Genomic DNA, 71,347 nt, shown 5'->3' on the forward strand with positions numbered 1-71,347 from the left:
TTAGGGTCCTCTTTGTTGCCCAGGTTCTCTGGGATTGTGAATTGTAGACTGGTTTTCTTTCGTATATATGTTTTACCACCTGAGCTCAATCCCTGGGTCCCTCGGTGGGATGAGAGAACTAATTTCCAGATGCATGCCATGACACAGACAGACAGACACACATACACACTAATAATAATAACAACAGTAATTGTAATATTTTTTCAGTCAGGGTGATATGTAGCCAGTGCATGCCAGTATAGTCACACTAGCTGTTGCAACACTAAAACACTTCCTTCTGCTGTCCCTGACACTCCAATTCCTCCTGCTACCACTGATTCCTCTCCGGTAATGCCTGGATGCCCAGTTTCCCAACTGTGGTCATGTCTTGTACTGAAGTTCACATCAGGACCATGATCTAGCCAGATCCACTGGTGAAATTACCCATTCCAATTGATCCAGACCTATGTGGGATCATGGCTAAGTATTTGCATTACAATTATACAATTATATAACAATTATATTCATGCATTTTCTGTTGTTGTGACAAAATACCTGAGGCTGAGTCATGTGTAATAACCTTTATTTAATTGAAAATTTTAACGGCTGGAGGATCCAACCAGCATGGCACTGGCATCATATTGTGGACCCCTGGTTGCATCATAGCATGGTAGAGAAACAGAAAAACGAACCATTAGTGCACAGAAGAGAGAGATCCCATGGACCAAATACCTCCCACTGGGCCTTGTCTCTTAAAGGTTCTACCACCTAAATATTGACACACTAAGAACCACACCTCCTGCATGTGAGCTTTTAGGAGACGAGCCACAGCAATATTAACTTCTGCTTATAAATAAGGTTTAACTATGTTTTTTAAATTATGATTCTCATTGAAGGTGCAGCAAACATGGGTACAGGAAAGGAAAATGAGAGTCCACCACTGCCTGTGAGCATATCCATCAGGATCCGATCTTCGTGTAAACCAAGAGATAAGCAGTTTCCCGCCTAGAAAGCAAACAACACATCAGCACGGAAAATGAAGCATCCGCAGTGAATCCAGGACACAACATGCATCAGTAAACTCCCAGCTCTTAGGTCAAGCATTCATCTAAGCCATGACTCGCCTAGCCATTCCCTGAGAGGGGTAAAATTGTGACCTGAGTGAGTGGTCATTAGTTGGCATCTAAATCATATGGTGAAAAACTGTGGGACCACAAAATAAATCTAACTCTGCTTTTGCAAATCCACTCAGCCATAGAGCCAGTTTCGGTTGTCCATATGCTGTTCACAGCCTCTTCTGTGCCACAAGGGCGGAGCCACGCAGCTGCCACAGGAGCTGTGGAGCCACAGCTGAGAACTTCCTCCCTCGCTCTCTACAGACAGTCTGCCAGTCCCTGGCCTAAAGCAGAAGGGCATCAGGAACATTCGGAAACAAAGATCTGGCATCGTATAGAGACTCTTGGAAGAAACAAAAGAAAGCTGGCAAGTGGGCTGAAGGAGGATTTCAACCCAATCGTATCAACCCCTTTATTTCTCAAGTGGTCCAGCCTGCCTCTGAGCTGAAGTCATCTCGGATCACCTTTTGTGTATGCCATTGTCTCCAGACCAGAAAAAAGGGCCGACAAAGCTTTACAAAGACTCTTTGATCTATCTTCATCCTGCTTTATTTTTCTCTGCGGTGTCCCCGAGTAATGATTGGTTTTAAGAGCTATTTGTTGATTCTTACTAAATGCAAGCGACTGCCAGACATGAAGAGATAAAAAGAGTGACCTTTTCCCCTCAAAGAGTACACGTGAAAGAAAGTTATATAAGCAAGCATTAAGAGATGGTCTTTGTCATAGGGAGGTGTGCTTAAGATACAACTATAGCACATGAGAAGCCCACGGATTTGCTTGGGTCAATCCATAAAGGCTTTGCACCATGGGAAAAGGCCATGTAGCAAAACACAGGGGGACTTTGCAGTTAGGTAGGAAATGGTAGACACGGCATTTGGACTCCATTACAAACCCACAGGCCTTACTGAAATCTTACTATCAAGAAAATCCCAGTGTAGTGGGCAGGGTAGTCACAGATGAAGCTAGCTAGCTAGTCTCAGGGGAGTCATCAGAATGTAAGTAGCAGCTGAAGTCATGAGAGTTTTCCCACGGCCAAGAATTCAGAGTGAGTTCACCAAGCCGGCCCTGCTCTTACCAGCGGTATCTGTGATTGCCGTAGGTACACTGGACATCCTCCCAGGTCACCTGGGAATGCAAAAGGAAGAAGTCAGAACTTCTCAGCTCAGTATTCGGTGTTCCTAGCATATGTGGTACTGTGATTTGCCCTGCTTGACAAGTTCATTACTCTCTTTAAGCGTGGTTTTGGTTATGCCTATCCCAGAGTTATAACTCTGACCTTAGAGGAGTTCCCATGGTCTGAAGCACAGGGCACTGAGCCTAGAGGACCAGAACCTGGGCCCTGCGCTGAGTGTGTGTGTACACTTATAAACCAGGAGCAGTTTTCAAGAAAGAAAAAAAAAAAGGACTTTGCACTCATAAACAACACCTCCATTCAGAACACAGGCTCCATGGTGAGGATCCAGATAGCCCCAGGCTCCGGATCTATTAGAAGTAGCTAATCTGGGGCAAGCAGCAATTTGGATGACATTTCTCACCCTACAAACATGGGAGTCGTTGAAGCAGAACCATTTTCCATCCACAGGATTCCGGATGTAGGCACAGTAATGACCAAAGTCAGCCAACCCCACATGGGCGACCACCGCAAAGAGTTCATAGTGCACTTCAGACTGCAGGGAGACAAAGGCAGAAATGGTTCAGCTGCCATCCCTCCATCCTACCATCATGGACTCTCCTTCTCTGGAACCGTAAGCCCAAAGTAAACCCTTTCTTCTGTAAGTATCCCTCCCTGGTCATGGCGCTTTAGGAACCAATTCAATAGATATCAGGAAAGCAGCATCGCTATCACAGATCAAGTAGAAAATTGCCAAAAGTATCCATCAGAACTGACACTAAATCATGCCATTCCCTCAGAACCTTAGGAAATCAAAGTAAGAGCTAATTCTCTGTGGGAAAGGGAGAGTGGTGGAGAGAGATTGGCTGCCTGTGAGTCAGGTCACCACGCTAGTCAGAACGTGTTCCACATGTTCCACATGTGCACTGTGCTCAGTAGGCACGGAGTTCCGCAGCCAGGGTCCCTCGCAGTTCCGTGCGGGTCCGAGCCACAGCTCCCCTCCAGGACCGAGAAGAGGGTGTGAGCCCGGAGCCCACCTCTCTCCACAAGTCACTAGTACCTCACACCCTTGGAGCACAGCCATTGGAGGCACCAGACAACCAAGCGAAAGCACCGCAGTGAGGCAGATGAGGGCCCTCCATGCTAATGGGATGAGAGGAGAGAGCAGACATGACACCTGCTGTGTAAAGATGGGCCGTATACTCCAATACCGTGGTTCTGGCCGTGAATCGGCTAACATACCAATGTACCAGAACAAACATTCCAACACTGGAACCACATGTGTCAGATCTAAAACTTGCAAATGTAACATTTCCTACTTCAAACCTCCAAGGAAAAGACAGTCTTTTTTTTTTCTTTCTCAGAATCTTCAAAGAAGTTATTAACTTGAGACAACGGAATTAAGCTTTCCCCTAGTTAAATTTGGTCCAGCAACTGGCTACTTTGATAATATCCTCAAAGCAGGCTCTGGCTTTTCAATTCAAAAGTTTAGTTGGTTCTAAGAACCTGGAACTTTGTGTTTACTTATGTGCCTGAGAGTATTCCCCACGTCATTTCAAACAGGAAGTACTGAATTACAGGTCCCTTTCCTCACTGCTCTGAGGCATTTCCAGAACACCCAGTGTTTAGAAAAAGGCACCTTTCCGAATCTTTACAAGTCAAGGCAAGGGCTGGCGGTGGCACTGGGGTGATGACCCACCACTGCTTCTCGGCCCAGCAAAGGCTTGATAGTAAAGTCTGTCACGGGGAGGGAAAGAACTGACCCCCACAAGTTGTCCCGACTCCACTCACGCCATACACATACTCTAACAGATAAATAAATGCAACTTCGTAATTTTTAAAAGAGAAGCAAAATAAAAAGAAGTCCCAAATGCATATGTGCTTTGTGAGTCATGCCAAACTGCAGTTGGTTCTCCACTGTGGTATATGCCAAGTACGGCCAACAGGGGGCCTGGGTCCCTAGATGAGAGCCCGACCCAGGAAGTGTTTGACCCACCTGTCACCTCACAGTCTGCTGACATGGACTAGAGCACTTATGAGTGACTGGTGCCCAGAAGCTAATGGGGAAGGACACAGAGCCTGCTGGACGGTCACCTCAGAAGGACACAGAGCCTGCTGGACGGTCACCTCAGAAGGACACAGAGCCTGCTGGACAGCTACCTCAGAAGGACACAGAGCCTGCTGGACGGTCACCTCAGAGGGACACAGAACCTGCTGGACGGTCACCTCAGAAGGACACAGAGCCTGCTGGACGGTCACCTCAGAAGGACACAGAGCCTGCTGGACGGTCACCTCAGAAGGACACAGAGCCTGCTGGACGGTCACCTCAGAAGGACACAGAGCCTGCTGGACAGCTACCTCAGAAGGACACAGAGCCTGCTGGACGGTCACCTCAGAAAGACACAGCCTGCTGGACGGCTACCTCAGAAGGACACAGAGCCTGCTGGATGGTCACCTCAGAGGGACACAGAGCCTGCTGGACGGCTACCTCAGAAGGACACAGAGCCTGCTGGATGGCTACCTCAGAAGGACACAGAGCCTGCTGGATGGCTACCTCAGAAGGACACAGAGCCTGCTGGACGGCTACCTCAGAAGGACACAGAGCCTGCTGGGTAGCTACTTCAGAAGGACACAGAGCGAGTCTGCTGAGATGAATGAAGGACCGAAGACAAGCCTCACCTGTTCCTTGGTATCACCAAGTTCTTTCTCAGTTGACAGAACCTGACTGAAATCCAGGTGCTGAGGGAAATACACTGAGTGGCAGATCTTTTCTGTCCTTGAGTTCCTGGTCGAGAATCTCATAAGGTGGATGGTCAAGGATTGGGGCAGATGAGTCAGCTTCAAAACCTGACAGAGCAAAATCAGCGTGACAATGGAGTCCTTGGGCGCCATAGATGGGCACATTCAGAGCTGTGTCCAGGCCGGCAAGGTGCTCTTTCCCACGAGGGGCGTGCAGGGCACCTCCAAAACTCTCGTGACTGAGTGTCACTCACCACACATCGCCACAGAAGACCTCTGCTCGGGCACAGGAACTGTCTACTCTATAGGGCTCTAGCCAGATCCTACGGGGAAAACCCTACCCACGGCTCTTGTCCCTTAAAGGTTCTTCCTGTCCCTCTCAGTGTTAAGATCTAAGAAGCCAAGTCTGAAAGTATGCAGATGAGAAGCCCTGGGATCCCAGGTACTGGCTGGACCCAGGTTCCTTATGTCGGCCATTATGAGATGCCCTTAAGGGGCCTGCAAAGACCCACCAGGAAACCCCACGGGCAACCCCAGACTGTGAGGAGGTTGGATGGACTTGAAGAGTACCTGTTTCTGAGCTGTCTTCTTCCCGCAGCTCTCACAGAAGCACTTCTCCGGGCCTGCTAACTCTCTGGGCTGGGAGAAACAGCGCAGGGCATCCTCCTGCCCCACCCAGGAGAACAAGAGTAAGCAAAGGGCAACATCCATGTTCCTCGTCTCAAAAACAACCCTCTGCCCCTGCCAGCGGAAGCCCAAGCTTCGCCACCCTTTAATTCCTATCCCCCTAAGTAGGCACATGTGATACCTGGGGCAGAATTTCACCCACTGCTGAGAGAAACAAAACAGTGGGGACTTGCCAGGGGGAGAACGGGAAGAACGCAGAAGGAGGGAAAGAAGCATCCTCCTCCAAGTCAAAGGAGAGATTGGCCCAGGGTACACACAGGAAACACAAGTCACTTTTTAAAAACTGTATTGTTTTTGTTTTCTTTGTTTTCTTTTTATTTATCATGGTAGGGGAGAATTTACATGCCAAGGCACATATGTGGAGTATAAGAACAAGTTTTCTAGTTCTCTTCTTCCACTGTGTAGGATGCAGGGATCACACTCAGGTCATAACTATTGGCAACAAGCACTTTTACATGCTAAGCCATCTTGCTAGTCCACAAATTACTTTTTAAACTGCAGGGGGGGGCTAGAGAAATGGCTCAGAAGTTAAAGAGCACTGGCTGCTCTTCCAGAGGTCCCTAGTTCAATTCCCAGCAACCACATGGTGGCTCACAACCATCCATAATGAGATCTTATGCCCTCTTCTGATGTGTACACTGTATACATAATAAATAAATAAATCTTTTTTTAAAAAAAATCCAAGGGTAGTGATTGAAGCAAGGGGAAACTGGCTACCTCGGGATGCACAAAGTCTCTGATGAGAAGTCTCTCACCAGTGTTTTCAGAGGCTTTGAGTCCACGTCAAAAAGAGGAAGAGAGAGAGTGAGCAGCCAACTGATTCTGCTGCTCTCTGCGTCACAGCCCAAACAAATCAGGGACTCCTTCGTCCAGATTGCAAACAGAGTCTGCAGGCGCTCTGCCTGCAATAAGAGAGAGCAAGGAGGTCAGATGACCTAGGTCATGCTAGGTCAGGACAAGTGAATTTTAGACAGAAACTCTAGAAATGACTGACACAAAATTTTGCTTCCCTGCACACAAATATAACTGTAGTGGGTCTGTTTACAGACTGTTTGTTTTTATATGTGAAGCCTTAGTCTTTAAACTGTTTAGGTTAGTAAGAATTATAGGTTAACAGTCAGCCATGCTTGTCATACTTATAGTCATGTTAGTTAGGTTTTCTAGATATACAGAAATATATGACAGATGGATAGGTAATCTTCAAACACTTCATAGACCTAGATAAGTGTTTTAATAACTTAGAATTCTGTTGACATGAGACACAAATGCTCCTGGCAGCACCAATCTACTCCCAAGAGGATGTTGGGCATCCAAGACACTCCATATGGAATTTGTCTACTTCTTGGCAAAATGACCTGTTGGACAAAGAACTGCCCTTGCCTCTGCCGCTGGCAGTAAGCGTGCTGTCCATTCCAGATGAGCAGGACACAAGGAAAAGCGACTACTGAACCTTGCCAAGACAGGGTAGGACAGCATTTCAAAATTCCCTGCTTCTGAAAATGGTCTGTCAGATATTCTGGGCCTGTAGCCGAAAGTGGATGCTCTAACTTTGCAGAATAACACTGGGTGATTGTCTAGGCAGCCAGCTATCTCTGCCTTTTCTTGCATTTTTCAAAAATTGCTTGCTTGCACTTCCTGCTTACTCAGGTAATATTTTCCTTCTCAGGTCTTCAATGGGATTGAAGACTAAATGGTTACAGTTACATTCCTCTTATATCTTAACTAAGAGTATATCAGGCACTAGATGCTGATTCTTCAGGATAAGACAGGTATTGGAGTAATCTCTGTAATTTGGCATTTACCTATGATCTGGACATTTAGTATGTGTTTCTTACTTGACTTTGTCTTGTTGGTGGTAGTTCCATTTTTATTTATGCTATTACCCTTTCTTTCTCCTGAACTGAACTTGATAACCATTTTTATTGTATATGGTTTTGCATTATGTTTAGAACCTTCTTATTTAGACAAAAAGGGGAAATGTAGTGGGTATTCACTCTGCCCATGACCTTGGGCTATCTGGCCCAAAAGAGGCAGACCTTCTCATCACCTCTTTAAAGGAAAGAGGGAAAAGGTCACTCTCTCTTGGGGGGTGAAGACCGAGTCAGGTGATATGAAGCAGCATGTGATTGGTTCCCAGTTTTCCAAGGGCTCTGCAACTGGATTTACCATATCCCATATGTGTGAGTGTATTTTTCCCCTTTCATGTCTTAATAAATCCTTGGTACCCCTTAAACAGACACACGTGGATTTCCCATAACAGATAACCACACCAGGGAGGTACACCAAGCAAGACTCATTCCTTGCTCATAGTGCACACAGTAGTGGAGCAGGTCCCACAAGCCACATCTCACATCTCTGACTTCCCCAGATCCCAGCCCTTACCAAGTCCACGTCAGTGATCTGGTCCTTAGTCAGGTTCCAGATGGTAAGGTAGAGATGAGCAGCGTCGTGCTGGACACACACTGGTCAGAGGGAAACACAGTTAGTGAGGAGACGTCTCATGTTCTTGTAGAGCCACCAGGACCCCAGCCACAGGAACACAGAAACACTCCCTCCTTTATCCTTCCCTAGCCTTCCCTGACTTTCTAAAAGAGTAAATGAAAAGCAAGTTTGGTGTTTATTTTTTAAGAGTTCCTCTTAGAACTGAAGCCACAGTCTTTCTCTCATTAGCCACCTCTACAGCCTCTGTCCGCTCCCCCCCCATCCCCCTACCCCCCAGCCCCCGCAGAACTATTTCTCCCACTTTTCTCCTGAGCAGCTCCTATGACGGGACTCTTCCGCCCCCTGGTGGTCATCTTATTCATTTCCCCAAGAGCAGAGCCGAGTCAGACCAGGGTTCCCCAAAGGAGCCAGAGGAAAGGAGGATAGAGAAAAGACCAACTCCATGTTAGATGACCCTGGCTAAGATGAGCAGGAATGTTGCAGGGAGCTGTAGGTCTGAAGTCGTGAACAGACACAACTGACTTCAGTGGTGTTGGTCCAAGGGAATGGGAAGTCAGAAAAGGCGAGAAACACGCTGCGGACTATTTCACAAAAGGACAGATCTGTGCCACAATGCAAAGACAGTTCAGGCTAAGGCACTTTCTGTGAACATGCTACACCTTCCATCACAGCACCGTCGTGATAATCATAATACATATCACAGCAGAAACTTGACGTCCTATGGTGTGTTCTCTGACTTTTGGCCAGTCCTGCTTCTAAACTGTAAGCTCCCTGGAGGTAGAATCGCTGCCATTCCTGTTGCCTTGCGCACATCAAATGTACCATGATGAATGTGAACAATATATGTTAATTGAATATATTAATTAATCTATATAATGAACCCCAACTCAAAATTGATTTCCCTGGGGAATTGGGTACAGAAGGTGTGTCCTGTCACACAGCTAACAGATGTAAAGAAAATTGGATTAAGGTGTTGTGATGGTCAATTTTGTTTTGCTTTGTTTAGATTTATTTATTTGATTTTATATGTATATATGTACATGTGTGGATATGTGTGTAACATGTGTATGCCTGGTACTCTTGAAAGTCATAAGAGGGTATCTGACCCTCTGGAACGGGAATTACAAATAGCCAGGCGTGGTGGTGCATGCCTTTAATCCCAGCACTTGGGAAGCAGAAGCAGGCAGATCTCTGTGAGTTCAAGGCCAGCCTGTTCTACAGAGCAAGTTCCAGGACAGGCTCCATAGCTACACAGAGAAACTCTGCCTCGAAAAAACAGAAAAAAGAAAAAAACAAACATGTGAACCACCACATGGCTGACAGGAACTGAACCTGGGTCCTCTGCAAGAGCAGCAAGCGCTCCTGACTGCCGAGCCATCCCTCCAGCTCCTGTGATGATCAGCTTTAACCACCAACTTGACACCATCAGAAAACACTTGGGAAGCGAGTCTCAGTCAGGGACTACTAAGGTAAAATTGACCTGTGACTCATTTGCAGGGTTCATTGGCATGGGAAGACCCAGCTCACTGTGGGTTGCTCTAGTCCCTGGGTCTGGGCTCAGAATCGTAAAAGAGCAGAGAGAGTAAGCTAAGTATCAGAAGCACTATGCACTCATTCCGTCTGAGCTTGGTTGTGGGTGTGACATGCCCAACTGTCTCGAGTTTCTGCCTGCCACCCCAACTCCCCAGCTATGACAGACTGTACCCTGGATTTGTGAGCTAAAATAAAGACTTTCTGCCCTAAGTTGCTTTTCATCGAGGTATTTTATCACAAGAGAAATGAAACTAGGACAGTTGCCATCTCTAGTCATTTGTTTAAACCTCATCTGGCCATCCCAGAGCCAGAAGTCCCAATGATCTACAAAATGCAAGCGTGCTTGTCTGTGCCACTATGTACGGGACACTTGGGAGGCGCTACACACACCAGAGAAAGCGCATGTCCCTGAGAAACCATACTCTAATGGAGAGCAGACTCCAGCTGATCAAAATTCAAACAAGAATAAAAGGTCCCCAGGGGACACAAAGCACCATGGAAAGCCGAAGAAAGGTGAGAATATAAATGAGATGCTAAAAAGGATGGCGTCTAGGAGTTTATTTATTCATAAAAGCAATTAAAATGCTCACAACATAAAACTGGAGGGCTGACAAGACGGCCCAGAGAGCAGAAGCACTTCTGAGCAAGCCCAAGGACCTGAATTTGAGCACTGGAGCCCACTGTGCACGGAGAGCATTCCCAAAAGCCGCCCTCTGCCCTCCACGAGGGCACCATGTCAAACACGGTGAGGCACTCATGTGCCTGTACTGGTATATGAAAAACAATAAATAGGTAGTTCTTAAAAAATAAAATCATGTAGGTCAAACCCACATTTAATAGCATACTGTGTGAAGGAAATCTGAGATTTTCCTCTAAGATTCACAACAAATTAGGAATATCCTTTTTTTAAGGTAGATACAAGAGACCCATCAGATACTCAAATATAAACTGAGACATTGGCTGTTCTTCCAAAGGTCCTGGGTTCAATTACCGGTACCCACATGTCTGTAGTTCTAGTCCTAGGGGATCCAACAACTTCTTCTGGCCTCCAAGGATATCAGGCCCATACATAGCCATAGACATATATACAAGCAAAATAATCATAAAAACCCTTTTTAGTAAGTTGAAATCTGGATTCTTTTAAGAATCATGAAAAACTACACTCCCCAATGTCTCCAAAGGAACACAATAACTTGCTAGCAATGGGCCCTAAAGGAAGGAAAACTAATAAATTGTGTGACAAAGAATTCAAACAAATGATTACAAGGAAATTTAATGACAAGAGAATAAAAACATCAATTAACTTAAAAAAGGAAAACCATTATATGAGTGAGAAATTCAGCATACATATAGATATAATAAAGAAAAATCATGGCACTAATGATATCATTAAGTTTTAAAACAAAACAAAACAGTAGATAGCCTCAGCAGTGTTGAGCAGGCAGAAGAAAATTCTAAGTAAGAAGATAGGTCTTTGAAATAACCAAATCAGAAAAATGAAAACTAAGGAAATTAAGAAAAACTAAAAACAAAGTCTATGGGACATACAGCAGACAATTAAGCAAGAAAGCATTCACTATGCAAACATTCACAGTGCCGGTGTTTGAAAGAGGGGACTGGGAAGGAGAGGCACAGCAAACCTACTGAATTCATCAAGGACAACTTTCCAGATCACTTGAAGCAAATATAGACATTCAAGTCCAGAAAGTTCAAAAGGCCTCCTAAAGATTTAGTTAGAAAAGACTCTCCTTAAGGCAAGAGAGTGGGATGAGACACACAGAGTCCTGCAGCAGCAACAACAACAACAAAAAGCCAACCAAGTATATTATACCCAGCAAAGCTATCCTTCAGAAATGAAGAAAAATAAAGGTTTTCCAAGAAAAAAACCAGAAACCTGAGGAATTCTTCACCAGGTTGACCCCAAGAGAACCTAGATAGTAGAAGAGAAAGATGACACCTGACATCATAAAAGTACCTGACAGGTACCTTCTGTGCACAAGGAGAAAGAGAAGAAAAGTGCCTACTCACAAGGGTGAACGAGAAAAAAGGACAGAAACTAGGTGTGATGGCACACGCCTAAAAACCTAGCGAGCAGGAGGCAGAGGCTGGAGGACCAGGAGCTCAAGGTCAACTTAGCTACATACTGTGCTTGAAGTGAAGAAAAGAAAAACCGGAGGAGGGAGAGGAAAGAGAAAATGAGGAGGAAGAAAGGGAAGAAAGAAGGAAAAAAGAATAAGAATTATCCAGAACAAAAATAAATAAATAAATAAAAATTAAAAAATAATAATAATAATAAAAAGAAGAAGAAAAGAAAACGCTTTACTGAGTCAGGTAAGCCAGGCCCAAAAAGAGGAATATGGTATGTATTCACTCATAAATGGATTCTAGCCATAATTAAAGGTCTTTGAGCCTATTATTCGTGATCCTAGAGAAGCTGGATAGGAGGGTGAACCTGAAGAAAATTCAGGTAGTTTTCCTCCTGGAGATTGGAAATAGACAAGAGTCCCAGGTAACCTCGGGTGCATGGGGGGGGGGGGGGGTAGGAGGGTTGTTGGAAGGGGAGAGGGTTAGAGAGAAGGGAGCAGGGGAGGAATGGGGAAAACTCGGGGGACTGAGATGGGGGGAGGGAGGAAGAATAGATATGGGATCAGGGAAGAATATATCTCAACTAAGGGAGTCATTTTAGGGTTTACAGGAGACTTGATTATAAATGAGATCCCAGGTCCAAGGAGAGATCCCCAGATTGTTCTCTGGACAGAGGAGAGGGTGCCTGAACTGGCCTTGGCCCATAACCATACTGATGAATATTTTGCTTATCACCATAGATCCTTCATCTGGCGATGGATGGAGATGGAGACGGAGACCCACATTGGAACACTGGACTTAACTCCCTAGGTCCAAACGAGAAGCAGAAGGAAAGAGAACGTGAGCAAGATCAGAGGGAACCTTCATCCGACGATGGATGGCGATACAGACGGAGACCCACATTGGAGCACCGGACGGAGTCCCCCAAGGTCCAAATGAGGAGCAGAAGGAGAAAGAACATGAAAAAGGAAATCAGGACCGCGAGGGGTGCGATCACCCACTGATACAAGGGGACTGATCTAATGAGAGTTCACCAAGGCCAGTTGACTGGGACTGAGCGAGCACGTGATCCAGCCAGATTCTCTGAATGAGGCCGGATTCTCTGAATGTGGCTGGCCCGGAGTCTTTCTGAAAAGCCATTGACAATGACAATGGGACTTGTTTCCTCTGCATATACTGGATTTCTGGGATCCAGTCTGTTTGGATGCTCACCTTCCTGGACCTGGAGGGAGGGGGGAGGAGCTTGAACTACCCACAGGGCGGGAGACCCTGACTGCTCTTGGGGATGGAGTGGGAGGAGGAGAGGGAGTGGGGGGGAGTGGGAGGGGGTTGGGAGGAGGGGCGGAAATGGAGACTTTTGTATTTTAATAAATTTTGAGAAAAAAAATAAAATAAAATAAAATAAAAAAGAATTATCCAAACAAATACAGAAATTTCACATCATTACAAAAGCATGCCTCATTTACCAGTGGTGACAGTTAACGTAAACCGGCCCAGTTCCCCACTGACGTATCTAGCAAATGATGATATAACATCAGTGGTGTGATAGCTACAAGAAAATCACTTTAGGGTAAAGACACACAGAACGAAAGTGAAGGCTGAAACTGATGTAACAAGAAAAGAAAAACCAAAGGCTGTAGCTACACTCGTGCCAGTAAAGTGGATTAAAATTCAAACACTGCCAAAGGGGACAGAGAAGGTCAGTATGGGACAAGAATGCAGTTGACCCAACAAAAAGACGTAGCAATTGCAAACGTATACACTCCCAAAACTGAAGCACCCAATTACAGAAGGCAAATATTCCGAGGTCTAAGCACAGAGCTAGATTCCAAAACTACCTGGGTGCTTCACTACCCCCACCTTCAACAGTGGACAAATCATTTGGGCCAAAAAAAAAAAAAAATCAACAGGGCTGCTGAGATTGATGACTCATCACAAGAAAGTACTCGATGTCCAAGACCTGCAACCTGAGTGTGACACCTAGAACCCACAGTGGGAAGAATCAACTCCCGAAGTTCTGCTCTGGCCTCTACACACATCTGTGCTACCCTCGCTCACACACACATCGCATACACAAACATAAACATCATAATAATAAACAAAATTTTAAATCTTTTTAAAACCAACAGACAAGGAGTTAAACAATATGATACACCAAGTGGATTCAACATTTACAAAACATTCCCAATGAAAAGAGAGGAATAAGCTCCGGCATTCAACTGTTGCTAGTTCATTCCGTTTATTATATATTTTATAAAGGATCAGAAGAGAAGAATTCAAGGTGGACCCTTCTGAGTCAAGTCCTCAGAAGAAGAGACACTGTAGCATCGTCTGTGGCTGTGATAAAATGCGGAGAAAAGGCTTTCTCTGGTTTACACTTTGAGATCACAGTCCATCACAGAAGTTGAGGCAGAAACTCAAGCAAGAACTTGAAAGAGAAACCATGAAGGGATGCTGCCTGCTGGCTTCTCTCTGACTCATGCTCAGCTGACTTTCTTATACAGCCTGGGACCACCTGGGACCACCTGTCCAGGGAGTGGTGTGGGCCACAGTGAGCTGAGCCCTGCGACATCCATTAACAATCAAGACAATCACCCGTAGGCACACCCACACCCCAGTCTAATCTGGGCAGTCCCTCAACTGAGATTCCCTGGTCAGGTGACTTGACAGTTAAAAATTAACCAGGACAAAGGACAACAGGGAGGTTGACGGTGTGTTTTGGCAAAGGCACACTTGGCTATAGGCAACACAAAGAAATGAGTGTTTAAATCAGCCTGGTCTACAAGAGCTAGTTCCAGGACAGGCTCCAAAGCCACAGAGAAACCCCGTCTCAAAAAAAAAAAAAAAAAAAAGAGTGTTTAAAGAGAAAGATATGCTAATTACACAATGCATACATGTATCAAATCAACACACTACACCCTGAAAATAGGCAGGTGTCATGCTAGCTTCCTTTAAAGTCACTTCAAAGCAGCAAGCGGATAATAGTCACAAAAAATTCACACGTGAAGCTTTTCCTTCCAAAAGTAAAGAGATGTGTGTTTCAGATCAACGCCAATGCCTCTAACAAAAGGGGTCTGGAGTCTCCCTGCCCTTCGCTGACCAGCAGCCGTCGCCCTCACTCTTTCCCCCAGGCCCCCTCCCCAGCCGACACCGTGTGTCAGTGGGCACGGGCCGGAGCTGAGAGGGCTCTTACAGGACACGTTGTACTTCTGGAGGCAGTAAGCCAGCTCCAGCGGCAGCACTGCCTTCTGCCGGCTGTCCTGCATCTTCTCCAGCAACAAAAGCAACTGGAAGGGGACGCTTCTCTTCCGCTCCTCTGTTCCCCACGGCACCGTTATCCTGTCAAGTAGAAACAGCCAGGCGGTTCATACCCACCCTTCTCCAGGCCGGGAGCACACTGAAATCATTTAGAGAACTGCAAAGACTTTCCGTGTCCTTGCTATTCTCGGAATTAAGGTAGAATTACGGACTGGGTAGATTCATGCATGTACTCAAGTGATTTAGTATTAGGAGGGAGATCAACACAGTCCCACCCGACCCTGCTCAACCACCACATTAAGGAAGGAAGCTGCACCACACTCTGGGCCCACACTAGAGTGAGCAGGCAAATGTCCAGCCTGAGGTACTTCATACTGCAAAGGCAAATACTGAGTTAGGTCCTGGGAAGAAAGAACAATATGGCAGATGGCAGGGTTTTGACAATGGTTCATTTAGCTACCGGCATTTCTCACTTGCTTTGTGGATAAGCAAAACAAAAAAGCATGGGGCCAAATAAGTCACTAACTAAATGTGTGCATCCATTCACCGACTTTCTCTGATGCTGGTACACTCCCAGCGCCAGATCAGTGGCCGTCATCCTTGCTTGCACTTCAAAAGTGTCTGAGGAGTCTTTTAAAAAGCACTAGTGGGAACGGGAGAAATGGCTCAGCAGTTAAGAGCACTGACTACTCATCCAGAGGACCCGAGTTCAATTCCCAGCATCTACATGGTGGCTCATAACTATCTGTAACTCCAGTTCCGTGGGCTCAACTCCCTCCTCTGGCCTCCATAGGCAAAACAATAAAATAATAATAATAATAATAATAATAATATTTAAAAGCACTAATGATGCTGAAACTACATGGAAGCAGGGACGAGCATTGTCTATTTTTAAACTTTGTAAATGATGCTAACCTGCTAGACAAAATATGCAAGAAAAGGTCTTTTCTCAGGCATCTCTGGAAAGGAGACTTGAAGGAGTCAAAGTCATAGTAAACAAATGGAAATTCTAAAACACCAACGTTATGTACGTTATCAGGCAGAATCAGAGCTGTACCTCTTCAATATCTTCCTGAAGTCCACATTCAGCATCAGCACCTGAACCAAGGAGTTCAGGCAACAGGTCTGTCCGATGTTGTGTAAACCAACCAGACCTTTAAGACGAAGAGGGGGAGAAAGAAGGCTGAAGGCAAGACATAACACTCACCAAAACTCAAACGCTTTTCTTGGCTCTACAGAGGACATGGTATCCAGAGAAACACTCTCACAGACACGGATTTCGCCGGGGAGCTAACAAGCATCAGGCTTTGAAAACTTAAACGACAGAACAAGCCGGAGTAACTCACTAGATAAGAGCGCCATCGCACATTGACAATGATCAGCATAGTGGGGGGTAGGGGGAGAAAGCGTAGCAACCCTGAGAAGATATCTGGGGAGCTGCTCACTTCCCTCACTCCGTGTTTCTACCCCGGTAAATTAGCATGGGCAGCAGCGGGACTCGGGGAGAATCAGCGTCCATCTCGTTCACACTGGGCTCAGTCCTCTCCACAGAAATTGAGGGCACCAAAGGCAGCATTGGGGAGACCCGCCAGCCCTAAGCTTAAAGTTTGTTGGCTCAAGAGGCAACAAACAATGTTCAAGAAGAATGTGGGAGAATCAAAACTAGTATTTCTAGACATGCCAGCAACCAGCCTCCCTTCCCACCCCAGCCACAGGCTCAGCTGACCCCAGAAGGTGAGAGGCTGAAGAACAAGAGAGTAGCCCGAATCTCAGAGTCCTGGACAAAGAGCTTCAGACACAGGAAAAGGCAAAGAAATGAAAAATCCAGGGGCAATGGGTTTTGGCTGCCAAATCAACAGAGCCCCTTCTTTAGCAGATAGAAGCCACTAACATGAAAGCAATGCGGAGCATGCCACATTCACAACAGAGTGGGAACGAAGCACTTCCATACGCTGGGAAGCAGGAGTGGAGGCTCTACTGACCGTGAGGGCGGTTCCAGGCACTGCAGTGTTCTCTAGACAGCCCTTTCTTCCTCGTCATGTCCTCGTCCTCCAGTTCTGAGGAGTACTGAAGGTCAGCCACGACTGACGGGCAGGTTTCCCTCAGAAACCCAGACCCCTTGCCCATTAGTGATCCACGCCCAAACCCCGAGGCTGGGACTGCCTGACTGAGGCTCAGGATTCCCCAACTTCACTTCCAGGAAGAGTCCACTCAAGCCAGGCACACAGGAACCTCTGTGGGAACACACAGCAACAGATAACACTGAGATGGGGGACACATGCATGCCATTGACGCTGACTGCTAGAGGGAGACTGGTTTAGCTCTAAAATGGGAATTAATGACAAGCTGGACATCCCCAACCCTTCTTTACCTTTTATCCTTCTTCAGTATGAACTTAATGCTGGCCTCTTCCTCCTCCTGGGTTCTTTGTCTTAGTAAATGGTCTGGACCAAAAACCAAAGATCTCCTTGCCCCGACTCTCAATCCTTAAAAGTTGGAAAAGGTGTCAATTCTACTGGCCAAAGACTGCTCACAAGCAGACCCCTCGCTCTCCACAGCCTCGAGCCCCTGGGACACGCCTGCAGATGTCTAAGGTCTTCTCTCTAGGGAGCTTGTCCTAGGTCCTCAGGAGGGCTTAATGGTCATTCGTTTTCAGCACTTTGTGCACAAATTTACTCAAATTCTGATGTAAGGACTAAGGGTCTCTGTGTGGAAATGGTGACCCGCAGCTCAGGTTCCCCGTGCAGCAGACAATCCTTCCCAAACTCAGAGGACAACTGAGTCCCTTTCACCCAAACCAGAGATTCATAGGCACGAGATCATCGTACAGATGAGGAAATGTCCTATGATCCGCCAACACTTGCTCTTACTTCCTCCTGACAGCGCAGGCCTCAGCCACCTGTAAACCGCCCCCCACCAAAATTCTCTGGGATCCCTGGAGGTCCCACATGTATTTCAGAAGAGAAGTCATAACTTCTGAGCCAGGTCTCACCTGCCCCTCTCCAGCGAGCTTGGGCAAATGCCAGCCACTGCCAGCCACAGCAGCCAGCTGGAAAGAGCGCGCTGGCATCTTCAGCTAGGGATGATGTGGAAGTGGAAAACACCCAGCCATCCTCAGCGGCCATGTGCCCTTCGATTCCCCCAGTTCCCTCTGAAAGGGCTTCAACTTCTGCGTGCAGCTTCCTTCCAGCCCTCAGCCTGCCCACAGACCTAAGCTGAAGCACCGTGTCCTCTGTGTCTCCTTCTCTCTCTAGCCAGAGTGGACAAGCAACACAAGAGTTCCTCTGGGTTTCTCTTTCCCCATGGGCAAGTAAGTCAAGAGGCCTGAGAGCCCGTCGGCTATGAAACACTAAACCAGCTGGATTCAGCGAGGGCCCGCTCAATTAGATTCTTCTCGAGACAGAGGCTGGTGTTGGGAGGTTTCCTCGCTTGCCCTCCATCTTATTCATTGAGGCAGGGTCTCTCAGGTGAATACAGACTAGACAGCTCACTCCAGGATTCCCTGTCCCCACCTCTTGAGCGCTTCGAATTGCAAGGAAACGGCCAGGCCCACCTGGCACCTACACAGGTGCAGGGAGCCCAACCCCTGTCCTCACCCAGCCAGCGTTTTACCTAATGAGTTATCTCCCCAGTCTAAAGGTAAGGTTTTCTTTAACTACACGCCTGTGTTCCCATCTGTGTGTGGATCTGTGCTCATGCCCCTGGAGACCAGAAGAGGGTGCCGGATCCCTTAGAGCTACAGGCTGTTGCCCAGTTTGGTTGGCAGCAAAACTTGTGACGTCTGCAAGAGCAGTGTGCACTCTTAACCACTGAGCCATCTCTCCGGCACCAAAAGGTGCCATTTTTAATACATGTGGATGGCTACATGTCTTGTATCAGTTTATAGTCTGTTCAATGGAGAGAACCAGTCAGAACTCAGTGGCTAAACGAGTGGCCTTGTAACAGAGTTTGTTAAAGATAAGAGGGCAGAAGGGTGTGGGTGCTAAGGCTGTTAAGCCAGGCATGGTGCTAAACATCAGTAATTCCAGCACTCGTGAGGCTCAGGAGAGGGAATTACAAGTTGGAGAGCAGCCTGGGCCACAGAATGAGACCCTAAGGAGAGCACAAGAATCTGAATCTTGATGCAAGAAAAGTAACACGGGTGGTGTGCAAACGTGTGGTGTCTGGAGAAAGGGGATGTGGGTAAGGTTATGCAGAGGGCTGTAAGAATATTTGCATAAGGAAATCTGCATAAGGAAATCCAAACTCAAAATAAAAGGAAATACAGTCTAGAAATTTACTAAGTGCTAAGCTAACAGTCACAGAAGCCCAAATCGAGACCATAATAAGATATCCTTGTACACTTTCCATCCGGGAGCAGTCAGCAGCTTTGACCATCTGATCATCGCATGTCACAAATGTGTTGAAGTGAAATGCGATTTCACTCATAAATATGCAGTTAGGGGAGAAGGGCTTTGGTTGTTTTGGTTTTGGTTTAGGATTTATTTGTTAGTTTATGTATAAGTGCTCTATCTGCATGTATGTCTGTATGCCTGTATGCCAAAAGAGGGCAAAAGCTTCCACTATAGACAGTTGTGAGTCACCATGTGGTTGCTGGGAATTGAACTCAGATTCTCTGGGTTAAGCCAGTGCTCTTAACCTCTGAGTCATTTCTCCAGCCTCAGTTTGATTATTTTTTGAGACAAGATGTTACTTGAAGCCAAGACTGACCTCAAACTCAATCCCCTTGCCTCAGCCACCTGAGTTCCAAAATGACTGGGAGCAATGCCACCACACCCAGTAGAAATTTGCATAATTCCTGTGTGTCAATTAAAAATAAAATATATATTTAAATTTTTTATTGATCCAAGCATTGGAGGAGATATGGGTAAGTAGGATTTTTTTTTTAAACTTGGAGACAGAGTTTCTCTGTATCCCTGGCTACTCTGGAACTCCAAACTCAGAGATCTGCCTGCCTCCACCTCCAGAGTACTGGGATTAAAGGTGTTTGTCACTACCGCCAGGCTGGATTGTTTTCTTTTCAAATATTAGTAATGTGTGTATGTTCATGCGCACACACACACACACACACACACACACACACACACACACATGGGTACATGCCACGGCACACATTCAGAAATCAGAAGACACCTTGGCTGAGTTGGTTCTGCCTGGGGATTGAACCCAGGCCCCCAGGCTTGTGCAGCAAACACCTTTACCATGATTTTTTTTAAGATTAGAAGTTTCTTATTGTATTATTTACTTGCCTCATGTGTGTGTGTGTGTGTGTGTGTGTGTGTGTGTAGATGAACGTCATGGCACACAAAGGGAGGTCAGGGGACAACTTGCTGGATCAGCCTTCTCCTTCCAAATAGGTCCCAGGACTCAAATTCAGGACATTAGGCTTGGCCGCAGGGCTTTCAGTCACCGAGCCAGCTCACTGCCAGTCCCCAAACGGGATTCTTAATGCTACCAGGAGCGGACTATAAAACAGCCCAATCGCTTGGGGGAATTACTTGGTGTCATCTTTTAAACTCAAATTCAATATCAAAATTTCAAGAGATTCTTTTTTACCTTCTCCCCTTTCTTTACTGTTTCTTTGTTTGAGTTTGTTTTATTTTGCTGGTGACCTTTTCCTCCCTTCCTTTCTTTCTTAGCTAACTAATTTGTTTGCAGTGCTGGAGATGAATCTAGGCGCTCTCAACATGCTCGGCAAGTGGTCTACACTGAGCCACAGCTACACCCCCTAAAGAAATTCTCAGTGTCCTTGGAGAAGTGTGTGACGTGATCACAGCAGTACTGTTTGTACTGTTCAAACCTTAGATACCGTGTGTTCATCAATGGACATGTCTAGCACATGTCACAACAGGCTGAATTGAGAAACAAAATATTTACTCAAGGGAGCTGGAGAGATGACTTAGTCTTAAGAGCACTTGCCACTTTTGCAGGGAACCTGGGTTTGGTTCCCAGTGCCCACATGGCAGCTCAGAACTCCAGTTCCAGGAGATGTGTTGCCCTGATCTTGCCTTTGTGGTCACTGCATGCATGTGGTGTACATATATGCATGTAGGCAAACCCTTGTATGCAATTTTAAAGTAAATAAATCTTTCAAAAAATAAAATATCTACTCAAAACAGTGACTCTCAGGCCTAAGGAGATGGCTCAGTCTGTGAAGGGCTGGCTTAGCAAGCATGAGGACCTGAGTTCGGGTCCCCAGAACTCACATAAAAAGGTCAGATGTACACATCTGTAGTCTCCAGAATAAGAGACCCTGTCTCAAAAGAGAAAGTAAATGGCTTCTGAGGAGCTACACTAAGGGTGATGTCTTGCCTTTATGCACATATCCACAAATGCAGACACACACACACACACACACACACACACCATCACCACCACCACCAATAAAATTTCAGAAAACATTTTATAACTTCTTACTATAAATTTGAACTTGATGTCAATGAAAAATTATACTATGCATTCATCAATACAAGTATGTGACAAAAATTTCTAAATAGAAAATAAAAATCAAGTTTAGGCCATTGTCCTGAGGGGAGGCAAAGGCATGAAAGCTTGAGGAGGGTCAGTTGGGGCTCAGGACAGTCGGCTTTGGTAGCAGAACAAGCATCCGAGGTTTATTTCACTATGGATCAGTTCACGCACCCTGGACTGACAGCAGCAGATGCGGTCTAGCTCAGGCCTGAGGGAAGCAACCCTCATGCTATGCCAAGCACATATGCAGCTTGGGAGGCGGAGCCAGTGCACACGGAGGGCAAGACTACAAAGCTGTTTGGCTGATAGGGGGGTAAAAGTTCAGGCCGAGCCTGATGGTGACTGTGGAGCATGCCTGTAATCCCAGCACTCAGGAGGCAGAGGTAAGCGGGTCTCTGTGAGTTTGAGGCCAGCCTAGTCTAGAGTGAGTTCTGGGACAGCCAGGACTATCCGGCGCGTGGGGGGTGGGGAGAGGGTTCAGGCTGGTACAGAGGCAGGTAGAGCACCATGGGGAAGGAAATCAAAACAAAGGGAACTGAGGAAGGTGGTAAGTGGGCAGAGAGGATGCAGCTGAGGCAGGGATGACATACATCTGCCGGAGCAGAGGAAGCTGTATTCCCAAGCTCAACCCCTGACTCAAAACACACTGGTTCCAAAGCAGAAACCTAGCTCCACTCACCCCTTCTGAAGCTGTATCCTTCAAATGAGGGGAAACGGCGGGAATAACCACCATGGGTAACCCACTGATGTGGTCATAGAGTCAGTGAGGGCCTTGAGGGAAAGAGCTACAGAGTTAATGACATGATGTGGGAATTCTGGGTGGGGAGTCCCTCCCTGGCTATTCACTCATGGGGGGAGGCAGCTATAAATGCCCTGAAAGGAACAAAATTAATATTATCAGCAATATCAAAGTAGCCTCATCTTCAAAACTTTTGAGACAAGGTCTAGTAATGTAGTCCACTGACTCAAACTTTTTTGCATAGATAGATAGACAGACGGACAGATGGATAGACAGACGGACAGATGGATAGACAGACAGACAGATAGATAGACAGATAGACAGACAAATAGATATTAGATAAAGTCTCACTTCGTAGCCTAGGCTGGCCTCAAATTCTCAACACAATCCCGTCCCGCCTCTCCAACGCTGTGATTACAGGTGTGAGCTGAACCATCACATCCAAACCCTTGGTCCTCTTACCTCACTCAGTCTGCCCAGGGCTAAAATCCCCAGGGATTACTAAAGGCCCAAACCACTGTTCTGGACTTTGAGCTCATTTGTAAGGATCTGCTCACATTTTAGGAACAATGGGAATGTGATGGACAAGCTGAGATCTCCCCAGGGAAAACCTAAACTAGCAGAGCATCTTGGGGCCCCTCTGGCCCGTGTGGAGTGATGAGAATTGGTGCTCTCCTGAGCATACCCTTAGACATATCCTCAGCCCGGAAAGGCAGATGCCTCTGTCCGGTGCCCACTGGAGCTCTGGCCACAGTCCAGGCACCTCGTACACGCCATTGTAAACCTTATCAACCTAACGTTGACTTAAAGTGCCAAGATTGCGGAGCACAGGCTTCTAGAGTGAAAAAAGAAAACAAACAAGCAGAAACACCTCCCTTTCTAAAAGGCCCTCTGCTTGTGCGCAGTGAGTCAGGGAGAAAGCCATACAACCCACCTCTGGGCCACTTTCTGCTCAGCTTATTCTTCTGAACACAGAAGGGAACAGGTGTCAAAGCTCTCAAAAGACACTTCGCAGGGAATGTCCTAAAATGTTTTGAAATATTTACTTCACCTTCTGAACCGATTTCAAAGTATAAACTCCCTCCATGTTAGGCATGAAATTAAGTCATAATTTTGAAACAGCTTGAACTCGGACTTCCAGAGGACTTTTATGTTTAAAGGTATTTGGCTTCCTTCGCAGAAGATGAAAAGCAGGCCGGGGAACAGGTTTAGAAGATTTGACAAAAATCTTTCCACTTTCTGAGTTCACTGGTTGTACTTTTAGGAGTTTTCCACGAGTGTGTTTGTGTATTTGCACGAGGGCATACAAAAAAAAATGATAGTAAAAATAAGACATAACCTAAGTGTCCATGAGTTACTGAAATAAATACGAACTTCTCATACAACACATCGGTTAAAACACTAGCACTGAAAGGTAAAGAACAAGAAGCAAGTTACAGAACGACGTTAAAGATATTCATTTTATGATTTTTCTGATAAAGTACACATAAAACGATACTGAGTTAATAATTAAGCGAAACATCTCTACACATCTGTCTACGTTGTTTGGACTTCTAACACACCACTTTTGTAATTTCTTTTTCAAAGTAAACGTAAAGCATGCCTAAGGTCCAAATAAATATATCTGCTTGGGAAACAAACCGATTGTCCCCGTAGATGCATGCCAAAAATGCAGACTGACACTATTTGCGGAGCCCAAGTAAATTCTTAATCATCTGGAGTTACATGAGCTCTGGTGGATGAAGGAAACTTCCAAAGTTAGCCACAAACTTGCCTCAAGCACCTCGCGTCAAGCCTCCAACGCGAAGACCGAGATGGGGGGATCCGCGACGAGCTCCGGAGGAGGACACGGTGCAGCTACCGCGCAGCGGGACAGCCACGAAGCAGCTTGTCAGCCTCGCGGCTCAGGAACAGCTGCGGTTCTTAAGGCACTGCCGCCCTGGGTCCCGCCCTGGCCCTCCCCGCCAAGCCCTCTGCACGCCCGGCCACATCCCCCTCACCGCCAAGCTTTCGGTTTCCTCTAGATCCAAAGGAAAGCGAAACTCAAGACAGCGAGCGAGCAGGGCGCGAGCGAGCGAGCGAGCGAGCGAGCGCGAGGAGCACGTGTACACACGCCCAGGGAACCCGTGGTCTTTTGCACCGCATCTAAGCATCCTCGTCGGACCTGACCCGGTGACTCCCGGGTACACGGTCTTTTTTATGTGCAATTGTAAGATTGGAAATGCTCACAGTTGCTGTGACTGCTGCCCTGGGAGCCGGCAGCAGAGGACTCCCTGGCTGAGGCTAGCCCCAAGGGGTAAAGAGCCAGTTAGCGCTAACATTTATTGTGTTTCTGTTATTTGCCAGACTCACCGTTAAACTATGAAAATAATTTTATCTACATACTGGCCTTTTGTGTCTCTACGTTCAATCCCAATTTTATAGGATAAAATGTTAAATTTAAACTAACGGGCCTCTGATCAATCCCACACCTTTGTGGAAAATAGCAGACCATTGTGATTAGCACACCAGATGACCATGAAGGTACAGACACAGCCTAAACCGAGCCTGGTTTGAAGGATCCGGGATGTACACACATGAAATGCTTCCTAGGTCTTTAGGGATGTATTTCATGTATGCAGGCTGTGGGAGCAAAGGCAGAGGGTGATCTGCTAGCTGTTGGGCTGGGTGAGATGTACACAAGATCAGAATGAGGTTTCCACACGTATTTGCTCTGAGAGTGGGTCTTTCCTTTCCCTCCCCCTCCCCCAGCACAGGGCAAAGCTAACAGGATTTTATGAGTTCTGGTGGCGTCTGTATTCTGTTTTGTGGTTGTAGTTACAATCTAAAGATACACAAATATATGCCTGTCTATAACGTGTGTGTGTGTGTGTGTGTGTGTGTGTGAGAGAGAGAGAGAGAGAGAGAGAGAGAGAGACAGACAGACGGACAGACAGACAGACAGACAGAGAGGAACTATACACAGGTGTTGATAATAAACCAGGATTTCCATGTTTGGAAAGAGAAAGCAGTATGGTGCTCGGAACAGCACATTGTCTCTTGACAATGGTTGACAGTGGTTGAGGTAATCAACGTGGCATTTGCGCACATCATGGACAAATATAGTAATTAATGCAATCTGCTAACCAATCAGTTATGTGGCTAACTTCTTCTAACTGTTCAATGCATCTGCTAACCAATCAGTTATGTGGCTAACTTCTTCTATCTGTTCAGTTGTGTCCAAAAACAGGAACATCAAAAACTGGAGAGAAATGAAAAGAGGATGTTGTAAAATTTGATCGTTTGATTAATATAGTATACCCAAAGAGTTCTAGGGAACAAATTGCATTCAACCCCAGTGGTGATTGGCAAACAGCTCCTTATAGCCAAGTGATTTATTTTTTAAATCCTGCATGTTCAATGAAGCAAGTGATTGGCATCTGTGCCAGTACGAGATGGACAAGGGTCAGTCATGGACAGGAGATATGGCTGACCAAGAACTCACTAGGATTCCTATTGGGTCTCTTCCCTCGCCTATTCCTGTTCTCTCCTTACCTACCAGCACAGTTCAGGACTAGAACAAGGAAGTAGACTGAGCAAGGTAGACATCCCTGCAGTGAAACTCCACAAGGGCCCAGGGCAGGGTGTGGAGAGTGTCAACAAACACAGGAGGGCTGCCCACCACCGACGTCAGAACCTATTCCAGTTGAGGAATCCACCCATGCATGAAACGGATCCAGTTTGCCTGGGCATCGGAGCCTAGAGAACTGGAGTGGGGTTCTGTGTGATAAGAAAGCCCAGATAGGGTGAGGAATGGTTCCATGGAAGAAGATGCTGGTAGAGGTGAAATGCTAGGGTGTAAACCCAGAAGCAGAATTACACGAGCAAATTCACAACAGTTTAGAACAGGCAACAAGTTTGAAAATGCCCAGAAGGAAAGCTGAAGATGAAGAACGGAAGCCAAGCCCTGCCACGGTGAGTCTGCGTGGAGCCAGGTTTTTGATGAGCAGTTAGAGAGGTGTGCCTGTATACGTGTGCATACTTCCCTAGCTTGGCCCACTGCGAAGGATGGATTGGTGACACCCCAAAGGCACATCGCACCGATCTGGCTTCTAGTTGTTCTTCTCAAACAAAACAAACCAGAGCTGCTTTTAAAAAATGGTTCTTCCGGCTGGACGGTGGTGGCGCACACCTTTAATCCCAGCAGGCAGGAGGCAGAGGCAGGCGGATCTCTGTGAGTTCAAATTCAACCGGGTCTAAAGAGCTAGTTTCAGAACAGGCTCCAAAGCAACAGAGAAACCCTGTTTGGGAAAGAAAAAAAAATGGTGCTTCCAGAATTGGGACAAAGAAAAGCACAAGAGAAACCTTTCTGCACAAAATAAATGTCCGAAGAATGGGAGGGGTGTGTCTAAAGGACACATACCCCCCCCCATTGGTCAAGTCTGAAACAAATTAAACTTGGAAAAATGGATATGGTAATAATATTGCAATCACTAAAATTAACAGAAAACTTGTCTGTACAATACAAGAAAATAACAGGGTAAAGTGAAAGAGCACTGTGGCTTGGATATTTACATGATGTCGAAGTAGTTTCCCTACTTCACACGTGAAAGCACACGCCAATTACTGGTAGAGTTTATACATAATGTTACTTTGTAACTGCAAATGGTTCTGCAAATGGTAACTGCAAATGAGGTGAAGACCAACTAAGTGGTCAGAAAGAAGTGTCCTTCCCGCAGCAGGGGATGTCACTGGTGTCTATGCCACTGCAGTCACACCAAGTAACAGAATGTAACAGGCTGTAAAGAATAAAAGGAACACAGATCCCTTCTATGATTCTCTTGTCACAGGCCTGTGGCCCGACTACTCCCAACGGAACATCTGAGTAACCCAGAGTGACCAGTGTTCTGCAAATCAGCTATCTGTCTTCACTAAAGAAAATCAAAGGTGTGAAGAACAAACCCAGACTGGCAGGGACCGTAGGAATGAGGATAAACCACAGGCCCTGAGCTGGGTCTTTCTGCTGTAAAGGATATTATTGCGACAACTGGTAAAATCTCTGAGTGGCAATAATTTCACACTAAGGAAGGGGTTAAGGGGGAAGAAACATCATGTGGGAAGCGTATTCTTGCTGGGCATGGTGGCACACATCTGTAACCCCAACACCTGGGAAGCAGAGGTCGGAGAATTGCCTCAAGTTAAACGTCAGCCTGGTCTACAGAGTTTGACTTTACCTCAAAGAGTAGAAAGGAAAAGAAAAATAAGAAAGAAAGGGGAGAAAGATAATTTACCTTTATGTGGTACAGAAAATAAGTTCTTTGTACGACAACTTTCTATAGACTTTCTATTGCTGGTATATCTTTTTCTGAAGCCTGCTAATATAATTGTGCTTTGCAGATGCTTTTTCAATACCAGGCAGGAAAGAATTTAAGTTCCAACCACCTAATACTTGTTTCAAAAGTGAGTGTGAGTCCCCAAGAGCTTTTCCTGTGGCTTGTCCATTTCTGCCTACGTAGGGTAATTTCAGCATTACCAGAATTCTCACTGACAGAATGTCTTACTTTTTGCCTTTTTGGTAAGGCTGAATTATGAAACAAGAGGCCATGCCTAACCACCTCATTCAAAAATTTGGTCACAGAAGAAATTGTTAACTTGGGAGGATGAGGCAGTCCCCTCCCTTTTCCCTGATGGGGAAAGTTACTTCAGAAACAAGTCCTATCAGAGGCCAGAACAGCCATGCTTATAAGAAGAACAGACCATCTGCATGCAGTGAGGAAGCTTGTTTTAAGGGAAGCCATGGCTAATAAAATTTTAGTGATTCCTTACCAATCACATTTCTACACTATGTGTGCTGTCTGGTGTAGCTACATCTCCACAGATCTTTCTAGTTTCCTCGTTGCAACTCGATGTCTTCGTACTCTAAATTCTCTGCATTCTGCATATGGTCAAGAATAAATAGTAAGCTTTTTTTTTAAGGCTGAGAACTGAATCTCCCTCAACAGAGTCCTGCCCTGAGAAGGAGGGCGGTGCTGGCTTGAAGCAGCCACACAGGAACTTAGGTTTCACTTTCCCAGCTAAAGGTTCAGAAGACACAATAACAGAGACTATGAGAAAAGGAGAGCGCCTGTCACCTGCCCAGATGTCCCCTGTGCCCCCGCGATGCCTCACTGGGGGCCCTTCTAACACAGTACAAAATGTCCTATTTTGAAAAACATATTTTATACATAAGGAAAAACAGAAATATTCCAATGACCCCCAACATGACATTCACTCGGCATCATTTTTGGTACAACTGTCTAATTGTTTATCAACCTTGAACATATACATACCACTTATAAATCTATATACTGATTTTTCCTTTTTGTGGACTATTTTGTGGTGAATTACAGAGTTAAGATTCTTCAGCTCTGAATAATTCACTTTATATCTCCTAGAACCAAAGATCGTTTGTTACCTAACCCTGGTAAAATTATCATCAAATTTGGAAATTTTCTAAAATCTAGCCAAGATAAATATTGGTTAAGATGAATAATCTCATTTATTTAGGGTTTTCATCATAATTTAGAGACCTTTATAGAATCATGTGTTCAGTTAAAAGAAAAATAAGCTGAAAGCATCTTATGCTCCCAGTACAACGTCTTGCAAAACTATAGTACAAATTTCACCCAGAGTGTTGACACAAACCAGTGTGGAGCGTTTCCTCTACGGAAGAATGTTCCTCTGTCCTTGCTCCTCCACCTCCCTTCCCTAATTCACCTGTCTGATTTCCATATCTGTGATTTCGTCGCTTCGAAAGTGTTTGTGAACAAGAGAGATAGTGCGGAGACTGATTAACAGGTGGGGACCACAGTGGACGGAGAAGCTGAAATACTGCAGGTCCAGAGTGGAACGCTGTAGCCTCCTAAGTAAACATACTTCCTCATCCACCTCTGTGTAGGACTTTAAGTCCTATGATTGGCAGGTAAAGCCTTTGGAACTTATTAACGTAAGAGACCACTAGCTTCCACCAACCCTAAAGCTGAGATTGTCATCAGACAGCGTCGAGACCTATAGGAGAGATTCCTCCATCTTGCTTTTGCCACCTCTCTGATGTACCCACCACTGTATTTTAAAATTGCCTTGATTTATGACTTTGTTCTGCTACTAGGAAATGGCTTTCATGATGGAACATGGGACCTGGGGTAGCCTAGCTCTGTGTTCCCCATGCCACGGTCACTCATGATTGTAGAGTAGTAACAATAGCTTGTTTTCTTTTATTACTGAGTAGTATTCCATAGAATGAATGTATTTGTTTAGCCGTCTCTTGAGTTATTTTCATTTTTTATTGATTACAAATAAGAATATTTAAAACTATGTCATTTTTCTGCATGGATCTATTTTCTCTGGGACAGACACCTAGAGTACAATTGCTGGGAGACTGATAGCTACATGCTTAAATTTTCTTAGGTGTGTCAAATTCTTTTCCACACTTGACAACATTGTTTTACCTTCCCAGTAGCCATGGGTATGCGATCTGGTCACCAGCACCCTTCCAGCATTTGCTGATGTCACTGTTTCTTAGTTGAACCGTATGATAGTGTCCACAGTAGTTGGCAGATGAAACCCAGCACGGTTGCCAGTAGCCTAAGGAGATAGGGACATTGGGGACCCTCCATTCAGATAAAGCCAGGTCCTTGAGTACTTTTCGGACAAGACAAAGTGACATGTTAGCTAGCTTATTAAGGAATTAGTAGGGAGAGTGTATATTTCCAGATTTAAACATGGAGAGAGAGAAAGAAGGATGGAGGGAGGGAAGGGGAGAGAAGGGGGGAAGGTAGACAGAGAGAAAATACACCTGTGAGACGTGATGAGAGCACAAGCTTCTCAAGACAGAGGCGTCCCTCTCGGCCGTCTCTGCAACGACTGGCGCATGATGGCAGAATCATAACATCTTTTTAGGTTACTGTCCTCCAAGGATGTAGCTCACAACATTTAAAGACTAAGCAAGGTGAAAAATCGAGCTTAGCCATTAGCTGTTTCACTTTTCTTGACAAATTTCCCTTATAAATGAGATTTCTATAAGGGAAACGTTGCTAGAGACAAGAAAGGAATGGTGGGCTGGAGAGACGGCCCAGCCATTAAAGGCCAGGTCAACGCCCCGAGAAAGCGCAGTTCTTTGTCTGTGGTGAGCAGCCATGTCTGAGCGATTTTGCAGAAACCATGCCTCATCTCCGAGTCAGGCTTAGTGGTTGCATTTGTGACTCAGCCAGGGGGAAATGCAGACTGGGTTCCACGATGAGGAGCTGCCCTGCCTTTCTGTGCCACCTTAGTTTTCCCTCTAAAGCCTTCTGCTGTTGCTATGGCTGTCTGCTTCTGCGACCGGGGTTGCTGCTGTTTGACATGCGACCATGCAACCCAGGGTGGCCTCAAAAGTCGTTAGGTAACCGAGAATGACCTTTGCCTTCTGATTGATACTCCTGCCTCTGCCTCCTAAATCCTTAGTCCCAAGCCAGTTTGATAATTAATCTTTGAAATTAGCCAGGATAATTAATTAGCTAGGGCTGGATCAACTTTAAGTAGCCAATTTTTTCTTCTTCCTTCCTTCCTTTCCTCCCTCCCTCCCTCACTCCCTTCTTCCTTCCTTTCTTCCTTCCTATCTTTCTTTCTTTTTTAACACAGGGTTTCTCTGGCTGTGTAGCTCTGTAGCTGTCCTGGAACTCACTCTGTAGGCTAGGATGACCTTTAACTCAGAGATCTGCCTGCTGATGCTGGGATTAAAGACACGCACCACCACACCCATCCAACAGCCAGTTTTCGTAGAGGCACAGAAGGGTGGGGGAATCAAGTAATTAGGGTGAAAGAAAAGAAGAAAGAAGAAAACAAGCTCCATATTTCAGCCTCACACACAAAACAAGAATGCCAACTCATAGGCGCGGGTTAACAGCTAAACCAACAGCCAAAATGGCACATAAACAGTCATGAGAAACCAATACTTGTTATGAACACAGACCACAGACTAACACAGAACTAAAAGAACATAATACAATCACATTAACTCAGGGTGTTTGGGCCAACATGGCTATTTTTGCTGTTTTGCTTTGTTGTTTTTTTTTTTTTTTAAGTTTTATATTGAGGCCCCTGTGTTCAGGGAAAAGAAGAACTAGGGGAAACCCTGGATTTTTCAATGTCCCTAGAGTACCCCTTAGAGATTCGGTACGTGCTGCAAGCACATTGTCTTCAGAGGGTGGTTGTCCACGTTTCTTGTGTATGCAACTGCAGACTTTACAAAAGGCAGTTGGTTCCTGTGGGAGAAGGAGGGGGTGAGGAATCAACTGGAGAGTCTCAGTTTCCGTAGAGAGAAGATAGGAGCCTTATCAAGCAAAGAACTGGCCGGCTAAATGTGTTTTGGAACCTTAAATGTGCTGATTAAAGATATTATCTCCTTGGGTGCCATCCTAGGGCTAGTTCTTCTCAGCAGTATCTTAAGAGTTTTTAAGACAGGGAGTGGCTAGTATCTCCCCAGACAAGCCATGTTCTGTTTCGTCTGGCCCAGGACCAGGGTATGTATGGAAAAGCAGTGCTCGAACCCCGCGGCTGACTCTTTCTCCGAGTAGCCTGAGGTGGTCCCCTCTTAGGGACTTGTGTCAGGTAAAGCCAGGTACTTCTGTGCCCCAGAAAAGAGTTGAACAAGTCACAGGACAGCAAGGTCAATAATGTTTTGGATTGAGTTGGGGGTTTTGGGTGAGGGAGGGTGGTGTTTGTTTGTGTTTCTCGAGACAGGGTTTCTCTGTGTAGCCGTGGCTCTCCTGGAACTCCCTCTGTAGACCAGGCTGGTTCCAAACTCAGAAATCTGCCTGCCCCTGCCTCCTGAGTGCTGGGATTAAAGGTGTGCCCCGCCACTGCAGCCACCGCCACTCCCAAGCTGTTTTTGTTTGTTTGGTTGGTTGGTTGGTTTTTTTTGCTTTTTTTTTTCCTGCCCCCTTCCTACCCAACTGCTTCCCACTACTTCACGGGTGAGTTTATTAAGTTTATTAAGCAGTAAAATCTCCAGTGGGAACAGATGACCCAGATGATCCAACAGTTCAGAGCACAGCTGTCCCGGCTTCCTCTGTGTTCTACATCCAGAACAGCTTCAAGACTGCTGGCTGAAATGATCCAGCCTCACAGAATACTCCAGTAAGGACTTGGCCATAATCTTACATTTTCTTTGGGTCCCCATAAGATTATCAGTGCCCCCAATCAGCAATAAGTAGTCTAAAAAACTACACCCACATATCCCAAAAAAATAGATTATGGATGTTTGTTTTGTTTAATGTGTTGGTTACAAGTTGTTATGGATAATAATCAGGAAAAAAAGTTAAACAAAGAAAATTAGATTCAAGGTTCTTGTTTTGGGAAAAAAAAAGGCCAGGTGGTGGTGGTGTGGTGCATGCTTTAATGTTAGCACTCAGAAGGCTGAAACAGGCGGATCTCTAAGAGTTCAAGGTCAGTCTGGTACACAGAAACTCTGTCTTGAGAAACCAAAAAAAAAAAAAGAGAGAGAGAGAGAAGGAAGGAAGGAAGGAAGGAAGGAAGGAAGGAAGGAAGGAAGAAAGAAAGAAAGAAAGAAAGAAAGAAAGAAAGAAAGAAAGAAAGAAAGACAAGAGGGGCTAGAGAGATGGCTCAGTGGTTAAGAGCACTGACTGCTCTTCCAGAGGTCCTGAGTTCAATTCCCTGCAACCATAATATGGCTCACAGCCATCTGTAATGAGATCTGGTGCCCTCTTCTGGTGTGCAGGCACACTTGGAAGGAAGGCTGTATACATAATAAATACATTTTTAAAAAAAAAGAAAAAAGAGGATATAAATAGGATAAGATAGAAAAGTAAATTATTGAATCTACCTTTTTTAAGTACCTATTAGTTTTAAATGTTTTACATTGGATTGAACTTTTATATATTGTATAAAAACTTTGTATATTGATACAAATTTGAGAGTAATTTTCTTTTTTAGATTTTTATTTATTATATACAGTGGTATGCCTGCAGGCCAGAAGAAAACACCAGATCTCATTACAGATGGTTGTGAGCCACCATGTGGTTACTGGGAATTGAACTCAGAACCTCTGGAAGAGCAACCAGTGCTCTTAACCTTTGAGCCATCGCTCCAGTACTGAGATTAATTTTTAAAAACATATTGTACATACATTTCTAATCTTGTTCAAGGTACTGGACCTATACAGCTCATTTAACAGCTCATTTAACAATGCAATGTAAATTTCTAGCCCTTGAAAATTATTATTATCAACTGCTTAGGATAATAAATAAATATAGGTTCGTAGTTAATCACCTACTATAATTGAACTTGTAGTCACCTTAGGTATATTTTCAAGGTCAAACAATGACATATTTTAGACAGACATTTCAGAGATCTATAGAATACGACACTTAAGGTGTTTTAATAACCTAGGTTCTTCTTTTTTATGACAATGAAACATGTCTGGTCCTGGTAGAACCAATCTACTTCAGAGAAGATAATAGGCATCAAAGAAACTCCAAAAGTAAGCCACTGGGCCAGAAAATGCCCCTGCCTTGACTGCTACATTATGCTGTCTTAATTAGACAAGCAGGACACAAAATATCCTGCTTCATAGAAAAGTCTGTCAAATACATTAGGCCTGTATGCCAAAGACAGATGCTCTAACGTTGCAGAGGACCTTTGGATGGCTGTCCAGGCAGCCAGCTGTTTCTGTCATTACTCACATGTTTTGGGAGTCTCTTGCTTGCACTTCCTGCTTACTTAGTATTATTTCCTTCTTGGGTCTCTGAGGAAGTTGAAGATTAGATAGCTGGAGTTATAGCTTACCAGACACAGAAAGCAAGTTATGATAGAAAGTAAATTAAGTGTAAGATTTTGATCTTACCAAGACAGGAGAGATATGAAATATTTTCTATAAATTTGTCAAATGCAAATGGACTATGTAACATGAGGGGGCCGGCTTGTTGGGGTTTCCGTCCCGTCCGGTACCCTACAACCAGCAAATCCCAAAGAGAAATCACACACAGGACTCCGTAAGATTATAAACTGATTGGTCCATTAGGTCAGGCTCCTTATTAGTCCTTGTAACATATATTACCCCATTATCATTATCTACATTAGCCACATGGCTCCGTACCTTTCTCAGCTGGGCAAGTTACATGCTGCCTCTTCGGTGGTCTGTGCAGGAGTGGCTGAGGAAGTTTCCTCCTCCCTAGCCTTGTCCTATTCTCATTGCCCTGCCTCCACTTCCTGTCTGGTTGATCAGTGCCCCCAACCAGCAGGAAGTAGCCTGAAATACTACGCCCACATTCCCAACAAATGGACTATGGGTATTTTCCTTTGTTTAAAAAAAAAAGAGGGAAATGGTGTGGGAGAATTGTCTGTATTCTGTCAATCATGTATTTTAATAAAACGCTGATTGGCCAGGCAGGAAGTATAGGTGGGTTAACCAGACAGGAAGTGGAAGCAGGGCAATGAGAATAGGAGAAGGCTAGGGAGGAGGAAACTTCCTCAGCCACTCCTGCGCAGACCACCGAAGAGGCAGCATGAAACTTGCCCAGCTGAGAAAGGTACGGAGCCATGTGGCTAATGTAGATAACGATAATGGGGTAATATAATTTACAAGGACTAATAAGGAGCCTGACCTAATGGGCCAATCAGTTTATAATCTTATGGAGTCCTGTGTGTGATTTCTCTTTGGGATTTGCTGGTTGTGGGGTACCAGGTGGGAACAGAAATCCCAACAAGCCGGCCCTTATGTTACAGGACTAGACATTGTTGATGTGTTTATTGCCTGTATATGTTGTATATAGTCATTGTACTTATTGTATATAATTTTCTTATATTAGTTATAGCCTTCTCTTTTTTTTAGACAAAAAGGGGAAATTCAATTGTATTTCAATAAATAAAGACTGCCTGAAGTAAAACAGTTCCCACCGGTTAGCCTTACAGACCAGATTATGGTAACAGGCACCTTTAATCCCAGGAGCCACTCTAGTTGCCATAGAAACCGGATGGTGCTTGCCTTTAGTCCCAGTGGTACACACCTTTAATCCCAGCCTGAGAGAGGAATATAAAAAGGGAGGAACCAGCTCTCAACACACAAACTCATTCTGAGATTCTGGGAGGCAGGATCACCATTTCAGACCAAGGTCAAGGTAAGAGCCTATGGCTGACTGTTTTGCTTTTCAGATCTTCAAGTTGAACCCCAATTTCTCTGAGTTTTTATGAATCATGCTTCAGTACATGATCTGAGTAAGCATGAGTATTCAGAAAGGTTGTTAAGAAGGGAACAGTACGTGCAGAACCAGCCTGCCTCCATGTTAGGCCTAAAGGTCATCTTATAGTGAAGACAAACTAGGCTCATTCTTGTTTTATGATTAAATCTGTTTCTCAAGGATTAAGCTATGGCCCATCTGTGACCTTAATACAAATGGTTCTGTACTGCCTGTTCCAGGAACGGCAACCGTGTCCTTGTTTCAAAAAGTTAATAGCCATCACGCACTCCACCTTTGTTTTCAGAGGCTAGAAGACCCCCTAGGACTGCCCCCTGCTGTTATGCCCACCTGGCGACCATGTCTTTGTTTCAGGAGGTTGTTATGTCTAACTCATTACGCTTCTGTTCTGCTCCTGTAACCCCGCCCACTATGTCCGTCAAATCCTCCATTTGGAAACCCTCTCTCCTGAGCTTTATAGAAACCTTTTTTTTCCTCACATAGAATGCTGACTGTTAGGAATATTTCTTGCTTCCTGGCCAGTATTCCAAAGATGGGAGCCAGGGGCTGGGGTGAGGCCCCCGACTATAATACTGACCTTTAGAATCCCGCCTTAGGGAGAGGCAATACATGTACACAAATTTAAAAAAAAAAAAAAAAGCTTGCTTTAATTAATTTGACCATGATGATTTAGGTCAGTGATTTCTCTCCTCCCATCTTTGAGATTAACATAGAGCTAGACATGGTAGTGCATTTCTTAATCCTAACCCTGGAGAGATTAGGCATGAAGGCATAAAATGATCAGAAGTTCAAGATCAGCTTCAGCTGCAAAGCAAGTTCAAGGCCAGCCTGAGCTACATGAGACCCTGTCTCAAGTTCAAAGGAGATTTACTTGCCCCAACAGGGACAGAGGGCAGGGATAAGGGACAAAGGCAGGAGCGAGAGGAAGAGGAGTAAGAGGAAGGGAGCAAATGAGAGGGGAGAAAGGGGCAAGGGAGAGGGGGAAGGGGTATTTGTTCCAGGGGACAAAGGACTGCCTCTGAATAGAGAGGAGACAGACGTGGCACATAGGAAAATGGCAGTTTATAAAGGTACAAGGGGAAACCCGGTGTTAGGATGAGGTGTTTAATTTTATTTGGGCATGTTGATTAAGTAAGCCAACGGGAGATTTTGATTACTGGACTTTAATACTTTGGTAGCTGGAGGAGGAAGTTGCCACATAAGGGAATAGTTCTTGGTGGCTGGCTTTAGGAATGTAATCTAACGGTTTAGCAAGGCAGAGAGAATGTTGGAGAAGGCCAAGGTCTGCCAGCACCACGCCCACCATGCTAGAGTTGGCTTGAGTCCCTTCAAAAACCAAAGCAAGTTCAAGGCCACCTGGGCTACCTGAGATCCTGTCTCAAAACAGGAGAAAGACAAAGGAAGGGAGGGGGGAGGGAGGGAGGGAGAGAGAGAGAGAAGAAATAGGAGGAATGGAAGAGAGAGAGAACACATATACCCAAGATAAGGATACAAGATTCGCAAATGCATGCACGTACCCCTGCATAAACATGACCACACATAATACATACATACCGATTTACAGTTAGGGCAAAGTGCTGGGGGAGATCTCATTCTCTCCCCTCCATGCCTATGATCTCCATCCAGTTTATCGAAAAGTGCAAGATAATGGCTACAATGAATGAACATTCAACTGTTACATAGGCAAACTGCTCCTTGCTTCTGAGGAAGGGGACCTTAGGTCTTAGGTCTTTCAGACAGTTTTATATGTAAGTCCAGGAAGAAGAAAATGGAGTCCTTAAAATCCACCATTTTGAAAGCAAAGAGAATTGAGTTTTTGAGACAGACAATTCCCATCCATCTCAAGGCTGGCAGAGTTTGTAGTCCCTAGGTCCAATCCTCTAATGGGCAGATAATAGAAATCTTTTGTATGTTTTCTCTGGGGGTCAGCATCAAGGGCCAGACTTCGGCATTCCTACCAAACACTGAAACGGGCATGCCTAAAGGAATAGGACGTCCAGTGGAGCCTTCCTGTCTGACTAGCTGACATCTTGAAATAAAGGACCCCAGGGAATCGGAATTTCCCCTGCCCCGGGACTCCCAGACTAGAGAAGGAAAAGACTGGAGCCTGGCGCCAGCCAGAGAAGAGGAGGGGGATTTGCACAGACCAATAACATGCCCGGTCACCCAGGGGAGAGACTGGAACTGAGCCGCAGGTCAATGATGGAACCACATTTGACCAGGGCTACTTAAATGTGTAGTCCTCTTGGCTTCTACTTAAAATCTATTCCCCATGTTATAAGACGAAGAAATGGACTTGGGATTCTTGGGGGAATTCTGACTCTGTCCCTCTTCTCAATTATCCACCTTGAATAAATCTTTTTCTGTTTTTCATTATTAATTTGGCTCCGTTTTTTGTTTAGTTTGGTTTGGTTTTGAGTCAGGGTGTCTCTCTGTATAACCCTGGCCCTCCTGGAACTCACTCCATAGACCAGGCTGGCCTCAAACTCACAGAGATCCACCTGCCTCTGACTCCCAAGTGCTGGGATTAAAGGCGTGCGCCACCACCACCCAGCCACCATCAGTCCTTTTCGTTATCCACCAAAACAAGAAGATTAAGCCCCTATTGCACCAAACATCTCCTTTCCCTATGTAGAGAAGGCAGGCGCAGCTGTTGTGGAGGCTACCAGTCACCCTCTGGCAATATCTGAGGTGCACCCCACGAGCAGGAGCTGGTACTGTAGCCTGGCTAACAGCCTCACCTGGGAGATCATAGGTCAAGTAGGGCGCGTACGACTGTTGTTTAACTAAGTAAGATGACACAGCAGCACCCGCCTTTTAAATCTCAGTTTATACCACAGAAAAAAGCTACGCTCAGTCTTAACGAGAGAAGCTTCTCTGTGCAGTGAGCGTCAGTGCATCCAGAGACTCCTGGCTGCCCATGACACGGAGTGCAAGTGGAAAGGAAAGGCTCGGCCCTAAACAAGGCATTTACAACCCCACTGACGCCTGAGAAACACCGCAGAAGAAAGAACCGGAAGCCTAGAAGAGAACCCGAGGTGAAGGGCTGTGAAACGCACTCCTCTCGACGGCGCACAACACAAGAACCTGAACTCACAGCAACCACGGCTCTCGGCGCTGTCTGACTGGATTGGACCTGTCAACAGTCAATCATGAAATGACAGGAAGGCTCATCTGGTCCACCTCTTACAGCTAAACCACTAGCTATTAACAACTTCTGGGAGGGGGAGAGTCATTAACTGTAGTTGGCTTCCCACTATTGAGCCCCCCAGGCTCCAGTGGATAGCTCCAAACTGCAGGCACACAGACAACCATGGTTAAGATCGGTCACTAGCAATACCACTTTTGGGAATATACCCAAAAGATGCTCAACCGTGCCACAAGGACATGTGCTCAACTATATTCATAGCAGCACTGTTGGTCATAGCCAGAACCTGGAAACAACCTAAATGCCCCTCGACTGAAGAATGAATAAGGAAAATGTGGTGCATTTACACAATGGAGTACTACACAGCAGAAAAAAATGACATCTTGAAATTTGCAGGCAAATGGGTAGATCTAGAAAACATCATATTGAATGAAGTAACCCAGGCCCAGAAAGACAATTATCACATGTCTCACTCATAAGTCGCTTTTAGACATAAAGCAAAGAAAACCAGACTACAATTCACAATCCCAGAGAACCTAGACAACAATGAGAACCCTAAGAAAGATATACGCAGATCTAATCTTCATGGGAAACAGAAAAAGACAAGACCTCTGAATAAATTGGGAGCTTGGGGACCATGGGAGAGAGTTGAGGGGAGGGGAGGGGAGGGGAGGGGAGGGGAGGGGAGGGGAGGGGAGGGGAGAGAAAGGGAGGGGAGCAGAGAAAAATGTATGGCTCAATAAAATCAATTTTAAAAAATTAGCGGGTCACAAAACGAGCATGAATGTGAGAGAGAGCAGGTTTTGTAGGTAGTAGGAAGATGGGGGAGGGCTGGGGGTGAGAGCAGCCATGCATGCATGCATGAAATTGTCAAAGAGCAAATTTAATGAAATAAGTAACAATGAAATAGACCTTAGAGAGACTTCCACACCCTTGTTTATTTCAGCATTGTTTACTACAACCAAGATATAGTAAGCCTGGATGCCAGCAACATATGAAGGAATAAGAAAAATGGAAAACATGTCCACAGTGGCGCATTAGCCATAATGAAGAACAAATATATCATTTACAGGAAAATGGACGGCACTGGAAAGCATCATGTTGAACAAAATAAGACATCCTCACAAAGATAAGTGTCACACGGATTCTCTCATGAGTGCAATCCAGAGAAAATTATAAAGATGACCCGGAAGTCTGCCGGGAAATGGAGAGAAAACTGGGAGAAATAAGGGCAAAAATTAAAGTTGTTACATGCCTGTCTAAAACGGCCACAGTGAAACCTAGTGGTTTTATAATTACTATACACCCCTGTTCGTAAGAGTTAAAAACAATACATATACACACGGTATAGGTTGTGTTATGGTTTGTCTCTGAAATAGCTTCCACAAGCTCACGTTCTGAGTGCTGTGGAACCTTTAGAAAGAGGAGGCTAGCTAGTAGAAGCCGTGGGCATTCAAAACGTGACCTCTGGCTGCAGATTGTTCTGTTCCCTGGTCCACTGTGACGTGACACACCACCATCACACTCTACTGCTGCCACGAGCCGAAATCTTCTGGAACCAGGCACCGAAGCAGGTCTTTCTCTCTTCAAACTGTTTCTGCTGGGTATTTTGGTCACAGGAACAAGACAGTAATCTAGGTGGGTGCCAAGACCTGCACAGTTTTGGATTTGACCTAATTGAGGTAGCAGGAAATGAAAAAATAACAGACACATGTGCAGAAAAACCAGGGTCCAGAGAGCGGTGCACACCAATGGAGATGAGGCAGCCAGAAACTCAGATGGTCTTCTACACAGCAGGAAGGAGGGAGCAGGTGAGCTAATCCTGGTAGAGGATCTCTGTAGGGGAGCAGTCTCCGGTTGTAGGTACCCCAGCCTGGGAGAGGAAGCTGTGGTCTGTACAGGAAGCTGTGGTCGTACTCTGTGCACACAGTGCCAACATCTGTACTCAAACCTGGGAAGGCCTCGCTGTTCCCATGGCTCTGAGGTTTTGGCATCCTTGACATGGCCATGCTCGCCGTCAACAGCACACATCCACTAAGGATTTCATCTCTCCCCACAGATGGGGAAAATGATTTACCATGCAAACATCAAACACAAATGATGATCACGGGCTACATTTAATATCATAAAGAATGGGTTTCAGAGCGGCGAAAATTGAAAAGGAAGAAAGAAAGAAAGGAAGGAAGGAAGGAAGGAAGGAAGGAAGGAAGGAAGGAAGGAAGGGAGAAAGAAAGAAAAGGACCTTACCCTTACCAACAGAACAGACATTTAGATTCCAAATATGTGAGGCAAAAATTTTTTCCACTAGGAGAAATCTCGACGGCCAACGGAACAGCTAGACAGAAAATCAGCAAGAACAACAAAATAACTCAGTGCCAATGGGATCTAACTGATATTTTTAAAGATTTATTCATTATGTATACAGTGTTCTGTCTGCACATCAAGAGGGCACCAGATCTCATTACAGATGGTTGTGAGCCACCATGTGGTTGCTGGGAATTGAACTCAGGAAGCTGGGAATTGAACTCAGGACCTCTGGAGCAGTGACTGCTCTTCACCTCTGAGCCATCTACCCCTCCAGCCCCAGTCTAACTGATTCTTACAGAACACCTTATCCAGCCGCACATGTTCTGTGCAAGTGCATGTAATATTTTCTAAGACGAAACTCATGAGACCCAGCACACCAGAACTTACGGAGCACAGCTGTTGTACAGCACTAAGGGTTCATATTAGGGGAAAAAACTAAATCTTAATCATTTAAGATTCCACTAACAGAAATTTAGCCAGGCCTGGTCTATACAGTGAGGTCTAAGCTAGCTAGAGATTTATAGCAACAAATGAATAAATATTAAAAGTATGAGCATAGGTAAATGAAATTGGAAAAGCACACAACAGTGAAAAATAATAAAACAGGAAGTCTATTCTTTAAAAAAAAAAACAAATCTCCAACAGGCATGACTAACAAAGAAACAGAGAAGACATAAATTTTCAATATGGAGAATGAAAAGAAATTAATACTAAAGACATATAGACACAAAGCATCAAGCAGGAATCCATGGACAACAATAGACACAAATTCCACAGCCCTTCTGAGTCCCATTGATTACATAGTACTCTATCAGTTGTTCCGTTATACCATCTATAGAGATTAGTCTCAGGTTTTTCCTTATCCAATTGTTCTAGTCAATACTTTCAGCGTGAGCCAAATCGCTGGACGTAGAAGGTCTAGGTGTCTACCATCCTGGACTTACGATAGTGTGCTGGGGTGGTTTGCTTTATGTTATTTCTTAGTGTGGAGAGTTGTGTCTTGCAACACAGAGAGAAGCGGGAAGGGAGGAGAGAGGGGGATAGGAGGGAGGAGGGGAGAGGACAGGACAGGAGAGAGATGGCAATCCTGTTAGATTGCATGAGAGGCAAGTCAGACTATGAGAACCTAATGCCCCTTCTTGGTTGTCAACTTGACTAGGACTGTAATTAACTAAAACCCACAAGGCTGGGTACAGTTGTGAGAGACTTTTTTTCTTAATTAAATCATTTGAAATGGGTAGACCCACATTTTTTTAACTTGTCTGAAGTGATAGAGTAATTTTTGAATTGTTTTTTATTGTTTTTAGTGAGCTATATATTTTTCTCTGCTCTCCTCCCTTCCTCCCCCCTTCCCTTCTACTCTCACCCATGGTCCCCATGCTCCCAATTTACTCAGGAGATCTTGTCTTTTTCTACTTCCCATGTAGATTAGATCCATGTATGTTGCTCTTGGGGTTCTTTTTGCTGTCTAGGTTCTCTGGGGCTGTGAATTGTAGGCTGTTTTTTTTTTGTTTGTTTGTTTGTTTTGTTTTTTGTTGGTTTTTTTGCGATATGGAAAACCCACTTTTAATCTGGGTCTTTTGAGGTAGGAAGAACCACCTTTAATCTGGGTCATACCTTCTGTTGGCAGCCTAGGTAAAGGACACAGAAGAAGGAAGCTTGTTCTCTTTGTCTGTTTGTTCTTGCTCTCTCTGGCAAGACCAAGAATTTCTTCCCTGACATTAAGCCTACTTCTTCGGGATTCTGGAGTATACTGAAGACCAGCTGAGACATCCAGCCTTGTGACCAAACAGCTACTGCATTCTTGGACCTTCTACTGGTAAACAGTCATTGTTGGGTTAGCTGGGTAACAGCCTGTAAGCCATTCTAATAAATCCCAAATACATATGTGTGTTGTGTGTGTGCACATATCACACATACAGATGCCAAAAGAGCATACCATCTCCTCTGGGAATGGAGTTACAGACTGTGAGCTGTTGGATGTGGGTACTGGGAACCAAACCCAGGTTCTCTGGAAGAGCAGGAAGTGTTCTTAACCACTGAGCCACCTCTGCAGCTCCCTAGTCACCTTCCTAAGAAGCCTCAAGCTGATGTGGTAGGCTAGGATTCACAAGCTACCTGTCCTGGGAATGGCAGGTACTTGCTTCCCTCTCCACCCTCACAGGGGGACACTAATCTCCAGTTCTAAAACAACACTCCTCCACCTCCTAAGCGAGTCCTGGACTTGCTTTCTTAGCACCATGATCTCCTGCACAGAAGGGCCAGAAAGCAGGTTGTTACACATCTTGCCTAGCTTGGACAAGAACATTCTACTTCTCTCGGGGCTCCCAAGCAATAGACTAGAAAGTTTCTGGGAACGCACTTGAAGAGCTATGCATTTGATACACAAGGACCCATAACACAAGGGACTTGACCCTGGAAGTCTTACGGGTAACTAAATAACAGCCTTCGGATCGCCTGAATCCTGAGTGCCGGCTGCAGGGAGGCATCATGCCCCCATCCTCTCCTTGACAAATGGCAGACTTGTTACTGCTGTGTGCTATTTCATGAGGAACCCAGAAGCACGAGAATCAGAAACAGTGGAGAGGGGCCTGGTGTTGGAACCTTGCTGTCTCAAGCTGTTGCCTCTCCATACCTCGGAGTCCCCTCCAGAATGACCCAAAACTTCATCCTGAGATTGTTGGGAGCACTGGAGCTCAGGACAGTGGAAGCCTTCTTCAAGCCTTCAAGTGCTTGTGTTTCACTTAGGAGACATGTAAGCATCCATGATGCTGAGGATGGACAGACCCGGCACCTGCCCATCTTCCCACCCTCCTCACAAGCGCCTCTCCTGCCGTCAGACCCACACTTGCTCCCTTCTCTTTTCATATTGCTGTTCCCTATGCCCAGGATATCAGGACTCCACTAGTCCACAATGACACTCCAAATACTGTCACTGCTGTCTGAAATCTCGAAACGTCATCTAAAGTGACCTCACTATTTAAATATGTATTCAAGAAGGCAGGAAGCTATCACATTTATGATTCTCTAGCTCTGGGGATAGTGCCCAGGGCCAAGGACAGACTGTAGGCACCACGATTTCACTTTCTTTTCCTGTGGTTTCTTTTTCCCATCGAAGAGAAAGTACAGCATCCTCAGATAAGAAAACAGGAACAAGCAGGCACGTTTTCTGCTCTGTGTCTGTCTGTCTGTCTGAGTACAGTGGGAGAAAATGAACCCAGGATTTCACACAGGCTAAGGACCTGCTCACCACAGAACTACACCCCAAATATTTTAATTATTTTTATTGGAGTTTTGTTATAGTTGTTGTATTTCATTGATGGCGACTGTTAATCTTTCACTGTGCTGATATATATTTGATAATGTAAGTATTAAAACACACACACACACACACACACACACATATGTACAAACATACAAACAGGGACAGGACTCTCGGTAGTTGTGAACACCTAATGAGGGTCTTGGGAAACCCGCCCTGAGGGGGATCAAGATCAATCCACATGAGCTCAGAGCTGTGCTACATATCCATTTTATGAGTTTCTGTTTGCTCTCTCCACAGCATCTTCCGAGAGTGGGGTTTTCCTGGTGTTTTCCCATTCCTCTACCAGCAGGCCCTGTCTTGGGGATGAACAGCCTAACCCACCTGGAATAAAGATTCCTGATGCCCCTCCTTACCCCACCCACCCTGTGTGTGTGTGACTTGTTCACCTTAACTTTCATTCTTTAGGAATGAAGCTATTCTCATTCCAGGGGAGGGAGGGGGTTCCCTGTGTGCTCGGTACCCATGTGGCTGGTCAGGTTGCCCAGGTGCTGGAGTCAGGAACCCTAATCTATGTAGGACAGGAACTGGGCTGGTGATGGCAGGCCAGTCTCTCACTTTCTCTTTCTGTGGTTTCCTTTTCCCCTGCAACCCTGAGCACAGCATACTAAGAAGAGAAAAGGGGAGTGAGCAGGCGCAACTGCTGCTGCTCTGTCTGTCTGTCTGTCTGTCTGTGAACAGTGCTGGGAGATGAGCCCACCATGGTTAGAGTGGAGTAACACAAACAACGAGACACAGTCATGGGGCAGGTGTATATTTAAAATTCCTCCCCCTCATTTTCTTCTTCAAATGAATCAGTTCCCACTTCTTCATAATCCTTCTCCAGGGCGGCCAGGTCCTCCCTGGCCTCGGAAAACTCTCCTTCCTCCATTCCCTCTCCAACATACCAGTGCACGAAGGCCCGCTTGGCGTACATGAGATCAAATTTGTGGTCCAGGCGGGCCCAGGCCTCTGCGATTGCTGTGGTGTTGCTCAGCATGCACACAGCTCGCTGGACTTTAGCCAGGTCTCCCCCAGGCACCACGGTGGGGGGCTGGTAGTTGATGCCCACCTGGGGAACAAAGAAAGAAGACAGGCAACAGAATGACTCGCAAGTTGGCCAAGGACAGCGTTGGGCAATCTGTCGGTAATAAGCTTTGTTGGCAAGATCTAGACATGGGTGTGGGATGGAATGGCGTGATGGAGCAGGAGGAACAAGGAAGTTGGGAACATGGGGAGGGCAAAAGGGTGTGTGCTGGGGAGGAAATAAAAAAGAAAGGGAGAGGCATGATCGCACATGGTAACTTCAGTACCGTGGAGTCTGAGACAGGAGGATCTCAGGGGCTTAGAAACTAAAGGCTGGTAAAAAGAGGAAATAAATTGATGAATGTAATTAAGTGAAATTGTGGCATGAAAGAGGGGTCTCAAGTGTTTATCTCAGGATGTTCAAGGCCAATCAATTTCTAGAATTGGCGTTATTATCATAAGGTTTATTGTTTTCTAGATGTTTATCTGATGCTCCTTTTAATTTTTTTTTTTTTGCAATAAATTTAGGGAAGTTTCTCTGTCAGGGGTAAAGGGCTTTTTAAGAGGTTCCAGGGAGAATCCAGAGAAATAAATGCAAAAGGTCCTTGGGGACAGTGTTACTACCCACAAGGCCGGATCTCTAGTAAACAGTTCTCTTAGAAGAAAGGCAGAAACAGCAGGCACAGAAGCCGAAGGTCACACACAGGCAAGCCAACCTCCCGAGATCTGCTAGTGCACTGGGAAGGGGGAGTTTCCCAGTGGGGCTCTACCCTAGAAATCTCCGCACAAAGGCCTCAAGCTAAGGCAGACCGAGAATTATAGGAAACTGGAAGGCATCAAGATGGCAAAGTGTGGTATCACCAATCGGACACTGAGAGCCATAGCGGTGCCCAAAACTAAGGCCGTTGTGCTTCCGTTGCCAATCTCGTAGATTCCTTGCTTAGGAACACACGTCTTCAGTTAGTGGTAGCTGCAAGGCACAGGGCCACTAAACAAGCAGGAGGCCACAGATGTGGAAGAGATACATATTTTGCCACATCTTGCTGGTGTGGCTCTGGCCAGCATAGGCCTCTCTTCCCTTCTCAATAGTGACATTGTAGACCCTAGTCCAACTGGGGACTAATACCCCTGGGGAGAACGACAGCCGGTGAGGCTTAGCAATATGCATTCTGCCAGCATGCAGCTTTCTGAAACGCAGCTACCAATGCTAGCACCATCCTACTCACAGTTCCATACAGGACCTCAGAGCAAGCTTCAAATAGAGGGGGTGGCATCCCCTCTGTGTTCGTCACCCCACCATCTCCACGATTCTTTCATTTTTCCTTCTTCCCATTAACTCCCTTATTAGCTTATGCTGTTGTTTCAACTAAAAAACAGAACCTCAATTTTTGGACAGCCTTGACAACTTTGGCCAGAATGACACACAAAAATGGGTTGTGTCCAGGAAGGAAAGATGATGTGTGTCCCAAGGAGTGGAGCCTGTGAGTGAGCAGGAAGACTGTGTGCCCTTGGCCTGCAGGAACAACACTAATAATAGGAGGGGAGAAAGTGAGACTTCATGACGAACGGGAGTCAATCACAAAGACGAGGCACTGCCTCGGTGTTACTCTAAGCTGAGTAAGGCTTACAGGGGTAAATAGTTAACTCTTAACATATATTGGGGAAACACATCTTCTGTTAGAAGAAAGAACTGTGCCTCTCTAGCAATCTGAACCATTAAGTTAACTCTAAAATTAAATCATTTAGTTAACTCTAAAATTAAAATGTACCTAGAAGGGTAAAACACCTACTGAGCTTTCTTTTCAGCAAATTGAAATGAATTGCAAGTCCTCAAGGTATTGTGATTCGGGTCCCTCAGTTTAAAAAAGGAAAGAGTCAAAGATGGTTGACTAACCTTAAAGAGCAGCAGAGACGTGCACTTGCTAAAATGGCTTAAGCCAATCAGCCTTCAAGGGCTGAATGTCTCAGTCAAAGTTGAATGAGGTTAATGTTGCATCGGGTTAAGTCACCTCCCACGGTTCTCATAAAGACCAGAGTTCCCAAGGTTTACTCTCTCTGAGTAATCCCCTCTGCATCCCCAGTTGTCCCCCACCCCAAGTCATCAATTCTCACCTTGAAACCTGTGGGACACCAGTCAACAAACTGGATGGTTCTCTTGGTCTTGATGGCGGCAATGGCGACATTCACGTCCTTGGGGACAACATCCCCACGGTAGAGCATGCAGCAGGCCATGTATTTGCCATGACGTGGGTCACACTTCACCATCTGACTGTTGGGCTCAAAGCAGGAACTAGTTATCTCTGCCACAGACAGCTGCTCGTGGTAGGCTTTCTCCGCAGAAATGATGGGTGCGTAAGTGACCAGCGGGAAATGGATTCTGGGATAGGGTACTAGGTTGGTTTGGAACTCTGTGAGGTCCACATTGAGGGCTCCATCAAAGCGGAGAGAGGCAGTGATTGAGGACACAATTTGGCTGATAAGGCGGTTGAGGTTGGTATAGGTGGGGCGCTCGATGTCCAGGTTCCGGCGGCAGATATCATAGATGGCTTCGTTGTCCACCATGAAAGCACAGTCTGAGTGCTCCAGCGTGGTGTGGGTCGTCAGGATGGAGTTATAGGGCTCTACCACTGCTGTGGAGACCTGTGGTGCCGGGTAGATGGCAAATTCTAGCTTGGATTTCTTGCCATAGTCAAGGGAAAGGCGTTCCATCAAGAGAGAAGTGAAGCCAGAGCCCGTGCCGCCTCCGAAGCTGTGGAAGATGAGGAAGCCCTGCAAGCCGGAGCAGGCATCCGTCTGGGGAGAGCCAGAAACAAGGAGAAATCAGAAGAGTCCTGAGACCCCATGTGGAGACAAACCCAGACAAACCCCTTTCGTCTGCCTACCCCATCCTCAATATTTTCATATCAGTAAAATCATAATAACCTATAAGGAATAAGACACAAAAGAGGTTGTTTTGGTCTTGGGAGGAGTGGTTAATGTCTAGACTGACAAACTACACATGCGTGCGTAAGGCTCTGACTCAGAGCTGGCCAAAGCAGGAGTAGGAAGTCTCAGAGTTGCCTTTGTGGTGGGCCTTGCCTTTTGAGAGCTCAGACCTTGCCTACTACCCTTGTCCTTGACATATGCTTCTATGGGTATGGCTGACGGGCACACTCACACGTGGAAAGGGCTCAGGGTGCCTGCCAGTCTGAAAAATGTAAAAGGAGCTATGGCTTTTTTTCTTTTAAGATTTTGAAATTTTGAGATTTAAAAAATGTTTTTAGGTTGACAAATCATAACTGTGTATACTTATAGGGCCCACCATGCTGCTGTGGCTTTTGTGTGCATTCTGGAACAGCCACATCAAAACGAGCAACACGTCCATAAATTCCCAACTTGTAAACACTCCAGCCAGTCATTAACCTTTCCCAAGGCCTCCTCCCCCTTGGCTACATCCTCATCTTAGAAGGTTCAGTAATAGTTAATGAGAACTATAGTAAGCACTCCATGTTGACTCCTGGCAGAACTACAGTAAGCACTCCATGTTGACTCCTGGCAGAACTACAGTAAGCACTCCATGTTGACTCCTGGCAGATCTAAGAGAATTTATAGACTCACAGAGGATGTGAGCTATGATCATCCGATCCAGTGGTTCTGAACCTTTGGGCACCACGAGTCTGTCATTTTTTTTCCATCACATGGAAATGAGAGCTTATAACGACAAAGTGAGGTAGTCCACAATGCAGCTTAGTAGTCAAACCAGCCTGATTCAAATCCTAACTCCGCAGCTTCTAGCACTCTTTAGTAGTGTGACCCAACTTAAGACACCAACAGCCCCAGCCCAAAACTCCTGTATTTACACAAAGGAAATACCTCCCTTGTTTATTAGAAAACAAATGAAGGTGTGTAATTAGAGCTTAATTTGTACACATAACTACTCAAATGTGTAAACAAATCTTTCCCTCAGTTCTTCCAAGCCAATGCTTTACTAACCTATGTTTCTAACTCTAACTCCGTCTACAGGGTAGGCCAGTGTACCCAGGAAGGGAGAGGTGTACATCCCTGTGAATGTTCCTTCTGAAATATGATCAGAGGCCCAGTGGTACAGCCAACAGTACAGCATGTGCCTGACATGATGAGGCCCTGCATTTGGACCAACCAACCAACTAACCAACAAACAAACAAACGTACCTCCCCCAAGAACTCTAGTAGCTATACCTGCAGCCAGCTGATGCACACCTCTATCTGCCCTGAGTCCAAGCCTGACCAGATGGGCTCTTCCCTGCCCGATTGTGCTTACCAGCTTACGGATGCGGTCCAGCACCAGGTCAATACTCTCCTTGCCCACCGTATAGTGTCCACGGGCATAATTGTTAGCCGCATCCTCCTTCCCCGTGATCAGCTGCTCGGGATGGAAGAGCTGGCGGTAGGTTCCTGCCCGCACCTCATCTGTCAAGAGACAGGACCCTCAGATCCCCGTTTCCAGGAGATGTGCACTATTCCACTCATCTGAGTATGAGACCCGGCTGGAGTGGCCCAGTCTACCCTAGAACAATGACTCAGAGATCCAGAGGGACAAGAGCACTCTAACCAAGCCCAGGCCCCTGAGCCAAGCTAGAGAGGAGGAGGCTTGAAGGAGCAGATCCCACTTATCAAACACCAAAGCCATTTCCTCCTCTTCTGTCCTTCCCTCCACCTGGATCTGGATGCTCGGGAACCCTGTCCTAAGAAAGCCAGACTCCACCTGTGTGGTTCTAACTCAGAAGGCGCAGGGTTCTGCAAATGCAGCAGCTCTTCCTGTGAGTGTGGCTACCCTCACCCCACCTTGACTGTGAAGTGCTGCAAGGTTAGACATTTCCCTGAGGCCAGACTACAGCTATGGCCAGAAACCTATGCCTTAGGAAATGGACCGTTGGAGAGATTTTTTGAGACAGGGTTATTTTGTGTAGCCCTGACTGTCCTGGAACTCACTCTCTAGACCAACCTGGCCTTGAACTCACAGAGATCCGCCTGTCTCTGCCACCCACATGCCGGAATTAAAAGTGTGCACCACCACCGCCTGACTGAGAGGTTTCTAACAATTTCTAGAATATTTTGTGTTTTTTTAACTCTGTACCATCAGTAACAATCATGGCCATTTCTTGTCTCAGCAGGTTTAAGAAGCATTTTATTCTGCACAGATTAGAAGGATCCTTTTGACCCCTATTACAAATCCCCCAAGGACCCAAGGGAAGTCACATGGTGGATGAGTTCCGGTTGGCTCACTTACACCTTTCCACTCATTTCCCTCTCATTAGCCCAGTCCCTGCACTTTGCTGTTGCAGCAGAGCCCTTGGCCAGTACTCACCTACTACCGTAGGCTCCAGGTCGACCATGACAGCCCGGGGCACATGCTTGCCATTGCCAGTCTCACTGAAGAAGGTGGTGAAGGAGTCATCATCATTGACCTTGCTGGCCTGAGTGCCAAAGGTCCCATCTGCCTGGATGCCATGTTCCAAGCAGAAGAGTTCCCAGCAGGCATTGCCAATCTGAACTCCAGCTTGACCCACGTGGACCGATATGCATTCCCGCTGTGGAAACAGGGCACATCAAGGTCAGAGAACCCGAGTCCCTGGCCATGGGCCGAGGCCCCACATCTAAGAGGCTGTCTCTTCCGCACATTCAACGATCAGGATGCTCGAGCCTACAGCCGCACCACCCCACAACCAGGATGTGTCTGGGGTTCCAGGTGCCTGGCACCACTACATCTGGCACAGGACATAGTTCCAAACCAGTCAAAGATAGCAACAGACTAACCTTAACCTTACAACACATGGCGTCAGCGTTCACATTCATTCCTAAGCACTGACTTTCTGAGATATGACACACAGGGTGTGCATACAGAGCCCAGAGACTGTCATGGGGGAGCCACCATAGACATAGTCAATATGATGGCTATAAATGTAGAAACAATAAATAAGTTATTTACCACCAAGGCCAAGTTAGGCTCTTCCTGAATGTTGAGAAATGAGGAACATTTTTGGAAGCACCACTCACTATGTACCTTGCTGCTTAGGTCAGCCCAAGTATTGAGTAAATTTCACCTTTTGAGTGCTCCTCTATCTTAGTTGCTCTGATTTAAAACCTCAATTGTCTATCTGATTCTAGCATTATTACCTAAGAATAAGGGCTGTGTGTGTGTGTGTGTGTGTGTGTGTGTGTGTGTTGTGTGTGAAGAACCCTTCCAAGCAGATTTCCTGGGAAAATGGACTCATCCTCCACCCTCTGCCCATCTGTAGGGAAGCAGTGGCCCACATGGAATAACTCTGTTCTGTGATACCTGGAAGAGCCCAGCAGGGAAGCATGTGCCTGGTCTGTAGGTTTCTATTCTTATCCATGACCTGATGTGGCCCTCTCCAGCTCTGGGTAACCCAAGCCAGGAGCAGAAGCTCCGGAGAGCATAGCTCGTTGAGGAAACAGGCAGTGTGTGCATCAGAGTTCAGAACCCAGAAGCCTCTCCAGGCACAGGAATGGAGCAGATGCCCTGACCATCTCCAAGGACCAGAGACTTCAGGACCAGTTGCTCCCTGGTTTGGTTTTGCAACTGAGTCCCTCTCTCCCTATCACTCTGCTAGCCCTTGCCGCTGGGTGGAAAGTGTGCAGGCATTCGAAGCCACCAATACGGAGCACAGAGCTGCAGACTACAGCCCAGCAGAACCTCCCAACGCCCAGTGAAAGGCTTCACTCATGACTTGCTCCACCCAGGCTCACAGCAAGCCATCTCAATGCATTTGTTGTGTTGTGTGACCTTGGCCGAGTCACTTAAACACTCCTCATCTGAAAAGAAGCGTTTAGCTGTGATTGTCATTGGCTTTACCATTATCATCATATGGCATGATCTAGCTCCTTCTCCACCTGCTGGGAGCGCAGGCAGAGAGTCAGAGCTCACAGGCAGGCTCCCTTTGCTGTGGGGCTGTCTTCTACTTCCCTTTTAGCACTAAGGAAAGCACACCCTACACGGAGCAACAGTCCCACACATATGTTATTATTGAGCCAAAGCTACAGCACACTCAGCAAGAAGCCGTGGCTTCTCAGGAAGAACCTGACATTGTGCGAACATAGCACAGGCCCACGGGGAACCTGATCCTGGATCACCTCCTTTAAATTCCGGTCTCATCTGTAGCCCCAAACTTCAGCTTTCTGAGTTTGTCCCTTCGTTTCACCATCGTATGCCAACCACCCCCACTTATTGAGGGTGCAGTATGGTTTCCAGTCTTCTGACTTCCTTCCAGAACACTCTAGATCTTCCCAGGGAAGATGAAGGGTTATTGCAGGAAGGGAAAAAAAAATTAAAAAAAAAAAACCATGAGAAGAACAACAGAATGACCTGCAGCCACCAACACATGACCCAGGGTTTTTGGTCTCTTTGATGCCCTCCTCAGTCTTACTTGAATGAATGAATATCTCTCCTCCTGACATAGTCTCTCTCTCTCTCCACCTCCTCCTGACAGTCTCTCTCCTCCTACTACTACTACTACTATACTGACAGCCTCTCTCTCTCTCTCTCTCTCTCCCTCTCCCTCTCTCTGGCAAACCAGGCAAGCGATCCACTGCTGAGCTACACACTCTCTCCCAATTAATGAGAAAGAAGAGCGGCAGAAACTGGGCCATACCAAAACCACATTAGAAGCAAAACGGCTACATGGACCTGTAGATTATGAATTATAACTTTAACAAATTAAAATAGAGAAGCTCATTAGTTTTAATTATTAAGTATGATAAAAATGAGGTTAAGTATGAAAATGTTTTCAGTGTCTAGAATTATGTCTGAAGCACCTAGCAATAAACTTTAAAATAGTATTTAAAGTACTATTTTTTGATTTTTAACAGTATTGGAGATCAAACCCAGAGCCTTGAAATGTTAGGCAAGTGAGCTACACTCTCAGCTTCTAAAACACATTAATGAACACAGGAGATAAGTAGATATGGCCTTAAATGATAGCTTTTACACCTAAGCAATAAGCATATGGGTGACTTTATACTCATCTACTCTTCTGGAAGTTTAAATTTTTCATAGTAAAAATGAAGATGTTAATAACAAAGTAAAAGAAATGAATGAAAAGTAGGAGTTGGAATAGAGACTCCATCCATGTTAGCCTGGTTCTTCTCCTCTCACATAGCCAGTTGCTCAGCTGACACTAAGGGCGCACCCTAAGAGAGCAAGCAAAACTTTCAAAGCTACATAAGGAGAACTTGCCTACCACAAGCCAGATCCTGGGCTTGGTCTCTGTTTCCTGTTTGGAATTGTGCATGGCTAGCTTGGCATGGATGCCCACGACCAGGCTGGTACTGAGGTAGATGCAGCCACCATCTGCTCAAGGCACAGGAAGTTCAGAGTAAGAGGGAGGTAAGAGGTTTGGGGTGCAGAGGGTAGAGTTCAGATACAAGTAAAATTATAACTCTATGAAGTTTCTGGGAACTCTGTGGTCTATGAACATCCTCAGTATTCCACGGGACACTTCGCTCATGGTAGGGGTGCTATAGTTTGCATCTGGAATACCTTCCAAAAGGGGAGAAGGCTAAGAGGTGGAGCCCAGCAGTATGTGTCTCAGTTCTCAGGGGCACACCCTCATGGGACTGTGGAACCCCAGTTTCTCCCTCTGTCTCTTTTCCTCCTTAGCCATCAAGTATGTGTTTTATCACTTGTTCCTACCTTGTGCCACTTCGCCTCAGATCTAGAACCAACAGGGATAACCAAGCACACACTGAAACCTCCAAAACTGTACCAAAATAAACCCTACACTTCACCAGTCCACAACCTCAGGGTCTGTTGCCCTGGCAGAAGCTGGCACAGGGGCAGCCTTCTCTACACTGTCACTCAGTCACCCCTCTTTCTGCCCGAAGTTCCACACAGATGAGCACAGGAGACCAGTGTGACACCCTTGGGAAGTCAATCCTCACACCCAGTAAAGGTGATCAATCTGCCACACTGAGGATGGACGTAAGAGCCAAACACCTGGCACGTAGGTGGGCCGGTCCCATGGGTCACCTCATGATTCCTTCTCCATTGCTGGCAGGTCAAACTGAGGCCCTGGGAGGCAAAGGTTAGACTGATGATGCGCACAGTGCAGCAAGAAAGCCTGCCCTAGAACCCAGCCCGAGCTGGTCCTTTGCACTCTGCCACCCCCTGGCTCACCCTCACTCTGAATTTCCAGGGCCTTGGGGTGTGGCTGCATCTACCTTAGTACCAGCCTGGCAGTGGACATCCATACCAAGCTAGCCATGCAAAACACCCAACAGAAAATGCTCTCCGCACAGAAATGCTGTGAGCCAAGCAGAAATTGGTCTCTTTTACTCTTTCTCTCTTGCTACCTGGAGACTGTTTCTCGGGGTAAGCTGTGTGGCCAAAGATGGGGGCAGGCAAAGGTAAGCTGAGTTAGCAAGGATATTTCAGTCATATGCTACTCCAAACTCCTATCTCAGGTTCCCCTTGGTAGTCAGAGTTCCTGTCCCCTCCCCCTCTTGATTCTATTTTGAATCTGGGCCTGTAGAGCTCTGTTCTCTTGGGTACCTTGTAAGGGAAGAAAGGCGCTATTTGCTGCCAGAGCCCCTAAACTCAACAATGGGGGGGAGGGGTTAAGGGAGATAAAGAGATGTATACACCCCTCTCAAGAAAAGCAGCATCCCTCCATAGGTCTGATATGTCAACTGCCACCTACAAAAGTTCATCCCAATATGATGAGTGCTGTCATATGCAAGAAGGTTCTAAATGGCAGTGTGCTGACGCCATTTTCAGGACTCCAGTTAAATGTCACTGCCGACTGGCAGGAAATCAGGATAACCACAGACCATCGCAGGGTCCCTACTGTGTTTGTTCATGATTGTCTTTGTGTTTATCCCACAACGCTCAGCCATGATGGTTGCTTCTTCAAGTGTCTGTCTTTGCCTGATACAGAGACTAAACTCCATGGGCAAGCAACTCAATCTCCAACACCAAGCACAGTGCTTGGACACAGCAGAGATGCGCAGAATCAGAGCCCTCCGTGGCTTTACAGGACCGGTTAACACGAAGCACGGGCAGAGCCGAAGAACACATAGACACAGCTCAGGGGAGTTCAGCCAAGGGACCCACACTGCTGACTTGGTCTGCTGAAGAAGGAAAATGGACAGGTCCCTGATGCATTTAGACAGGCCTGGGGACATGTTAGGAATAGTGAACACAAGAGACGGGAGAATTCAGGACATGTCCCACAACTGCCAGATTATATGGAGCATGAGCTCGTGCAGGGCAGAGCTAGTGGGACAGCCGTGTCCCCGCCGCCCATCCTCCACGGAGAGCATATGTCACGGAAAATCATATTCTAGAACTCTGCAGCCTTTCAGAGCCTACTTTGAGACGCCCTCCCTTGTGCTGATCCTATCTAAGATACTCCCTCTGCTTCGGTATTGTCAGTTCCTCTTGCTTTGCTCTCAGAAACAAATACTACATGCTCTCCTCAGTGGAAGAATGTTTTGAATCTTTCAACATTATTTTGAGGCCAGAGACACAGCTCAGTATGGTAGAGTGATTTCAAGTGTGTTTAAGACCCTGGACTTGGGGGGGAAAAGTCAGTTCAAGGTTTCACAAAAAAAAAAAAAAAAAAAAAAAAAAAACCACACACACACACATTAACCGTGGAGTATTTCTCTAGGAAAGCTAGTGACTCAGACCCACATCAGGAGCCCTGTGAGGGACTCAGACAGGGCCATTGTCCCCGGGCCACCTGTGTGCACAGTTGTAATGCAGTTGCTCTCTGGGAGCCCATTATCACTGCATTCTTTCTAGTTGTTAGGCTAGAATAAAAAAAAAAATCACATGTATTTTAGGACCTAGGTCACAAAGCTGGCAAGTGAAGAGTAGATTCGTAGTGTTCCAAAGGGATAATTAAAGCAGGAACAAACGTGACTCATCAAAGTGTGCGTTATCACTGCTCAGACCCTTCAATTAGCGTGGATTTGGGATCACTGACAAGAGAGAAAAGCTCAGGAGAGGGGCTCGGATGACGTGGGTAGCAATAGTGTGGGTGAGAAGCAAGTGACGGGGTGCTCGGTAAGAAGATTCTGGCACAAGAGACCCTGGGATGGCAAAGCCCATGGCTCCCAGCTGGCACTGAGACAGGACTCAGGGTTCAGTGTGACGCACACACTGCCTACTGCGCTTTTTCACGATCTTCCAGGAGACAGGAAATGCGTACCACAAAGGCCACAGTATTGTCAGTTCCCCAAGTAGTCCGAGAAAAAGTGAACAGTTGGTCCCCTTCCTTCCTCAAACAATACCACATCCTCCCACTTTTCCCAATCACTGACCTTGTCACCAGCCATTTCCTCCTCAAAATTAACCTTTTGTCCTAGAAGCCTAGGAGTCATTGAGGTCATCAAGGTCACCTAGGACCCGCCTCAGCAAGGACACACAGCAAACACTTGGCAACAGCGTTCATGTCCCCACCGCTCCCTCAGCTGAGCCTAAAGGAGTTCTAGCAAGACTTTCTCAACAGCTTCGCCCCATCACTTTAACCAAGGACCATGACTCAGAAGCAGATACCCAAGTGCCTAGGAGGAAAAACCTCCCCCAGTGGAGCAAAGGAGAGGTGGCTGTAACCCCACGGTGCTCTGGGTCACAATGCTCATCTGCCTTGCACAGCACAGCCAGTGGTACAGCTGAGTGATGACAGAGATACCAGACATGGCAGTGACTCCGCCCACCCCAGACTCACTGCCCTCCCCCCGTAACTGCCAGTTCTTTGCAAATGTATAGGATCTTTGATACCATTTGATGTTAATTTCCATATAATGCAGGCAGTGTTCCTTGATGCTAAAGAAATGGCATGAAGGTATTTTGAAGGTCATATAGGTTTGCCCATCTCCCTGGTACTTTTATAAAAACTCTCCTGCTACCATGGACATGGGTTCAGCTTAGGGTACCTGGCCAGGCACCTCCATACTACTTTCCCAAAATAAATGTCATTGCCACATTCCCAGGGGCTGCTTGCTGGATAAATACAGACAGCAGATGGGATGCTGGGGTATGCCGTCGACCTGCTGAGCTGAAGGGTAAGAAGGAAGGCTTTAGAGAGTGGATTTTATCAGCTGTGTGATTTGAGTATCTGGTGTGGGACCAGTAAAAGCCATTGGTGGATGGAGCACTATGCGCCAGGGAAGAAAGCCAGCAACTCTCAAGAAAAATGCTCAGCTGCCAGTACCCGAAGAATGGCCACACTGGAAATATGTGTCGGAACCAGTTACATATTTCTTACCCCACCTCAAAAAAATAGAAATGGCAAAACCAATTCTGCTTACCTCTCAGGAAGGCCTCCATGACCTCCATGACCAAGGAAATGGGGACACGGAGGCCAGCTGCCTGAAACCTGACCCACGAGAGGAAGTGAGGACATTCTTGAAAGAGTGGGATTCTTGACATCAAGGTTTACAAATTGATCATTCTAGTCTTCCAGGAATGAGTTGGGGTCTGGGGACGTGGCTCAAAAGTAGCCCTGTTGCCAAGCATACAAGGCTCGGCCTCAGGAATCCATCACTCCCACCACCCCACCACCACCACCGCTCCCTCCACAACATAAAAAGAAAGGAGAAGAAGAAAAGGATGTGGGTCTCCGTGCTGCTCAGGAGGCCGAGGGAACAGAAACAGCACAAGTTTAAGGGAAGCCTGGGCATCATAATGGCATCCCTCTCCAGATGAAAAATAAAGAGGGAGGAAGGAGGTAAACAGAAAAAAATTCACTGTGAGGTTCTGGAATGGGAAATGTAGCCCATCAAGACAGAGCTGAGCATATAAGGAATGTTCTCAGTACACGAAGCTCAGGGTTTCACAATAAAATGATGGGCTTTTTAGACAGCTGGCCATGCAGGTTTCAAAGCCTCTTAAACTTCACAGCTTTTCGCTTGTCTTGTTGTTTCCCAGGTATACTCCGAACACATTGGTGTCTGTTCAAGGGTTGGGTTGCTGTCTTTGCCCTCTTCTCCTAACATCCTTAGGGCTCGACTCAGTGTCGGCGGACATTCAGATCGGAATTAAAGTATAGATGTGAACACACTTGGAAAATCTTAAAGCAATAGCTATGCACTGGGAACTGTAAATGGTAAATATCAGTTCTACAAGCCAGACGGTGGTGGCGCACACCTTTAATCCCAGCACTCGGGAGGCAGAGGTGGGCAGATCTCTGTGAGTTCGAGGCCAGCTAGTTCCAGGACAGACTCCAAAGCTACAGTGAAACCATGTCTCAAAAAAAAAAAAAAATCAGTTCTACAGCACGTGACCAAATAAATAAACAAAGCAAGTCTGATAACTGAGGCCACAGAAACGGGTCAGCAGGTAAAAGCGCTTCTAAAACAAGCCTATGACCGGAGTTTGATCACCAAATTCCATGGTGAAAGGAAAACATTAATACACAGAGACACACACATGCACATGAAACACACTAATAAATATCTTGATCTTTTCTGGATGTGATAGTGCATGCCTTTAATCCCAGCACTCAGGAGGCAGAGGTAAAATGGATCCCTGAATTTGAGACCAGTCTGGTCTACTGAACAAGTTCCAGGACAGTCGGGGCTATATAGAGAAACCCAGTCTTGAGTAAAAAAAATTAATGACCAATCATAGCAAATATGTAAGCTGGGAGATACATAGACTAAACTCATTTACTCTTCATATGTGTACATATAACAAGCATATTTAAATCACTTTTATAACTAAAAGCTTAAAAATAATAAAATGTATGCAAGAGCTTTGAATATTTGTACTAAACCCTCTTCATTTTGTAGATGAGAAAAACCAGTCCAGAGAAGTTTGATGACCTTCCTGAAGGCACACAGCTAGCTGTGGAGCCAAGCGCCAAAATCTGAACTTCAACTCTGCACTCCTAAGATCCCACACCAGTGACCTGAGCAGAATGGTTTCCTCTGGTCACTCCCTCCTGTGTTCCCAAATTCTTCCCGCTCCCAGGTGTGTCTAGGAGCATGCTGGGGAGTGAGGAATGATGGACAGGCTTGGAGGTAGGACTAGCAGAAGGGCCAGCGCCAGCAAGTCTTGGACACTCTCCCAAATGAACAGCCAGAGAGGAGGAGGGGCGGCGGGAGGCGGCGTGGAACAGGAGAAGGGGGAAGGAGAGAGAGGAGGCAGAAAGGGGAGAGGAGAGGCGGGTGAGGAGGAGGGAAGGGAGGTTCTGGCGCCGCTGCCTGTCACTGACACCAGAGCAAGTGCGCTCCTCGGAGAACCTGACCTTGGTCTGTGAGATACTCTTATACTGCCTCCCCCCACCTCCTCCCCGCCCACCCCCACCCCCGCCACGCTAACCATTCTGTCCCACTTCACTGCAGAAACACTAGAGCTTCCAGGCATGGGGGAAGGTGATTGAGGCCAACATTAGGGCCGGGTAGCTGGATGTCCCAGGGGCTTTTGGCGCAGCTGATGAAGCTGATGAAGCGCTCAGGAGGGGATCTCTCCAGTTATAAAGGTAGCAGCCGCTAGTGAAGACAGCGGCCAGTAAGGAGTCCCTGCCTCGAAGCCAGGAAAGGAAATAAAATTAAACGGCTGAAGTCCCCTGGTCTCCAGGGAGGAAAACTTCTTTTCTGACTTTGACCGCTAGGAAGGGTAAGAAGCCGGCACCAGTGCCAGGCGCCTGCGAAGCTGGTAGGTTCCAAAAGACCCAGCTCGAGTGCCCCAAACCCAAGACGGTGGCCCGATGATAAGAATGGAGAATGACCCGAACCTGGAGTCTGTCACTTTTGACTGGGTTTGGAGACTTGACTCTATCTACACCCCAGACTCAAGGTCCAGACCACCTGCCCAGAATCCCTCAGCATCCCATTTCTTCTCTGGTCCACGAGTGGCAGTCCCCCAGATTCTCACCCGGCTCTCCAGGTCCGCCCCCTTCTCATTCGCAAGCGTAAATCTTCCCTTTAGGTCCCTTTAAAGGGCGAACGGCCCCGCTCTCTACTTTCTTTGCAAAATTAAAGGTACCTGACAACTAGATGTTTCCCACCCCTGGGTATAATGACCCTTGATCCTGAACTGACCCACAACCCCCGCTCCCCAAGAGACTTGGAGCCCAGTGGATCCAAAGCCATCCGGCAGCTACTCTGTAGTCCCGGAACTCTGTACCCCGGCACCTGCGCGCGTCCCTGGCAAGCCGGGGCCCGGGAAGTCTCACCATCGTGGCAGCTCTCCTCGCCCGCTCGCCTCCCAGCTGGGCCTGCCCACCCCAACTGCTCCAGATACGGCCGCCTCCGCGGTTGTGACACACTGCGAGGGAGGGGGCCTGAGACAGACATGCTGGGCCAGCAGTTGCCCTGCAGCATCACAGTGCCCGCGGAGGGGAGGGACCTGGGTAGGTCACAATGGCACCTCCCCTCCTACCGGTGGCTCGCTGATCCAGCCCCGCTGCTTCCCACGCCCGGAGCGGTGGCGGCTGAGCTCCTGCACCTAGTGAGTCGGAAAAGCAGTCCTGTGAGCGCGACACACGTGTGCACACATACCCCGCATCCACCACGAGATCTGCATTGGAAAGCAGTGGAAAAATACTTCAAAACAAAATGCTCATTTCTAACCAAATGTTCATAGTCTCCTGCTGCCAGCACTGGCTGGCGTCCTGGGAAGGCAGCTAACTGGTCTATTAGAGTCATCTCTGCCCAGGAGAGCAGGCAGGATCTGACCTCCCCGGGTCAGAGCCCAAGCTTCTGCTTCTACCACCGCCTGCCAGATTACTGGAGAATTCAGTATACACAGGGCCCCTGGTCTACAGCAAGTACTCCATAAGGGGATTCCGGAATTCGGTGCTGTTTTAAATACTGTCAGAGTAGCTCCCGCTTCACCATTCTCAAGTGTCTCCTCCTGACCCACTCCTACGAGACCCTTCCTACTTAATCCCCAAATGTGGGGTGTCACCTCATGTACTCCAGAACATCAGGGTGTTCGGTGCCTCTGCCCTGTACTAGGACCTCCTCTTTGTGGCCACAGGCGACATTGAAGAGCAAGTCAGTTCATCTCACCTATCTGGGGACGGAGGACTGGGGACAGAGGACTGGGGACAGGGAGCTGGCCCTGTTAGGAGCCTCTACTCCTTAGTTACCCACATCACTAACTGGCTCCACACGTCCCTTTGTCTCCAGGCCACTGGGGGCTGAAGGGTTCCTGTGCCTTGAGCTCAACACAGACTTCCCTATCAAGGGCCACTCATGCTTAAAGATGTAACCTAAAGTCTTTCTTCTCTCCCTCTTTTCTCTGGCAACTGCCCACCACACAAGTCCTGGAAGGAAATCAGGAGTTCTTCAAGATGTATTTGGAGCTGCTGTGGCCAGATGATGTGTCTCTGTTTCCAAACACAGAGAAGACACACCTTCCCTCTGCTCTAAGGAACCGGCAGAGAGAACCCTGTATAGTGGCTTATTCTGTTGGCCATTATTCCTGTATTTGCCTATTGCATGTGAGGAAGCATTGAACACACTTCCCACTGATACCCAGCCTCCAAGCTGGGACTGCCCACTCTAATTGCTCTGGATAAGTCACTTCCATGGCTGTAACACACTGTGGAGAGAGACATGCTGGGCCAGTAGCTTCCCTGCAGCTGTGCCCACAGAGAGGAAGGACCCAGGCAAGTCGCAGTCTTATAATGTAATAGCTTAAAAATGAAGACTCAGCGAGGGCAGGGGGGGTGCACGCCTTTAATTCCAGTATTCAGCAAGCAGAGGCAGGTCAGATCTCTGTAAGTTCAAGGCTAGCCTGGTCTACGAGCAAGTTCTAGGACAGCCAGGTCTTCACAGGGAGAAACCCTGTCTCGAAAAACCAAAAAATTAAAATATAAATAAAAATGGAGACCTATAATTAAATTGTGTCAAACTCATGGCAAATGTTCAATAAAGAATGGTTATTATTAATTCCACAATTTATTTCTCTTCCAAATTCCTATGGCATGTTCTATTACTTCTTCCACTTCCTTATTACTTAATATTTTATAGGCTTTGGATTGCAGGTTATGTGTACATGTGTTTTGACATTCCCATTAAATTGCCAACACCTGCATTGTGTTCAGCTTCGTGACTGCCCCACCAGGACTCAGAGAATGTACCTGAATAAGTTAAATTTTCAAGTCTTTTTTCATAAGCCATTAAGTATGTTATGAGCGGCTCTTAATGTCTCGGGATAAAGTTGATACTCATAGCAATGATGGCATCCAATTGTAGTCTATAATGGTGATATTCTTGGACATCTCGTCTCTATGGGATTTGATGGGCCATGACTGTACTACAAATGCTACATCTTTTGGTTTCAGAGTAATAAAAAGAATGTTGACTGTCATTCATGAAACTGTTGGCATCTGCCCCCAGTTTCTGAAGCCCTAATCCCCAGGGGAGTATATTTGGAGATAGGACCTTTAGAATTAAAGAGAAGACCCTAGGGCTGAAGAGATGGTTCTGCTCCTAAGACCACTTGCTGCTTTTGCAGAGGACCAGGGCCCCATTCCCAGTACCCACATGGAAGCTCACTATTGTCTGTAACTCCAGTTCAAGAGGATTCAACACTCTCTTCTAGCCTCCACTGGCACTTATGCACATGGTACCCAAATACAAGCAGGCGACACACTCACACACAATTGTAAACACACACACACACACACACATCTCATCACATTGGACCTCATAAATATGAAATTCTTAAAAAGAAAGGGGGTGTGCTTCTTTTTCATTTTTAATTCCTCATTCTTAAAATTATTTGAGCAATATTAGCTCAACCCCAGAATGCTTATTGATATTCCCCAGTCCACCCCTACCCCATGTGTCACTTCCTGAGATTTGAAAGACAAAAGGACGTTTTTACCATCTCTCTCCCTCTCTCTCCCTCTCTCTCTCTCTCTCTCTCTCTCTCTCTCTCTCTCTCTCTCTGTGTGTGTGTGTGTGTGTGTGTGTGTGAGAGAGAGAGAGAGAGAGAGATGTAGCTTTAACTGGCCACAGAGTGTCAAACATCTGGATGTATCTGTGAGCATTTCTGAATAGAATCAACATCAAGTTACTCAGATACCTTCCTACACGTGGATGGACTCACCCAAATGAAGAATGGAACAGAGTACAAGGCTACATTCCGGGGGATCTTCTGTGCTTTGTTGCACTTGGGATAGAAAATACACCATTGGTTCTCCCAGGTCTGCAGCCTGCATACTGCACATCTGAACACCTTTCAGTCGCCATGATAGCATGAACAACCTTCATGACCAATCTTGTTAGAGCTGAACGTGTGGCTCAGTGGTAGAGCATCATCCTAGCAGGTGCAAGGTTCTGGGTTTGATCCCCAGCACTGCACATGTAAATGAAATAAATATCTTTAATCTATATCTAGGTAGATAAGTAAATTTTAAAAACAGGGCTGGAGAGATGGCTCAGAGGTTAAGAGCACTGGCTGATCTTCCGGAGGTCCTGAGTTCAATTCCCAGCAACCACATGGTGGCTCACAACCATCTATAATGAGATCTGGTGCCCTCTTCTGGCGTGCAGGCATACAAGGAGGCTGAACACTGTGTACATAATAAATAAATAAATCTTTAAAAAAAAAATTCCAATCCTTAGAGGAACCTAATACAATCTCCTTTCTGCAAGTAGAGAAACTAAGTCAAATCCAGGCTGTTTATGAGAAAGCAATCACCCACAATGCATTTGAAAAGCCTTCTAAAGGAATGATCTCTGCCTCCTCCACATTTGGCTTAGCACGTGTGAGTCTACCTCTTCTGGGATGCATTTCTGCCCAGTGAGTTCACATTACCAGAATAATTATGATGACCTCAAAGTTGAGCCATACTCATTTGAAGAGGAGATAGTGTCTCCAGTTTATACAGGAAAATCTGGTCTTCATAGGAATGAATATGTATATGTATATTTGTGTTTGCCGTAGTGAGGATTGAATCTAGAGCTTTGTGTGTGCTGGGAAACTCCTATAACTGACATATCCTCAGGTCTTTGTTTATTTGGCTTTGGCCATTTGTTTGTTTGTTTTTTTCAAACAGGTCTCTCTGTGTAGCTCTGTCCTGGAACTAACACACTCTATAGACCCGGCTGGCCTCTGACTCAGAAATCCGCCTACCTCTACTTCCCCGAGATTAAAGGCATGGGCCACCACTGCCCAGCTTCCTTTTTAGCTTTTATTCTTGAGACAGTCTCACCATGTTACCTGGGTTAACCTTGAACTTACTGTGTAGAATTTCGATCCATCAGTCTCAGCCTCCCGAGGAGCTAGGATGCAGGCCTACTGGTGATATTCATATTTATGTGTGCAGCATTTCCTGTCATTGAGTAAACACTGTGTTAAGGCCTTTCTAGGCATTATTTCATTTACTTCTCTAACAGACTACAGAAAATAAACTTTTATCATTTTCATTGTACAGATAAAGACTCTGAAACCTACAGAAGTTGATTCTTAGCCCTCGTTAAACAACTGGTAAAAGACAGAGCTTCACATCCAGGAGTCTGATGCTAGAGGCCTGAGCTCCAGTGTGATTGTTGGCTGTGAACCCAAGCTGGGAAGCCAAACCTTGCATGAAGAGGCTTGTCCACGCTCTATAGGCTTAGACCTTGAGGGTCCAGATACCCAGGACGGTGCTGCCAGCTGAGGAGTGGCAACGATGGAGTTTACCTTGTGGAAAGAACTAGAAAGAAGTGTCCATGTCCAGGTGCCCAGGCCTGTGATAGACAGCAAGCAGTATCTTACCAGGAGATAACCCGGATTCAAATACTTGACATTGGTAGTGAGTACTGTGCATCCCTACCACCTGACTTAAGTGTGAATATTCCAGCATTGTTATCTCAGAGTCTGAAGGGGATTTGGAAAAGGGAGCATGAACATTTTGGCCATATTGTCACAGATGCAGTGGCCCCCCTTTTTAAGTCTCCATGGTTACAGCAGCGGTCATCAGCCACCACTGGGGGATAAAGCAAGTCTCAGGACAGCTGTAAGAGCACCCAGTCCCACCAGTCTTTCTCCTAGGTAATTCTTTCAAAATCAACATTAGGGTGACTGGGTCGCTTTTGTCTTAAGTTGGAGACGACATCACCAATTGGCCCTGCTCCTTCCCCATGCCCACGCCTGCTGGCTGGCTGACTTCACAAAGGGCAACTCTCAGGGCATCGTCTCTTTAACTTTAGCCTCAACTCTTGTTCAACTCACCCGCCTGGGAGTGGGAGGGCTTTGTAATGACACCAGTAGACACAGGTGTCACACACAGGGAACTCAGAGACAGGGAACAAGAGGCAGTGGGTGCCTGGAGCTGAAAGGCAAGGACAGTAAACAGACGCAGAGGCCCTTAAGGTCAAGGATAAAGAAAACCTTAGCATCTCCTTCACCAATTGTTTCAGGCACCCTAGAGGCCAGCACCTAACGCTTAGACCCCTCAGGACATCTAAAGTAATGTCAACCCAGGTAACCACCTGCTTATTTTAAAAAAATTGAGGTACAGGAAAGATATTTGTCAAAGTAAGGGAAGCCGAGATGCCAGTTCATAAATTATGGTCTCAGGAAGCACACCCCTAAATTCCATCCCACAGTGCCCACTCCTTATTATAGCAAAAGTACTCCATGAGTGCATGCCTTAAAAACAGAAAAAGAGGCTGTAAAGGGATTGCTTATCCTTGCAGCATGGCAGCAGTTTGTGCTTAGCATGCTCAAGACTCAGCATTCTAAAGCATGTGCACACATGTGTGCGCGCAAGCACACACACAAACACACATATACAAGCATGTCTTTTGACCATTGCTTTTGGCACCTATGAAGACAAGCCATTGCCACTTCTCTAGAAGACCGTAAAACCTATGAATGGGACAGAGCACCACCACTGAGAGGAGAGGGGCGAAGCGCCTCAGAATTTTCTAGAGATCTGAGTGTTTGCTGAAAGGTAGCTACCATCCGATGCCAAAGAGAGACTGGGAATGGATACGGCCATTTTGCCAGCTCCCAGCTTTGTACTAGCTAGGAAGAGGAAGCAGGGACTCAGATAACCTTTGGAGAGGAGCAAAGATGCAAAGTGGCTCTTTTCGGAAGAGGCGGTTGAGTCTCTTGAGTCACCTGGGTCACCTTGGTCGAGCCACCAATCTGTCGTTGTCGTTTCCAGAACAGTGCGGTGAGTTGAGCAAAGGCACAACCAAACAGGTACTCCTCCCTGCCCTCACTCCTTAGGCTAATGTTGGCCTTCATGGCTCCCCAACTTCTGCTGCTTCTATTTCTTCCTTCCTCTGATTCTCAAGACCAAACTGCAACGTCATTCAATTCATCTTTATTACCCGGCCTCTTATGAATAAAGCCTCATCCTGGGTGCAGCAATGGAAGGTGAGAATTTGACCTCAGGTACCAGTCAGCCTAGGTTCGAATCCCCGCACCACTTAACAGCAGAGCTGAACAAGCTGCTGGCTCTACGATATGTGCTCTGTCCTCTCCATCCCTGTCCACTGGTGCACTGCAGTCTGACAGTATACGGAAAGCGCTCAGGTCCATCTCGGCAGCAGGAGGCAGGAGGGACACTGTCAGCCTCCTCAAAACGTGCTTCTCGACTGAATGAGAGGGATGCTTTATTATTAAGTGCAAGAACATGTCTGAAAACAGAAAAATATTTTGGTAGTGGCAATAGCATTGACCTCACAGAAAGAGGAACAGGCCTGGGAAGTGAGTGGCTAGCAGGTTGGATAAACAATGAAAACATGAAGAACAGAGGACGTCGGACATGAGTGGTTTGGGACTAAGCCAGTGGGTAGCAAGAGCAAAGGCTAACAGTTCTCTCTGTAGCTGAGAACGGGAGTCAAGCAAACCCTGAGAGGTCAGGAACGGACCTAGGAAACTTCCAGTGAAAGGTAGTGGTGGTTGAAATCAGAGATAAAACTAGTCTCTAAGAGAGAGCAAGGGTTGAGAAAAACAACCCTGCAGCATTCAGCCCACCTCACCCCTGTAGCACCCACCCCACCTCACCCCAGTAGCACTCAGCCCACCTCACCCCTGTAGCACTCAGCCCACCTCACCCCTGTAGCACGCACCCCACCTCACCCCTGTAGCACGCACCCCACCTCACCCCTGTAGCACTCACCCACCTCAGTCCTGTAGCACTCCCCTACCTCACCCCTGTAGCACTTAGCTCACCTCAGCCCTGTGGCACTCTCCCACCTCACCCCTGTAGCACTCACCCCACCTCAGTACTGTAGCACCTACCCCACCTCGCCCCTGTAGCACACACCCCACCTCACCCCTGTAGCACCCACCCTACCTCCCTACACATAAGCCACACCCCACAGGCCCACAGAGGAGGGACGGATGGCATGGAACTGAGCAAGGCATGGTGTACTGTCACCCTGGGAGAAAAAGCATTTGATGCAAAGGTAGAGAGCTGAAGGAGAGGCACAGGCAGAGCACTATGAGCATGCTCTGGATCCTGGATCCTATCCCCAGGGTGGGTGGGGGTGGGGAGTATGACTTCTTTACTCCAGAACCTAACACCTCTGAGGGCGAGAACTATTGGTCATGCCTTAGCCATACAAACTAGTTTTCTGCCCAAGGAACAACTCCATATAAATAACACTGATGTTATTGGCAAAGTGGCTTTTTTTTTTCAAACTGAAATTTGTCAATAAAAATTGTTTGGGTTTCCAACCAAGTCTTCTAATACCATCTTATGCTTGTCAGTCTCCATCATTTTGAACACCCTCACCCCAGGTAGGACAAAAGGGAGACAAGGAGTGCCAAAGAATTTGAAGAGACTATTGGGAAACAGGAGAAAGACATGAGCTTGGGTCAGAAGCATTAAAACTAGAAGTGGGGCTGGGCCATGGTGGCGCACGCCTTTTATCCCAGCACAGACAGATCTGTGAATTCGAGGGCCAGCCTGGTCTACAGAGCAAGTTTCAGATGGGCTCCGCAGCTACTGGGAAACCCTGTCTCAAAAAACCAAAAAAAAAAACAAAACAAAGAACTAGAAGTGAGCCACAAAACCCCTAGCCTGTGTGTTCAGATCCGGCCCCAGTGCTGAGAGTGGGCACCTGTGGCCATGCCACCACATAGCCGCGTCCCAAGTTCATTTCCCTTCTCTTGGAGCAGAGGATGCCCAGTTACTCTTCAGTCTCTCTCAAGTGCAAACTGCTATTTCCTCCACAGGTTCTCGTTCTCAAGCTGCCAAGGTAAGGTGGTTTATACTGAAAGCAAAAGAAACCCCTTTAAAGAGCTGACAGTCGTGGAGGCACCACAAGCCTGCAATCCCAGCAGCTGGGAGCAGAGACAGGAAGCTGAGGACTTCAAGGTCATCTCTGTCACACAGGGAGTTCAGTTGAGGCAAGCTTGGTTAGGTGGCTCATCATGCTACACACACACACACACACACATACACACACACACACAGTACCCCTACCTTACCTAAGAAGACAAGAGACTCCCCCTAGTGGATGCCTGACACTGGGAATAATGGCAAATTCTAATATATATAATATATTATATCATATATATGATAAAGATAATAAATTGGGGTATATATGATAATGATAGTTAGTTAGGGACTATTCCAAGCAGTGGTGGCACACACCTTTAATCCCAGCACTTGGGAGGCAGAGGCAAGCCGATCCCTGTGAATTTGAGGCCAGCCTGGTCTACAAGAGCTAGTTCCAGGACAGCCAGGGCTGAAACACAGAGAAACTCTGTCTCAAAAGAAAAATTTAAATAAATAAATAAGTCAGGGGGCTAGCAAGACAGCTCAAGATTCCAGTCAAGCCTGAAGACTTTTGATTCCTTGGACCCACGTAGTGAAGGGAAAGAACCAACTTCCACAGGTTGTCCTCTGGCCTCCACCCAGGTGCTGTGGCATGCGTGCACGCACACACAACGATTAAAGAGAATTTTAAGTTTCTGAGTTGGATAGAGTATGAAATTAACCACTTGACAATAAGGAGAATGTTCACAGCAGTGCAGTAAGTGGACAGGTTGAAGCAATGCTTTTAAGTCAGGGAAAACAGGACTGGGCACAGCTGGGTGACAGAGGTGATGCTGAGCATGTGTGAGACCCTGAATGGCATCCGCCCCCATCCCCGTCAAAGACGGGAGCATGTGTTTTGTCAAAAGGCTGGAGGCTAAGTAACACCTGATGTACTTAATGCAGAGTAGGGCATCGCGCTCACAGCATCTAACTTCTAGTTCAACATACTAAGTAAGGGAGGGAAATGAAATGCAGAGGGAGGGCACTGGGGGCCTGTACTTAAGCATTTCTCAACGAACTTGCAATGAGCAGAGTGAGGTCAGCCAGGGCCGGGACATAGCATCTTGCCCAACTAAGGCAGAGGGAAACTCGCCACACCCCTAAACGGGGGCAGAGGTCAAAGTTCACTAATCCTGTAGCTTTTCCAGGAGAGGAGTCAGGCCAAAATCCCTGACTGTTCCTCCCAGGCAGTTCACACTAAACCTTCTCTCTCAGTCATTTCTTCTGGCAGCTTTGGAGGCAGTCCACAAGCTTAGGGAAAACCCGGAAGTCTAGACAGAGCATACACAGGCCTGCCCTCCACCAGACACCAACAGATGCTGCTGCTGCTGGGGCCATGACCACGGGGGCTACTCTGTCAGCCGCTTTGTGGGAAGCCACACTGAACAGCTCTGACCATCTTCTGCAGATCTTAAACCGGGCAGAGAGTGGCAGATTCCAGCAATGTGATAAGAAAAGGGGTCACTTGAGCTGGCAGTTCAAGGACAAACCAGAAATGTGGCCAGACACCATTTCAAAAGTTGGTTGGTTCTGTTTTTTGTTTTATTGGGGGTTTTTTTTTGGTTTTTAATAATTTATTTATTTTATCTCACATGCATTGGTGTTTTGCCTGCATGTATGTCTGTGTGAGAGTGTCAGAAGCCCTGGAACCGGAGTTATAAACAGTTGTTAGCCACCATGCAGGTGCTGGGAATTGAACCCAGGTCCTCTGGAAGAGCAGTCAGTGCTCTTAACCACTGAGCCATCTCTCCAGCCACTTGCTTTTTGTTTTTAACTCTAGATTTATGTACGCATGTGTACCCTTCCGTGCCTGGTACCTGAGGAGGTCAGAGGAGGATGTCAGATCCCCTGCAACTGGAGTTGCTGATGGCTGAGCCATCATGTGGATGCTGAGAAGTAAACCAAGGTCCTCTTCAATAATAATGAGTGATCTTAACCACTAAGCCATTTTCCCAGCCCCTGTTTTTGTTTTTAAATGAAAAAATGATCTTGTTATATACAACTATAAAAAATGAGACAGATCTCCCTGTGCTCACAGGGAGCAAAGTTCCCTTGATTAATGAAGTTGTTAGGTTTTTTTTTAAGTGGTAAGGGTGTGCAAAGGCTGTAGTGTACAATTATTGTGTAAGAGGAAGAAAAACTTGAAGGGTGGGTGAACATATCTGATGATGCCAACAGCAGTTGCCCTGGGGCAGAAAACAAGTCATAAAAATGAATATGTTGAAGGGACAGGCTTTTTTTTCCCACAATGACCCTTTATATCTTATGCATTGCATTGTATATGCAAACTCTAATATATTTATGTCTTCATATACATATGTGCATATGTACATGAAAATGTACACGTAAGTACATATTCATGCAAAGAGCAGGCGACATTACAGGCATCTTGTCTTCTCAGAGCTTCATGCCCCCTGCAGGGGTGAGCTCTCCTGCTGCCTGCCCACCTCTGCCTGATCCCAGCCCCCCCATGCCAGCCCAGCCTCCTGTCTAAGCTCAGGACACCTGTTCCGGCTGTCCCAAGCACCCCTTCGGTCACAACATCTGTTCTACATCACACGCTGCACACCTGGGAGCTGACTGAGTCTACCTAGTCATCCCTCTCTGATACAGCTGCCTATTAACAATGAACTCCATCCTGAGTGACAGAGAAGCCTGGGTAGGAGGAGCAGGGTAAGAACACTAGGAGGCTCAGGAGGCCTGGGTCTTATTCAGCCTGTGACTTAGGACAAACGGTTTCACCTTTCTGCGTCTCGGTTTCGTTAACTGAAAAAGAAGGTGGTTGCAAGATACCATCTGCAACTGAGACACATCTCCCAGTCCCAACATGCACTGCTCTTCTCAGACATCAATCCCCCTCTGAAACTGGCCAGTATGTGTGGCGTCTGGAATGGCATTATTCAAATGCAAGTAGCATAATTTTAAACATTCTAGAAGTCCCACTACAAAAAGTAGAAACAGCCGAAATTAGTTTCAACAGAT

At 46.4% G+C, this 71,347-nt stretch overlaps 3 protein-coding genes across 6 annotated transcripts in view; all 3 read right to left on the reverse strand.

The window, feature by feature from the left end:
• Positions 1–545: 545 nt before the first annotated feature.
• On the reverse strand, positions 546–24,092 carry Usp18 (ubiquitin specific peptidase 18). 2 transcript variants are annotated; one of them, XM_085687058.2, is made up of 12 exons: positions 23,934–24,092; positions 17,321–17,435; positions 16,932–17,183; positions 16,007–16,103; positions 14,885–15,030; positions 8,014–8,093; positions 6,387–6,533; positions 5,515–5,610; positions 4,885–5,052; positions 2,630–2,761; positions 2,170–2,219; positions 546–984 (listed from the first exon to the last, which is right to left on the reverse strand). In XM_085687058.2, exons 3-12 carry the CDS (start codon positions 17,074–17,076, stop codon positions 939–941), a joined length of 1,107 nt encoding a protein of 368 aa, XP_085543184.2. In that variant the 5' UTR covers positions 17,077–17,183; positions 17,321–17,435; positions 23,934–24,092; the 3' UTR covers positions 546–938. The 2 variants fall into 2 exon arrangements, with proteins under 2 accessions (XP_085543184.2, XP_085543185.2); XM_085687059.2 differs by lacking the exon at positions 23,934–24,092 and adding an exon at positions 23,094–23,116.
• Positions 24,093–44,885: 20,793 nt separating this feature from the next.
• Positions 44,886–60,476, reverse strand: Tuba8 (tubulin alpha 8). Its single transcript, XM_048444330.3, has 5 exons — positions 60,317–60,476; positions 50,479–50,701; positions 49,432–49,580; positions 47,265–47,945; positions 44,886–45,198 (listed from the first exon to the last, which is right to left on the reverse strand). The coding sequence occupies exons 1-5, from the start codon at positions 60,317–60,319 to the stop codon at positions 44,905–44,907; spliced, it is 1,350 nt and encodes a 449-aa protein (XP_048300287.1). The 5' UTR covers positions 60,320–60,476; the 3' UTR covers positions 44,886–44,904.
• Positions 60,477–71,332: 10,856 nt separating this feature from the next.
• The window catches only part of Pex26 (peroxisomal biogenesis factor 26), a 14,500-nt gene continuing 14,485 nt past the window's right edge, over positions 71,333–71,347 (reverse strand). For all 3 annotated transcript variants that reach the window (XR_015000994.2, XM_048444334.3, XM_048444331.3), the window contains one exon: positions 71,333–71,347. This exon is cut by the window's right edge and continues 2,729 nt beyond it. The gene's annotated coding sequence lies outside the window, so the exon portion shown is untranslated.

Source organism: Myodes glareolus, chromosome 3 (assembly GCF_982192425.1).
Source record: "Myodes glareolus chromosome 3, mMyoGla1.1, whole genome shotgun sequence".
In the NCBI taxonomy this organism is placed as follows: domain Eukaryota; kingdom Metazoa; phylum Chordata; class Mammalia; order Rodentia; family Cricetidae; genus Myodes; species Myodes glareolus.

Coding starts and splice junctions, on each gene's coding strand:
- Usp18 (XM_085687058.2), bottom strand. CDS start 17,076: ATGGGCAAGGGGTCTGGGTTTCTGAGGGAAACCTGCCCGTCAGTCGTG. Junction 8,094..14,884: donor CCAGAAGTACAACGTGTCCT/GTAAGAGCCCTC, acceptor CCCTCTGACCAG/TGTGTGTCCAGCACGACGCT. Junction 5,053..5,514: donor AGAAGACAGCTCAGAAACAG/GTACTCTTCAAG, acceptor TTGCTCTGTCAG/GTTTTGAAGCTGACTCATCT.
- Tuba8 (XM_048444330.3), bottom strand. Junction 47,946..49,431: donor TGGACCGCATCCGTAAGCTG/GTAAGCACAATC, acceptor GGCTCTCCCCAG/ACGGATGCCTGCTCCGGCTT. Junction 45,199..47,264: donor GGTGTCCCACAGGTTTCAAG/GTGAGAATTGAT, acceptor TTTGTTCCCCAG/GTGGGCATCAACTACCAGCC.